The sequence below is a fragment of the Hippichthys cyanospilos genome, chromosome 9 (genome assembly GCF_059441005.1).
Source record: "Hippichthys cyanospilos isolate Australia breed blue-spotted pipefish chromosome 9, RoL_Hcya_1.0, whole genome shotgun sequence".
In the NCBI taxonomy this organism is placed as follows: Eukaryota; Metazoa; Chordata; class Actinopteri; order Syngnathiformes; family Syngnathidae; genus Hippichthys; species Hippichthys cyanospilos.
Genome location: NC_142377.1, coordinates 18,599,718 through 18,665,204, shown reverse-complemented (window position 1 = coordinate 18,665,204; position 65,487 = coordinate 18,599,718). Strand labels below are relative to the sequence as shown.

The 65,487-nt window shown below is 39.9% G+C and overlaps 3 protein-coding genes across 4 annotated transcripts; all 3 read right to left on the bottom strand.

Moving 5' to 3' along the window:
• Positions 1-11,475: 11,475 nt before the first annotated feature.
• iars1 (isoleucyl-tRNA synthetase 1) lies at positions 11,476-49,239 on the bottom strand. Of its 2 annotated transcripts, none has more exons than XM_088423709.1 (34): positions 49,190-49,239; positions 48,464-48,598; positions 47,483-47,639; positions 47,281-47,400; positions 47,123-47,205; positions 46,242-46,359; positions 45,795-45,942; positions 43,383-43,470; positions 42,990-43,050; positions 42,782-42,877; positions 41,459-41,581; positions 36,511-36,602; positions 35,890-35,988; positions 31,129-31,255; positions 29,414-29,487; positions 29,089-29,283; positions 28,637-28,723; positions 28,232-28,315; positions 26,176-26,320; positions 25,584-25,704; positions 25,375-25,466; positions 25,026-25,103; positions 24,452-24,573; positions 23,696-23,798; positions 23,513-23,596; positions 22,105-22,279; positions 18,565-18,677; positions 16,696-16,791; positions 14,914-15,090; positions 13,788-13,908; positions 13,323-13,448; positions 13,097-13,243; positions 12,236-12,388; positions 11,476-12,009 (listed from the first exon to the last, which is right to left on the bottom strand). In XM_088423709.1, the coding sequence occupies exons 2-34, from the start codon at positions 48,580-48,582 to the stop codon at positions 11,927-11,929; spliced, it is 3,807 nt and encodes a 1,268-aa protein (XP_088279835.1). In that variant the 5' UTR covers positions 48,583-48,598; positions 49,190-49,239; the 3' UTR covers positions 11,476-11,926. The 2 variants fall into 2 exon arrangements, with proteins under 2 accessions (XP_088279835.1, XP_088279836.1); XM_088423710.1 differs by lacking the exon at positions 49,190-49,239 and adding an exon at positions 49,111-49,131.
• vimr1 (vimentin-related 1) lies at positions 39,003-40,115 on the bottom strand. The gene has a single exon (XM_088424349.1). It carries the CDS (start codon positions 40,113-40,115, stop codon positions 39,003-39,005), a length of 1,113 nt encoding a protein of 370 aa, XP_088280475.1.
• Positions 49,240-49,917: 678 nt separating the features above from the next.
• rpl29 (ribosomal protein L29) lies at positions 49,918-52,603 on the bottom strand. The gene is made up of 4 exons (XM_088423555.1): positions 52,547-52,603; positions 52,059-52,111; positions 51,825-51,889; positions 49,918-50,114 (listed from the first exon to the last, which is right to left on the bottom strand). Exons 2-4 carry the CDS (start codon positions 52,093-52,095, stop codon positions 49,968-49,970), a joined length of 249 nt encoding a protein of 82 aa, XP_088279681.1. The 5' UTR covers positions 52,096-52,111; positions 52,547-52,603; the 3' UTR covers positions 49,918-49,967.
• Positions 52,604-65,487: the final 12,884 nt, after the last annotated feature.

The following is a 65,487-nucleotide window of genomic DNA, read 5'->3' as shown; positions in this document are numbered from 1 at the left end:
GAATGGCAGCGCCACTTGGATGCTAGCAGTTAAGTCGCGCTAGAGCGCAGCACAAAGTGTGTTAGCTGCAGGCTAACTTTTACATGTTCAAATGAAAGTCTCTTTCACATGGCGCACGAGAGGGCCATTGAAAGAGGTCGGCATGAATCTTATTTTTCCCACAACCTGACTTGTTAAAGGGCCTGTATCGTGCTATTTTAAGCTTTTTGTAGTTAACAATCAATGGAGATGGCTTTGACTGGTACTGGGAGCACTACAATGAGCAGAAATGCTCAGACGTATGAATGGAGGAAAATGTCATTTCGGAGGTGTCTTTGTTGAGGAATTGGCATTGAATAAATATATATATATCACATCACATTCATAATCAAGCAAGAGCAAGTTTACCGAAAAAAAAAGCTTAAGTAAATAATACCAATTTCTTTGCTGTTGCTTTTCTTTTCGTGTAGTCAAAATTTACCACTCACGTGCTGACTAGATGGCTAACGAAAGCCAATTCATTCAAAACATATTTAAAAAGCATAATGACAATTTTCTAATCTTGATTGCAATCTAAAAATCATTTAAAGAGGTACTTTACCTTATTTTGTCTTGATAACCAAAAGGCGAGATTTAGATTTTCTGACTTGATTGTCATAAATTAACCGCTAATATATGAATTTTTAATAAAGGGCAAGTCGACCCTCCCCTTTCTTCCAATTTTCTATATGTTGTCCCCACTTGAAAAGATTTGGACATCCATAAGCTAAATACACATATATCCACTTGTTGAAAGGTTGACTTTGGTGACAGTTTGCTCCCTTTGGCTTGTTGACAAAGTCAAGAATTAAGCGGCTCATTGAATGTATGCTATTACACACTTCAGGCTAAGCACAAGAATAACGCGTTAAAGAACACTCAATTGTGACGGAAAAAAAATACTAAGTGTGGCAGTTATCTGCAAAGTTATCGTAAAAAGTAGGCAATAACAGCTGGAAATGAAAATCAATCAAATAGTATCGTAAAAAGTAGGCAATAATCGGTGGAAATTAAAACCAATCTATGTTAAGTAATGCCGATTTAAAGCATACAAAGAATTAAGCTGTAATTGTCTAATTGTGTGCAGTGACTACAAAATTTAACAAGCGCTATAATTTATTTATGGCTTATGTTAAAGCCATGTGTATAACAGATTTTGTGTGAAAGAGTGATGCACCAGAGAACATTTCAATCGCTTCAAGCTAAATTTGTTCCCATTTTATATGGTACTTAAAATGTATTTTCCCAAAAAACTACACAAAATGAGATCTAAGTATGATCTATAATTAAGTATGAGCATCTTCGCATTTCACATTGACCATATTTAACGCATTCTGGTAGCAGTCTGGTAAGTCGACTTAAAACACAAGTACCTTAAAATGACTTGCCTCATTTGCGCAACCGTTTGACATGGACACTTCTTCAAGACACATGCCCATTGTAACTGTGGCAAGAGAGAAATACTGCCCCCCCCCCAAAAAAAAAGTTGCTGTATTTTCTGACAATATAACCTGTCACTACTAACAATATAAGTATTGTGGTTTGACCTTAGGTGTTCAGATTTTATCCAGTAGGGGGCAATCGAGTCTGAAATGAAAATGAGGAAGAAAAAGATGAACAGGAAGGTTTTGACCACGTAAAAGTTAACAGGCAGCTGCCCTCTAAAATTGAAACTAGAAATATTGGTGAAGCGTTGCCTGTAAGACACCATTACAGGTGTAATGCACATACTTGAACATTTTGAATGTGTGAATTAAATGGCAGTCATTTTTTGCTGACCTTAAATTGAAATCAGTGTGCTAATGCTAATTGTGATTGCTAACTGGTTAGCATCAACATGATGTCTAAATCTTCGTATGTATAGAAGATATATCACTTCAACTCATATTCTACTTTCATAGATTGTAAAAAAAAACTAAATAAATTTGATTTTTATTATTAAATGGCATACAATCTAATGAAATAATCTCTAGGATGATTTATCAGCTCTCATCTATTATAGCCCACGTCCAACAGTTTATTCATACTGCGCCATCCTCAATTCCATCAGCAATCATTAGCAGCAGCTCAATAAATGACCAAAAAGTGAACTTAGTCACCTTGCATGCAAAGCACTATTTTGGGATCATGCTGCAGGTCAGGCAGCACAGAGGTAGTCCACCTAGAGAGGACAACTTGTCAAGAGCAGCATTTGTTTCGGCTCTTCGCTGCGCTGGGGCTAACGGGCCCACACGGCGCGGTGCAGCGAGTGCACGGGGGTCGTTGATTGTATCTTTAATGGCCGCTGTGTGGACGCAGCATTAGCATGGTCAAGTTATTTGCTCTCAGGGGCTATTTCCACTGACTGAACAGCATTTTTCCGTTCACTCCTTCAAATGCACGCAAAGAAAATGGCAAGTCCCTTTTTTTACTCTATGTACTTTGAATGGCAAAGCTGATTGCATTTGCTGTCAGTTTATGACATTTTCTAGCAATATCTAGCATAATTTTATCGTCCAGAAGGGATAAACTCATGTTTTAAAAACAGGGGTCCCAAGCCTCGAAACCAATGCTTGAATTTTTTGGGTTAAAAGGGGAAGTCAAGTTAAAAAAAAAAAAACATCCTTTACAATAACATGGTATTCCGATTCTAGCAAAAGTCAGCTGTTTTTATTCATCTCATGGGGCGGCCATTTTGCCTTGCACCGCACTTGCTGTCAACTGAAAATGACATCACAGTGCCCAAGGGCGCAACTTGCAAAAGCCACAAGACCGAAGCCAGAAAACAGGTGAGCCATGCCAGCTGTTACATGAACCCTTTGGCAACGTGATGCCATTTTCAGTCAACAGCAAATAGCAAAATGGCCACAACCTGATATGGCAAAAACAAGAGGATTTTGCTACGTAATTTATACTCCACAAAACACAATATTGATTAGAATTTCGTGTTTAGGCAAGTGGAAGCACACACACTTGATGGTAAAGAACATATTTGACTTGACTTTCCTTTTTAACGCTCCTTTTAATCTTTCATTTCTACAGTGAGGAATAATGTCCTGTCATAAACAGTGTAGCAAAGAACTGCAGACTACAATATATTGCAACCAAGTGAGCACAACACCCCCAAATTATGTGTGTGAAGCTTGTAAAAAAAAATAAAAAATACTATCAAGCTTTTGCATTGTTATCTGCAATGGAGTGCAATGGAGAGACCACCTACAGAATGAGGGAAAACAAAGACCACCAGTAGAAAAAGAAAAAGCGGGGGTGTGCCATACAGTGAAGGAGATGGATCAAAGTGATATTGTGTTGAAGTAAAGGATGTTTTACTGCCCATGACTGCAGATATAGAAAAACCCACCACGAATCCCCCATTATCCCTGTTCAACAATCATCAACTATCCAGATCTTTGGAATGAAGCTTAAAAAACATATACATATTCAAAAACTTATTAAAAGGTGCTGACGAAGTGAACTAAAACGATTAAACAAAAGCCTCCACGTGGCTTCCTGGAAATGGGTTAAGAAGGTTTTGCTTATGCTGCATTCAAGATTGCTAAGAAAGTTGGGAATGTCCGTAAACATGCACGCATGACTTCACTACGGCGTATCCTATTTCCAAAAATACGATAGGTGCGCATAGATGACAGACTTTTTAACCATTGAATCACATTTCTCTCTGAATGGCGAAGGATAAGCGGGACAGAGAATGGATTGAAGGATGTTCTGAACTGCAGTTTCCAAGCCAAAGTTGAGCCTATAACAAAGATCTGCCTCTATGTACTCCTCTAATAGTTTTACTGTAATAATTGAATATCTCGACGATACTGAAAGACAATAGGTACGCTCCCCGAGGAACTCAAATGATGTTCTATTGAACGCAAACCTCCCCCAGAGCCAAACAATTCTAATTGGGTTTAGCACCAAACTGAACCCCTCCAGAGACAGCAACCTCCCCCAGATGCTGGGATTGTGCATGGCTTATTCACTGACAAGTGATTGCAATGTCTCAGTCTTCACTGATGGATAATAGCTCCTGAAAGCTCGAGCTGAATTTTCCGGTGCAAAACTATGGAATGCGATGAGATTACAAATCTTTTGTAATAGAACAGGACCCCGTGGTGTCTGATGAATGAAACTCTGCAGGTGCGGGCACCAGTTATAAAAGATTTTAGACACCATAGCTGACACTTTTCCAAGTGCCCAAATTAGCCAAAATGAATAAGCTAATATTAAGATGGCACTACCATGATCCAATATATTAGTTTTATAGTGGAAGACACCATCTAGAAAGTCAAATAAACACCATGTTCGCCATGTTAGCATTAGCATGCATCTAGCATAGCAGCGATGGTTGTTTGGTGGCCTAAATTGGCTAAAACAGGAGTACAAAAACATATAGCAAAATAATTTACATCCATGAGACAGTCTCGGCAAACCTAATAGGTGGCTTATTAATAAAGCCTGTTAAGTGACATGTTAGCATTAACTGTTGACGAATGCCACGTTTGAACAACGCTTTGAGTTTCCAAATGGTCGGCGTGAAGCAATACGTGGCAGGCATATTTTGTCTGTCGTGTCTAAAGGTTTTTCAAAACCCCTTTTGAAAGATAAATAAGTAGCTACCACCTTAAATAAAATTGGTTGGCACAGGTGCAGGCACTCTATTATTCAGAGTAGCATTAGCCCACAGCAACAAATATGGCTAATGATTGTAAAATTTGACACTTTTCCAAGAGCCCTTTTGTCTAAATTAGCCACAAGGGAAAGCTAAAGCTAACCAAGACCCCAACTCAATGTTAGATGTAGACATTTTAGCTTTAGCCTGCAAGTGGCGCAATGCCCAAAGATTTTTGACACTTTTACAAGGTAAAATCAGCCGCAAGGCGCAGCAAATAAGGCCTTGCTATCACTGAGCTGATGCCAACTCGAGAGAAGCATTTGAATGCAACACGTGGGTGAAATTTGTGTGTTTTCGCTTTACTCTCAGGAGACTTTGTCTGTTGTCATAGGGTCTTGTCTTTCCGCATGTTCCCACTGGCCACTCACTCTGTCTCTTCAAAAAATAAACGACCATCCATTTTCTATAGCGCTTCTTATAGCTCATTAGGGTTATGGGTGAACTGGAATCTATTCCAGCTGATTTGGGGGCGAGAGGCACCCCGGATTGGTCACCAGCCAATCGTAGTGAAAACAAAGAGATAAAAATAAAACTTCTGAATGCTTTGAAATTTTCCATTTGATGCAGCCTGGACAAGACTGACTAAGAGGGAAATATGTACTTAAGTAAAATCTCTTTTTACTATTCAAACAGTCATTACAACTCATTGATATTTAATACTTCGGCGCTGAGGCTACAACTTAACATGAAAGATTTTTGCGCTGAGGCTACAACTCAACATGAAAGATTTTTGCTTATCTAACAATATTAAAGTCCAAACGTAGCTGTTAGAATGATGAAACCCCTCAAAAAGAAGCAAACACCCCAAAAAACGCTATCTAGAGGACAACATTGCATTCTTAATGCCATCACTTCACAATTGCGCAATACTTACAATGGGAAACAGGGGGTACTGTTGTGGTTGTCCCGCGGTATCCTTCAGGCGCTAGTGCCAGTCGGCTCACCTGCGTGACTCCGAAGGCAATGTGGAGCTTAAAGCTTGGGCTTTTCCCTCTTGTACGCACCTCAGCGGAGGCATTATGAGAGGCTGATAGAGAAGCAACACTTTGAGAAGGAGGAGGAGGGAAGGAAGGAGGGAGGGAAACAACCACAGCGGACATTTACATAAGAGCTTTTCATTTACTGATATACAAAAGAATGATTGCGGTAACACTTTGACAATAAAAAATAATAATAATTAAAAAAAAACAAGGAGTCTCCATTGTTTAACACACTAAAATAAAGTAAAACTACTCAGCCTGTGACAGTAATGTTAGGTGAGGACTTTGCAAGGTGATGCTGACATCTGGTGATGTACTGTAATTCTGCAAATATGCTTCCAGCTACGCGCTATTATTTATTAGGGAATGGGAGGAGATCTCATGCGACGCCACTAGATTTCTCATCCCTACACAGCAGGAGATGTTTTTTCTTTCAGCTGTTATCTTGGTACTAATACACACAGGAGAATGTACTTCTTGTTACTGCTTTGAATAACAGTAAAACACGCAACCAAACATGTTGAGTCGTCTTCGCCTCGTCCGCTATTGTTTCGTTTTTACCGACCTGCTGCCAAAGTTGGATGAATGCCGCCTAGCCTTTCAAACTCAAGTCACATGACACAAGATCGGATGTGGACCGGATTCAGGAATGCATACCCAAGTGGCTTGAAACCCATTTGGCAAAAAAAAAAAAAAATGCCATTTAAAAGATCAGATACAGCACAGGTCACATAGGGGCTAAAAACTACATAAATCGGAATTCGGTCACTTCAGTCTGCCAAAGACGGTTTGTAAATCACAGCAGAAAAAAGGCCAAAATCTGCAGATAACAGGAGCTGTATGCATTTTTTTTTCAACTATTAAGTATCAGAAACGATCTCAGATGCAGCTGAAAAATGAAGGTTGCAGCCTGCTCAGTAAAAAGAAAACATTTTGAAAACTGGCAAATTCACGCGAGACATTATATTACTGATTTTGCAAAAAAATTCACCTCATTCTCGTGTACTCTAGCTAATGGGATTTGTGTCTGATACGGGCCATTTCATTGCAATATCTCTTCTGTGCCACTTTTTCCAAGCCATACATTAAGCGACATCTATCACATAATATACCTGAGACATTTCTCCACTGATTTCAAACGGCTCGATCAGTTTTTTCATGTAGACTCAACATCGCTTTTCGCTGAGTCCAATAAATCTTCCAATAATGCTATCTGATCTCATTCAACACATACGAATCCGTTCTACTTCCACAAATTTTTATGCCCTCACCTTTCTTTCAATGCCATCTGCAAACATCATATTACATGAGGATACCAGTCTCACCTAATTTGTCTGTCATCAGTCTTGCGAAAATGAACTGGGACTTAAAGATGATCCCTGCTGCACACCTCTACAATTTTCTGTTGTCCTCATACATGTGTACTGGCATTTACATTTCTAACATGCAATATTTCTCTGCCACTTCAGACTTCTTCTTGCAGTACCCCACTCGCACCAGAGCCTTTCTCTAGACTGACAAAGAAAAACTGTAGAATCTTCTCTACTCTGTCCAACAATCTCATAGTAAACAACACATTATGTGGAAGCAATATGACGTTTGCGGAGGAAGCCAGTCTTTTGAATGACTTCACTGTGAACAATGGGACTCGAATCTTTATAAGGAGCCCTTCATCTACCAGCTCACACCCACCCACCAATCACTTCTGCACAGCATATTAGCAGCATAGAGCTCTAAGTGGTTTTTATTTTAGCTCTGGAGCAGGTGCAAAAAAAGTGGAGTGAGAAAGAAGGGAGGGCCAGACGTGGAGCAGAAGAGCTGCCAAAGACGTTGTGGAGACGGGAATGGCTGTAGACTACATTTAATAATTTGTGGTAGTTTTTGTCAAAACATTTGTGCAGTGTGCACACATATGCTAGCCAATGTGCGTTAAGTGTTCTGCAAGTTATTATTTTCTCATGTTCATTTTTATAGACTTTATCTTGTCTAAAAGAAGCATAATTTCCAACATGCATGAATGTACTGACTACTTACATTATTTTAGAGCAGGCGTGTCAAACTAATAATTCTGGTGGGCCACATTGACGTTATTGTTTTTACAAAGTCAAATACTTTTTGAACATGATCATCACATATAGCCTATAGCTAGTTTGGAATTGAGAGGCCAGTTAAACTGTTAAAAAGAGGAATATGTAACAAAAAACATGTGGTTGTTTAAAAGTTGAAGACAACATGCAAATTTGGTATTTTAGCCAGAAACCTGTAGTCATAATCAGCAATTTGCGGGCCACATGAAATGATGAGAAATGGCCTTGATTTTGACACCTGTGTTGTAGAGGAAGACAATTAAGAATGGTTCCATCGCTTCAACGCTTAAAGTTTGACACAAATTGTGATGTATCGGGAATGCCAGACTCTTTAAAGTGGCTTGAAAATAAACTTATTAAAAAAACGGGCAGAAGTGCTTTTAAAAGGGTCACCTAACTATGACGTAGAACCGAACGGCAACCAAATTCGAAACTTTTATATTGTCATATCGTCATGAAACTTGCGACACAAATTTCGTTTGTGCAAGCATGATACTTGTCAAAACGTAACAATGAAGCCACATTAGTACGCATTCGTTCGAAAATGAACTAGCATCGCTTGTCACCTGGAATAGGTGAGCTGTGTGCTTATTTATAATACGCTAGAGGAATAGAATAGCATACCTGCAAAAATGTCCTCATTAGGGAATGACATCGCAAATCATAAAACATCACGTGGTCAACTGACCGCCTCTAATAGGCCGTTTTGTGACATTCCTGTGGGAAAAAACGTTATTGTAACAACTTTTATATGCACTTTTTTTATATATTAATATAACACAATCATACTCGTACTAAAATTGAATACAGACTTTATATCATACCAATTTGATTACACACAATTGGTTTATTTTACAACCATCCTGAAACGTCAAACTGTAGTCCATGATTAAGTGTGTCCTGGGGAAAAAAAATGCAACAGAAAAATACGATGTGACCTTGGCAGAGAACACTAACTTGTTCATGGGTGCAACCCCCTTTTCTCTGCAGCTCAACCCACAAATGTAAGTTCCTTAAACGTGGCACCATTTATTTAATAAGCAAATATGTTTTATGATACACTACCAGACAAAATTTCTCTGTGCTATTAATAAATGTAGAAATTGCAATTCCAGTTTAATTCTCTTTTTCTTCTTAAGATAGGACACACTCACAGGCGGTGACACAGGAGGCAGCGTGGAGGTCTTCCCACGCCCCCACGCCCTTCTGCTTTGACTGAGACATCTCCCACAGGCTGAGCTCGAAATAGACTGCACCCCCAAAACCCTTCATACACACACACACCACACACATACAGTAAAATAGAAGTCATCAAATCCCCTCTTCACCCAAATAAACGCTACTACCTTAGAGCCCAAAAACTAGTTTTAAAAAAACGTGTAGGAAAAACGTGGTTTGTATAACACAACTAAAATTGCCATATTTGAGATTTTAAGTTTCTGTAGGTACCAGAAAATGTATTTTCATGTGTTTTTAATGCTCTGAAAGGAGCATATTATTTTCAAATTAAGAGCAAAGGAAATGGAACATGAAACGGCTTATTACAGAGTGACTCCATTGCAAAATAGTTACCATTACTCTCATAGTTGATTTTTTCATAAAAAATCCCTTGCACTAAAAATTCACAAGGGGTTCATCAATAGAACTTGACTCGAAGGCGAGGTTATTTCAGAGGAACTTGTTTTAATTGTTGGAGGACACAGTCGTGATTTATAAACACACTTGATGAGTCACTTTTCAGAAGAATGAAGGGCTACCATTAATGCTAATGAAACACGCACACGAAAAGGAACTTGGGTGACCCCTCAAATGCTACCTGCTGTGCCTCATACGTGTCAGGAATTTTAAGCCTTAGAAGCTAAAATAACTCCGCAACAATGCATAATTATTTACAGTAACACAAGAAGCCCCCCTGCCTTGAATGAACGGCACATAACACACCAGTAATATATACGGGGTTGATTACGGGGAAATTGGTTCCGAAAAAAGGCTTTTAATATTTCTATACAAATGTACGGTATTTTGTTTGGTAGCTACTCGCTTGGCTGTAGTTCCAACCAGGAACCAGTGAATGAGCCAATTATTCTACCGGTCACAATAGGTTAGTAGCATGAGTCAAAAAATAAACACACAGTAAATGATGAAATTTAAAGTAAATAAATACTGTCAAGATCCAGATATTTTGCAAAAGAACACTGAAATCATTCACTGCCATTGACGGCTAATGACGACAAAGATGCATTCTTACTGGGCTAGCAGTGAACGAGTGAAGTTTGCCGGACTCAGAAATCGAAGCTCCGTTACGAAAAATGTGAGCTTGCAAACATGATTGTGTTGAACATTAAAGATAGCTTTGTATAATGTGGAGTGACTAATGATGCTAAAATGGATGAGCTGGTATTTCACTGGCATCCATCCATCAAGTTCATGCTCAATCGTTTCGCTTTGAAGGTTGAAGCGGGTCAGCACCAAAGAGGGTTGCTCGCTTGCAGATTTCCACTACTGCAACCAATAATGATGATGAATGTCACTATGCGCTTGATTTGCATGCTAATTGTTAGGTTGTAGTCAAGTCGGAGGCAAACGCAGCATCTAATTGAGGGCTAACCTATCAAAGTCGCTCTCATGAATAACACGCAGACTGCTCGCGGTCCTCAAGGTTGGACTTTTTTTTTTATTTGGTCAAATGGGACCTTACGCGCTTTTTTTCGGAGGGCGACAATTGATTTTTGTCAACACCACCAATTTTCGCATCTGTAGTTAAACGTGAGCTCTTTTATTCCAATTTTTAGAGCAATAACCCATGCAGATTGGTGGAAATAAAAAATAAATAATAATAATCTTTACAATGAATTCTATATGGCCCCATTAGTTCAAACACAGTGTTCGGATTAACATTGTGTTTATGGATTTTGTATTAATCTGACAAATGCATATTTTGCCACTTGCTGTTGGTTGAAAATGACTCAGGTTATGACCAATCAGGACTCTCACATTTACTGAGTTTGGCCACGTGACATTTGCAAGCTTATAATGTGACGTCATCTTTAGTCGACAGCAAGTGCAGTACAAGACAAAATGGATGCAATCCTTGAAAAGTTTTATCTTTAACAAAAAATATTGACTAGCTGTACTATTAAAGCCAAAATATTTGGTGGGTACATCATCAATCTCCCTCATGTAGCATTACTTAACTGTCCCGTTGTAGTAGGATAAGAATATTTTGTGATACACTTTGATAAACCAAAACAACAATCACTATAAAAAAATTTCTACCCTACATGACGCATAGCTTACTGATAGTTAATTCATAAGTGAACAGAGAAAATGCATTTGTCATAAATCTTACGCGAAACATTTTCTCAAAAATCTACGACACTATTGACATTTTCTCTCACCACTCTTTACTTGAGGTATTTACGTCACGCTTTTTCCTTTTGTTTTAATCACTGCACTTAATGTTGCATTGCATGTAAGTTGTTATTGTTACCGTGGGGTGGGATGTTTTATTTTTTATTGTCCTACCTCATTACTGCCACTGGAAGCATCTTTAATCCCCTTTGTTGCCTTTAATGGCCGACCTTGCAATTAAAGAAGGTAAAGCGAACAAATGGGACAAAGTGTGTGAGCTGAGCAGATAAACAAAAGAGCAAATGAGGTTAGCCCCGGGGGACCAGACAAGGTTGAAAGAGCAGACTTTAAAAAAAAAAAGAAAAAAAAAAAAAGCTCATTTTCCATCACCGTTGATTTATTCCATTTGACAGCATTTTTCCATAGGTCGACCCGAAAGCTCAGCCGGCTGAAAATTTCATTTCAACTTTCCAAATGAAGACTCCCAAAGCAATGAAAGTTTTATCTGCTCAATTCTAAATGGCGTGTGTCCACAATAAGGCAAATTGGTTTGCCCAATTAAGTGCCACAGCCGTAATGACTCCGGACCCTTACATCTACCTTAAATGAATTTCCAAGAGGAACATCTTGCAAGTTTTTAGTGTTGAATATGTGTGTGTGTGTGTGTGTGGGAGCTGTTCTGTGTTCTAGTTTCATGTCGGTTTGCTTATGGGTCATGCATGACCTCAAGCGTTACACACATGAGCCATACAAGAGGTTTAAAAAATGCAATTGTGGGAGGCTGTACTGTAACAGTGATGACAACTCTTGATGTGCCTTTTTAAAGGGTTTTACGATTCTGCCGTGGTTGGAAGAACTTGTACAAAAAGAGTTCTGGTGTCCAGAGACTTTACTGCTGAATCGGCCGGAAGCTCTGTAAGAGACAAGATGACAACAAGTGGCAGGCTTAACAGATTTTATTGTACCGTCACCACGTTTTTCCATTGCGCACTACCAGCGTGGAACGGAAGAAAAAAGTAAATGAGGATTTGAACGGAAAAACCTGGGGTAGTTTTTTTGTCCTTTTTTTCCCCTCCGTTGTTACAATGAAGTCTCGATGATGAATGAAATCGAATGCTGGAAGCGACCCCTGAACTTACCCTGGTTGAGGTCCTGGTCCAGGTAGAGTTTGAGCCGCCTACCGCGTAGGCCGAAAACCTTGGCGGTCTCTGACAGCAAGCTGGAGTAGTCAAGCCCGTTCTGACCCACTGGGTTGACCAGCAGCAAGGTGCCCACTTGTCCCGTTTTGCACTCTACAGGAGGCGAGCACACACATTGCACTCATTATTATACAATTGAATGTGGTCTAAAAAAAAAAAAAAAATAGGCTGTTAGGATAGAACCAATTACAAAATCAAGGTAGAAAGCACCAAGACAAGGATGAGCATCAAATGCTAATGTTAGCTACACAATTCGATTCCATGACCTCATCGCTATTCATCCCCCACCCAGTTACTGGAAATAGAAACATAGTCAAGTTAGAATGCAGGACCTGAGCTCAGGCTTTCACAACGCCAAGGCTAGTCCTTACAGGAAATGAAGTCTTCTCTTAACCCAAACACCACCACTTTTGTTATGGTGTCACCATAATCAACAAAACCTCAAAGTTCTTAAGTGCTGCAGTGTTGCTTTAATGCTAACACATGCACAACTGGAGCCACGTAATGCATTTATTTACTCTATGCTGCACATGTATCTTTTTATCAAGTAAAATACTGCAGAGTATGTAATGTTTTCTAATAGAAAAACCTGTTTTGAACATGTTGGAGCTATTGGCTTAAGTCCCCATTTTACTCACGTTATGACATCGGTGAGACTTCGATTGTATCAACTGTCAAATCTAACAATTGTTCTAATAGATCTTGCCCAGTTAAATGTTCTTTTGCCCAACTTCTACAGCGATTTTATCAAATCAGCTAGCAGTTCAACTTTTTCTGCTATGTGTGCACGTGTGTTCTTACCAGCGGGCTGTGCGTCACAGAGCATCAGATTCACATAAGGACACACAAGGGCCTTGTCGGAGGAGGTGGGATCGAGGGAAGCTGCGTCTGTCGTTACTGACAAGGTTTTACCGCTCAGGGCCCGCAGGTCCGCTTTACTGGCCAATTCTGCATTGGAGACGAGCACCCCGGTAGACATGAAGAGCGCGCAGAGGAGCAGTTTTTGAATATTTGGACTTGCGCTCACCTTTGCCGTCATTAAAGAGTTTGAGCTTGGCGTCTTTGGTCCCGAAGATACTGCCGCACACAACTTTCAACTTGTCCACGTCTAAACCGTTATCGCCTTTCGGATTCTCCAGCAGCACCACCCCGTCTGCAAAAGACAATCATAAAGGGGTAACTGCCAATGAATAATTCATTTTCCCACTTATAAATCTTACTAAATGCTTCATATAAAGCCCATAAAATCACTACGAGCTGTCTCTTTGGTGTTACTGAAGAAGTTGTGCAGCGTACTCCGCCACATGTAATGCAGTATGTATGCAGCAGTTGCTGTCGCTTTTCTAAGCATTAGCTCTTTCATGACCATTTTTTTTTTTTTTTTAACAATTGTTACTTTGAAAGAGCATGCACAAAAAAACAACCTCGGGCAATGAGTCACATGCTACTTTACCATTTTCTTTACTGTGATTTCTTTCGTTTAAAATTCTACCTTGTTCTTTGCCGTTGACTTTCACACGGAGGTTGACGTAAGCACACGCTGGTCCATTTAAAGCCGCCCGTGGCATCGACGATCCCTTTACAATCGTTAGCTCCAAGTCTGAGCCCTTGAGCTGCACCAAACAGCAGGGAAGGCAGTATAAGTTAAGGGAAAATAAAATACCTTCTGTAACAATTAAATGCAGTTGCTAATACAGGAGACCTCCAAAATTGACCTCCGAATGGTTTTCCTATAAGAAAGACTGTCAGGTGGATGATTGGTTTCGCGCGCAAACTGTCACCATCATCAAACCTATATCAAGTGTATAGGCGTTTTAAGCTTTAAATTAAATTTGAAAAAGATACGCTCAATTGTCAAGTCGGAGAATATTAGCTAACTATTGTAATAAAGCAAACAGAAAAAATGCTCAATTGAAGACAATTTACAGTCTCAAGATATAGGACACAGAAATGTGTTTTCAGAACAAAATTGTCACCTTGCAGTTTCATAAATGAAGGAAATCTTCAATTTAAAATGGAGCCAATGAGTTGGGCTCAATTAATGAATTGTCTGGTTATAGCCCTTGAATCTTTGCTTAGAAATAAATCTTGACAATTGGCTGATATTTACCAACCGTTTTACCTTTATGTACTCTCACCATTTCCCATGTATAATGGTGACAATGTAAAAACTATAGCAAAACAGAAGAAATTCTTTCTTTGAAACTTCTTCATATTTTATTACGTTCATATCCGTAAATAATATATTTGTTGCGGGTTAAGTGTGTTTCAGATTTCCCATATAGAGTTAGCGTTAGTGCGCCAGTGTATCATTGAATGCGCTCACAAATGTTTTTTTCTTTTTCATCATGGAGCATCTTGAGTTAATTTTTGCCACAAAAACTCAGTGTTGCGCACCATCCGTGTTTCACCAAGTTTATGATTGTGTGTATATGCCAAAAGACCAATGAATGATCAAGCAATTAATTAACAAGTCAAATAAAAAAACCTTTCGGTGTTCTCTAAACGGTGCATTCAGTGTCCATACATTGCCACTCTTAATTGAATCAGCTGGAGACATCATAACCTTTATATGATCCTCTCCGTTTTAGTTGGACTGATGCTTTACAAACTCGTACCTGTGTCTTTTCCTGGATGATGACGGCGGCCCCCTTGGGGACAGGATAAGGCAGAAGCGGCGCCTTCGTCGTCGCCAGGATGAAGTCCGTGTGAGCTTGGATCACCGAACTCAAGTACTCCCCGTTTGGCTGACAGCTGTAGTACACTGTGATCTCATCTGATGGCACCAAATGGCCCTGAAAAGAAACATGGACATGAACACACATAATACCTCAAGGATATTCAACCGTTTAATATTCTTGATTCGGAAAAGAAAAATGTTCGGGAGGATGGAGTTATTTTCTAAAAAAAAAAAAACATTAAATCTGTGGGGAAGAGTTTACCTATGAAGGACCGCAGAGAGGATGGGATTAACATCACAGGAGGATGACATGAAAGAGGGTGGGATTAGAAAATAAAGACAAAAAAACGGATGGAAGTGGTTAGTGCAGCATTTCAGCACTTGCAGTCTTCCGCTAACCTTGACACCTTCTAAAGCACTGATTTCATCCTAATCGCACTGCTGTGCGCTCATTGCATGTGTGGACAGATGCAATTTCATGACTGTAGCGCACACACACACACACTGCAACGTACAGCTCAAGGGCAGAGGAATAAAGTTAGCGAGATACAGAGCAGTGCTCAATCAATGAACGAAGGTTTATAGGCTCTTGCTGCCAAGTCAAGGTAGTGACCCTCTGCTGATGGGGCTACCACGCTGATTGTGTTTGTGTGTGAATTGATAAAAACTGAGAAACTCCAGTTAAATGTGAATCCTGATAAAGAATGGTTTGACCTACTGCCACAAGAGCACAAACAAACAAAAACACCCACACTGAGCAAAAGTACGAACGAACATTGGATAAATTAATTCCCATCCCCGGGGTGGAAAATTCCTCACAGATCTTGGGGGGTGGGTGTTTTTGAAATAAGAGTTGGAATGCGGCCTGGCTGGGGTCCAGCCAGCGGCGCCACCGCTACTACCGCGCGCACCGATGGAAAAAACTTGTTTGTTTCTGGAGAAAACAAGAGGCTGCCGGCTAATCCGTCTTTACTCCCCGGTCGCACTTCAAAGCTCCAACGCTCGAATCTGAAAGGGGCCAGAGCGTAATTAAGCCGCCATTAATCCCGCCTTATGATGGAGAAATGTCTGACTGGGACGCTGCAATGGAAAGATTTCGCAAATTAGCATGAGAGTGTTACTAAAATGAAATGAGAAGGCAAAGGATAAGGGCCATCACGACGGAAGACTTTTTATGGTTAATGCGGAATAGAAATTGTCAGGCTGAAATTTAAGAAAAAAAATCCGCTCCATTACCCAACCGATTGGGTGTTAAATTACAATAACATGTCAAAATTATGCTTTCGAACCCTACATTCGACAGTCATTTCATTAGGTACACCTACTAAGTGTTGAAGGCGTGACAAAGTAAATATGGGCTAATTTGCGGGTCTTCACTGATTTTATGAAAAAGCAGCCATGAAAACCAGTTCAAGCAACACCCTGAAATTTAATAAGCATATCAATCATGTGTTACTTAAACACTTGTAAACTACTACTACTATTAAAATAAATTTTAAAAAATGGCTGCACTCTGACAGAAAATCGGCCACTTGTGTTCATCACGACAGGACGCCCAAAAATCTTTGAGCTGCACAGCTAACATTTTGTCTGCAGGTTTCACATTTTGCAGGTGTTCATAAAGTTGTGTGTGTTTATTATGTTTCAGTAAAAAGCAAATGGGGAGATTGCTGATTTGTCACCAGGGGATTGGGTTGTCCAGAAAAAGATGTGCCCCCACCTTCTTGCGTAGTTTCTGAATGCGGTTGATGACCTCTCTGGCCACGCCCTCATCCACCATGGACTGGTCCGGAGAGACATCTAACAGTACCAGCACCTACAGCACAGATAAGAGCCCAATACATTATCCACAGCCAAGCTTGAATGAGAGTTGGAATGAGCGGCTGCTACTGCAACTACTCATCATTTATCTTCTATGCATATCAATTTTTAGATAACAAAATTTGCCGATGCTGGTTAGAAACCGCAATTAGCACACTAGCAATTATCGTTCAAGATCAAAACTAACTACCATTCAGTTTACACGACGATTTATTTATTTACATTACATTTGTAGAAATTAAGGTCGTTAAAGAGGGTATTTACAAATATTACTAAGCCAAATTTAATCATGCAAGATACATATGAAAAGCCTAAGACCGTTCATTCACCAAATACGACTATTACATGTTTTTTGGTCACACCATTAATCCAAAACATAACCAAATTACATAATACAGTTGGCCAAAAAGTATAAAACATGACACAAGAAAGACAATGTTTATTATGGAACATAATAACTTTACAAATACATTATGAAAACAGGTCAGGTCTGTTATCTTACATGTTATGATTGCACTGAACAGTATATCTGCAGAAGCGTGGGGGAACGGGGGTGCATGTAAGTGACACGCAGCCAAGAGCGTGGCAGACAGATGGGAGACTGACAGGCAGTGCAAGAGAGCGAGAATGGCAGCGAATGAAAAACGCCGGCTCGGTAAACTGGTATTAAGGTGCAGCCGTGCGCTGTGCGTACGCTCGGCGGAGCACTGATTAGTGATGGCCTGTGGGAAAGCCAGACGAGCTGGTCTCCACTTAGCTGAGAGATGATTTCCCAGCAATGCACTCATGGAGAAGATTGTTAGTGCAGCGAAGCTCTCATTTTGTTCACCACTCAACGCAAGCTCCAGTGTGTACAGTAGATGTGCAACATGACGAGTGTGTCACTAACATGTGCTAATATGTCAAAATCTTCGCCATCTGTCTAGCATTGGCTTGTTAAGACCGAGTGGAATCCAGCAGAGGATCGCAAAGCAAATTTTACAACACATACCAGAGATGAGCATAGTAATAGATTAATGAATTCATCCATTTTCTCTCCTGATTATTCCAATTAAGGGGATTCCGCTTTTGAGGGAAAAAAAAACTGTGTTATTCATTGCAAATGTGTTATTTTTCTCAAAAGGGATCAAATAAATTTACTAACATGATCTGTAAAAAAAAAAAAAAAAAAAATGATCAAGATATTTGTTTCTTACCCTGGAGACCCTCTTATTAGTTCACACATCACAAAAACTATTTCAAGCCAATTGCAGGACTAGTTGCCAAGGCTCTTTATGACTTAGTTTACCAAACATTAACTCATATATATACAATGGGCCCCGTATTACGACAACAATCCGTTCTGCGATTGGGATCGTAAGGCAAATTCGTCGCATGACGGGCAATCCAAACCTATGTTACATAGCAATAGCAGACCAATAGCAGACCAGCATTGTAGTCGCGCGTTGCATGGAAGCAGTTAGACGGCAATAGTAAATAAGTGCAATTACCTAAAAACGCGAGCAGATAGAGGCAAAACAACACAAATACAGCCAAGCCCCTAGGGTCATGACAGTTATTTTGGTCGCATAACCGGGAAAATGTCAACAAGACGGGACGAAAAAACTCAGCGTTCCACTTCACAACATGAACATGACGTAAATCAGGGACGTTGTAACATGGGGGTCCACTGGATATACATACATATATTATATCAATACATTATACACACCATTACTTGGTGTCATGTCATAGTTTACTAGAGACACATAGGAAGATAGCTGCTCACCTGTGAGTCCGAGTGGGCTTCATACTGCGCGGCTGAGTCAGAGCCCTGATTGAACGTGTACATAAGCCTCAGATCTTCCTCGTGAAGCTCGTGGCCATCCACCATGATGGAACCTGAAATGCAACCACCAGAAACATGTCAGCTGGCTCAGGACATGTACGTCAGCCTCATCATTAACCAACGGGATTTGTATTGTCTCTAAACTGTAAATGAAGTAGCGAATCAAAGCATAATTGATCGACAGTCATTAGAGCAGTCAACAAAAGGCAATGAGTTCCCCTTCTGGGCTTGGGAAATTCTTACTCAATACTAAGTTAATGCGCTCCAGAGCCAATTATGAAGCCTGCAATAGCACACCATTGTTAGGTGATGTGATTTTGCCAAGCACAAGCTCTCAGCTGTTTTGCATGTGATTACATTCTTTTCACTTGTCAAAATATCCTCTGGCTTACGAACAAAAACAGAAAGAAATATTAATATTGCGACAGAGTGTTTGTGAATGTGTGGATATCCAATAAAATTTGAAATGAAGTGAACATACACAGCCTTTGAAAAAAAAATCTTTTGTTACGGTCTTGTCCATGCGAGTCCTGAATCACTCCACTTTACACTGTACACACACTTTATAATATTTAAAAGGATACATTTGCTCAGAGTGTAGCAATCAGACGAATGATTTTTCATTTTCATGTTATTTTCATTTTCTACAGTACTATCACTCGTACAGTGATAAGTGGTGAAGAAATAGCTAATTCCTGCTTTAAATGCTCATTGAAGTGCAGTGTCATTAGTTTTGCTGGCATGGCAAATTTGAACGGCATTTTCTGTTTGCCTTCCTAATCACAATACAACTGACTTAGGAGGCTCTGTTATTTTGCCAAAAATCTGCATCTTGAGTTTTCCTTTACAATATTAAAAAGTGTATTCATGTGTGAAATGGAAGAATAAAAAAAAAGACATTTTTCTTTAGAATTGAACCTGGTAAATAAAAGAAGACCAATTTACTACTTGATGTTCAATGTGAAAACTTCTGTTTTGCAGACTTGAGTGGTTGTGGTGGTGGGATGCTATACAATTTACTTTCGCCCTTCCTTTTTTTTTTTTATAGAAACTTGCCACAAGTATCCGAGTAGCATACCAAAGAGGGCTCTCCAAAGGTTTTGACAAAAACTGGGAAGAATACCACCCTAAAAGATGGACGCTTTTGGCTGTTTTTATTTAGCATAAGTAGCTTGAATAGCATAAATAGGGTTCCAGTTACAACATTTTCAATCACTCAGAATGAAATATTCTCCTACTTTGGGGTTTACATTGGCCTTCGTTTCCTTGGAGAAATTCCTGAAAAAAGACAAGTCTCCTGGCTGCATCCACACGAGTTGTCAAACAATGTGGCCAAGCAGCTCTTCTCTGGTTTGAAGTCTGCCAGGGGCACCAATTAACCAGCCCTATGTTCTCACGGAAAAAAAAAAACTTGACCACGTCCTCCTCTTCACTCCTGGAAGCCCCGAGGCAAGAGGAGTGGAGGAAGTCACTCCTCTTCCTGTCTAATCCTTCATCTCTCTCTCTCTTCAATTTCCTACTTTTACTTGCAATCTACCTCTTAGGTACCCACATCAAAATGGCAGCATCAAAGTTAAAGAAAAAGAACAAAAGCAGAGCCGACCAAGTGATCTCAGTCAAATATTTCAAAAGCGAGGGTGAGAAATATGCTAGCTGAGAACCAAAATGCTAACAATATGCAACTGATATTATGGTTCAAACTTAAACTATTGACACTAATGTTTGAAAGGCCCCACTGCCATTATCTCACACCCAGACAAACATACAATGGTATTTTCTATCAATTTTATGCCGTCCCCAACCACCGGGCCACACCCGAAAAAAAATGTATTTCTGTTTTATGTATTATCTAAGCCTGAAAGATATTTCCATCCATTTTGAAAAAAACAAAACAAAACTCTTATTTTGAAAACTGACAGGATTCTCTTCCATTCGTTTCGGTCACTTAAAAGCTCAAATTTTACCCACACAGTAAAGGAAAATGAGTCAGACGTCTTTTGAAAATGTATTTGGGAAGGGCAAAAGACCAAGCGAAGAGAAGAGTCTACAACTTCAAAGAAAAAGCTTTTAAAAGGCTCCTTTGAAGGAGCCACACTTGAAATCATCACGATATGGAGTAAGAGGGCGACTTTCTCGCCAAACCAGGAGACTGCGAATGACGGCGGCTTCGGTGTCATTGTCTCCCATTTCTCCTAAATGGGTCCGGCTTGTTGCAGAAAACCAACCTAAGGGCTCCCTTTAATACCATAGCATTAATGGCGTGTTCAAATTCTATGTGCATTTTAGCTCTGTGTTGTATCTGTGTATTATTTTGAAGGAATGTTCACCCACTAACACATCTTGGTCTGCGGTAAAACTGTCAACCATTGACCGGTCTGCGGTTATAAAAATGTAGGTATCCACTGCCTTAAAGGTTAAGTAGACAGTTCTATGTGCCCAATTAGTAGAAACAGCCTTTTGATTCATATTGCATATGTGAAATATGAATTTAGTAGGAAAATACACCCGTTGTGATCCACCTCAGACAGCTGCCATTTTGTTGCTTAAAACTACTCATTATTTGGTGTCTGACCAGTTTTCCGAGTTTGGTTATGTGACGTATGTGACTGAGCAACGACTGGTCGTTTCTTGAGAAACTGATGCCATGTTCGGTCAGCGGGAAATGGCATTTTGCAAGTGGCAAAATGGCACCGCTCCACACAATAATGTAAAAAATATTTTTTACTTTGATTTCCCCATTAAAAGTATTCAGCACATGTTCCATAACGTGTAAAATATTTTCGACCAATCTTATGTTGCTACATAAAAACCTCCGTAGTTCTTGTTAGGCAATGTGGCGGTTCACTTTTGCTCTTTTAGCCTCCCCTGCATCACTTTGATTTTTCTGATGTAACCTTCAAAGGCATACACCACACCACTCCTGTCTGCTCCTGACTGAAAAGTGTGTTTCCTTATTTGAGGTCTTTTCACTGGAACTGCCACACACAAGCAAACGATGCAAAAATTAATCAGCCATTTATAAGACACATACAAAATTCCTGTAAGTCTTGTTGAAATATTGAGTGTATTTTCCTCACTCAAATGCATTGCGATCAGTTAACTTGTCACTCGAAGCCACACTTTTCATCATCTGCCTCTCCTCATTCCATCAGCCAAGCCCCCCGCCAAACCGAACTAGACTTCAAAGTGATTGGCAAAGTTAAGTTCCCACAGTCCGGATGACCTCGGCAGCATCTTTCCCATGAGACCTCGGAGCTATGCGCCTTCCTATTCGTCTAATTGGAGAGACAAAATACCTTGTGCTGCTTTAGGCTACTTTGTCGTGGCATGGCTTTGGTGGTTCAGATATGGCTTTCAAACCTTGAGATGGAAACTGATTCATTGTCAAATCATTTTCTGATTTAAGAGAAATTCAAGAGAAATGACCCTCATCACAGTCTATTTTACCATTAACTTAATTACCATCTTAAAGGGCCTTACCTTTCTTCTGGAAGGCCTCAAGCTGTTCACTGCTAAGCTCCTTGATGGCAGCCGTGATGGCTTTGAACGCCCCCTTCAGCCTCTTGCCCAGCACCATGTGGTCAGGCTCGGCCCGCAGACGGATGCCGTACTTGTCTTTGTCTGTCGAAATGGTCAGATGGCGTACGTTGAGCTCCTGGAAGAGAGTGAGAAAAAAAATCAAACGATGGAGAAGTCGCTTGGTGCCGCGTGGCTGATTAATGGGTCGAGCAACTCATACAAGCACGGTTGGCTGATGAACCTTGCACAAATAACTGACTGCAACCTTGTGTTATTATTGGAAAACAAGATTACGTACACTGTTACATTGGTGACGTTATAACCCCAGTCACTTGTCGTTCAAATGTCAAACCACAAAAAAAAAGAATACTTGCTGAACCCCGCACTTTGCAAGATGCTCAATGGCATTCCGACGTGTCGCTTATTGTGTGGCAAACCTAAAAAGCCGAACTCTAGACTGAATAAACAAGCATTATGCAAGCCAGCAATTTCAAACTTAATCGCTCTGGGAGACAGTCTAAAAAACAAATCAAGAAGTTCACGCTGGAGAATCATCCTGTCACAGAGCGAGTGCACCGTGAAATCAGGCAGTCACTGAGTTAGCCCATTTCTAGGTCCCCAGTGAGTCTGGCAGCCTTTCTCTGCCAATTCTATACGTTCGATTCTCCCTCGTCTAAAAGGGGGAAATACGTGACATAGTCATATGTTATTAGGCAGATATTGGTCACACTCCCTTGATACCAGGGCGCTCCTCTTGATCGTGCTGCAAAGTGGCTGAGACAGACATTTCACACAGATGACTTGCTGATATGCTACTTTCGACTGAATGATGGAGCTATGGGTTTGAATGGATTCTTTATATGTGGATTTCATTTAATACCGTTGCCAGTAGAGAGCTGAAAAGATGGGAGGTCATGCACCGCAGCGACGTGTGCCGATTGTTCTCATTCGTTGTAAAGTTCAGGCCATTTGTTAAAGAAGTCTTCTCAGCTGCTTAAGCACTGAGATGTGAGAAAGTCGAAGCTTTGGCACTCTTTGTGCCCAGCAGCAGAGAATCTGACAAAGGCAAACAGTAATTTGACCTACGCAATAAGGATGAATTTCATGCCTACCTTCTGAATACTATGGGGCTTCCTAATATTATGGGCTACCAAGTAATTTTGTGAATTTCCTAAGAATCTTCGGAATATTTTGGACTTTCTTAAAGGTTTGCATGTATAATAAATATTTTCCTGAAAAGTTTTGGCCTTAATCAAATTCTTCCCACAAATGTTGCTAATGTGTTGAGCATTGTAAGAGATTGTTCATGTGTTTTATTGGGATTCATCATTACTCATTGATCACTCACGTGATGTATGAATTGACTTACTTCCAGGATGTATTTCTGAAGCGACTGGATGTCTTTCAGAGCATCTGGATCCTGGTGAATGACGACCACCTCTTTCAGTGGATACTGAGGCACATGACAGTCATTGCAGTCAATCAAATGTTCATAGTGCAGTAGTCATACACGCGAATGTTGGCGCTGCACGGGACAAAATGGATGTTTTACCTTCACCGGCAGTGTCTTTCTGTCACGGATGACCCGCCCTAGCTCGATCACTGACTGCATCTGGGAGACGGCGTTCTCGATGCGCTTGTCAATCACATTTTCCCTGCGAAAAAAAAAAAAGGCAGACGCGAATGAGTTTAGTGCATCCGCCATTTGAGCGATGTGGCTTCACAGTTTGAGTCGATAAATAACCAATTGACTCAGACGATCGCTCGATCTGTTCATTTTAAACTATGTCTCTGAGGTATGCGTTTCATCAAAGTACATTTGACAGAAAGACTCTCTTCCAGATGAAGGGTGATGTGGGCGTATATGGGCCCATCTCAGGATAATGAAGACCAGAGGCGACACAAAGCACTAAAAGTGGTTGGCAGTGAGTTTTAAGGGGTCTCATTTGACTGCTGCAGGGTGGGATGAGTAGTTCAATGGAAAGTGAAAATTATATGATGCATTACACAAGATATTTTACTTTCCAATGGTAGTAATAATACTAAACTTATCATATTAGAAGTAGAAATACTAGTTTGAGTAGTACCTAGTACATTTTTGGTTTATTTAAAAACGGGGTGCCAAACATACGGCCCGTGAGCCGAATTTGCACTGCCTAATGGCTCAGCTTGCAAATGTTAAAGTTTTAACTGGTACAGTATGTTGATGAAATATCTGGAGGACAGACAAGCTACCATTGCAGTTTTTTGTTTAATTGAAAACTGCACACTCAACTTCTTTTTGTTTAATGAAGAGATTTTCCCACACCTGACTTGGGGTAGCATGAGATAATGGATGCTGCCAGTGTCTTTCTCTTCCAGAGAGGCAAGGTCGAGGAGGTTACGCAGGTTTTGGTACATCATCTCTGTGATGAAGGGTGTGAAGGGAGCCTGGGGGCAAAGGAGGAGAAACGAAGAGCAATTTTAGTAAAAATGAGAGAAAGATTATTTGATGCTGTGCAACTGTGGTTCATTTGCATTTCCCAACGCAGAGGTCCAAAAGTCAAAAGCAGCTTTAAATATTTTTTTTTTGAAGAGAGGAGAAAATCCAACACGTTTTTTTTATTCCAGAAATTCTATGAGCAAAGGTTCAGACAGAGTTGTGCCAGCAGCACACTTGAAGCATGCTGATGAATTTGTAAAGCTCACAAATGATCTGTATTGATCTAGATTAGGCTAGTTCTGATTGCTCACGTGTTATTATCCATAGCGTTGAAAACACATCAAGCACGTGCATTTTCCATCCTCATATGATTAGTGTGTCACACAAAACACCCTTAACAAAAGATATTTTTCTCTTACTCTTATCTAGTCACGCTTTTACACAAGCTGTTATGACTCACCATCAGCCTGCACATGGAGAACAGAACACTGAAGAGGGTTTCCAGCGCCCACAGACAGTCCTCTGTACCACTCTCGCCCTACAAAGTTCACACGTCAATACAATTCACCCATGGAGCACTGAATAAGACAGAAGTGCCCAAACACACAGCAGTTCAACTCTACCAGTACAGTAGACAAAATTGTCAACAAAAAAATGAAAGCATTATCCAAGTGTTTATGTATGTTCTTGACTACTTGTTCTAAATGTCTAATATAGTATGTAATAATCAGTTGAAAAGTAATTGAAATTTCTCAAAATATCATGCAAATTGGCATACTACTGGTAAGATACAACAATGATCTACTCACCTTTAGACGCCGTCTGTTGGTACGAACATACCAGTTGGTGAGCATGTCCACAAATTTGACCAGACGAGGCACCACGGTGTACAGGCGGTACGCTGCATAACAGACAGCCTTTAGCACTTTCACACTCAAAGAGTACAAACCAGCACGTAAGTTATCATATAGTCCAGAGCCACTGGACATGTAACAAGCATCAGTATCTGTCTACTCACCATCCATTTCGGCCTTGAAGAACTGGATGAGAGACTGCGTGAAGGACTGAATCCATTTGTCCATGATGTTGCCACTCTGCTTTGCAGTGTTCTCATTATACAGGAATTCAACACCTTCCTCCTAGTTGCAATCATGTACAAGCATCGGCACAAATTAAAAATTATTACTCATGGGTCAGAAAAATATAATGTGATGGAATTAGTTTAGGTGTAAAATTTACTGGTTATGGTTCAATACCTAATTGGATGCTCAGGATAAAGTGTACGCAGATTAGCAATGCATTTTTATTCCTCGGGGGGGGGGCATTTTTTCAGATACAATATGAAATGTCTCTGTCACCCAAATGTATAATTTCCAGATAAACAACACGAAAGGGACTAATTACTGCTCTTAATGCAACATCAATTTATTCTCCTAATCAAAGGTAAACACTGTTCTGTACCAATGAGTAATGAATTTATTAGGCTGAGATTGTTACACCATCAATTGTGTTTGGGTTGTTAAAAAACTGTGAGCCGAGGCTTTAAAGGATGACTTGTGGGAGTGTTTGGAGAGAAGTGACATTTTGTGATGTTCATTACGCGCACGTACCATCTGTAACCTTTGCACATTCTGCACCAGGAACCGATAGGCATTGTACCACGGCAGGAAGACATCCTTCAACACATCTCGAACACCCTCCTCTTTGAAACGCAGGTTTTCCGCTCGCACCACAGGGGAGTTGATGAGGTACAGTCTGTAGCGAGTCAGACCACAAAAAAAAAAAAAGATTAATACCTTTTTCCTATTGTTTTAAATTATTACACACACATTTGGTTGTTCCTCACATCTGGTGAACATGCCACGTCAATACCACCTTAAAAATGATGACATGGTCAATGCTTATTGTAGTTGCTGTTATATATACAGTAGGGCTGCATGATTATTGCCAAAATAAAAATCACAATTATTTTGGTCAATATTGAAATCACGATGATTAATCACGACTAGTCATAATTTTATTCATCAACATGTCTATTTATTGCCCTTTTTTGAATAAGCAGTATAAACAAGGCTTCAAGGCTTGATACTAACAAATACTAATAACCTAAAATAAATAAATAAAGTAAATAATAATTCAAACAAATTCACAAGACATGGGAAAAACAGCTTACTCAACCGCAGAAGCAAATGAATATGCAATGCAAAATCTTGAAATTAGAACGTTACAGTATACCTTTTAAGTATTGCAAGCTACAAATCAGTTATTTGCTTCACACATCCGTGACTTCGAGGCCCAACCGTTGAAAGATTAATATTTCAAGTGTAAATAGGCACTAGGAATTTTAGCCGTCAAACGTGTCAAACATCATAGACAAATTTGTGGTATTAAGACTTGAGACTTAAAGCTAAATACCATTCTGAAACCTCATAGATATTTAATGAGCAAATGCTTGCAGGGCATCCATACAGTATATCAGCTTTCATTTTGGAAAAACAAGCACACGTTAGACAAGCCAAAACAGTTGATGTATTCAGATCTTGGCAGTTTGGCTTCTCTTTGATGGATGCTATATAGACGATTTATGATTGTATGAATAGCTGTCTTGACATGTAAAGCTTCTTGCTCTTGACCAAAGTATTCAAGCATGTATGTTTTGCAGTTCACATCTACATCTATAAATATTAATCAATTCTAGCCGCACACTTCAGATGTTTTATTGTCGTTGTGTATGTGCTGCAACTGCCTAAATAGCTGCAATAAAACTGGAACGATAGCAGCGAGGGATGTTGAATTGGGTATTGCTATATTTTCAAAAGGCTTTGTTTGTTCAGCTCCGTATATCAATAGAGAAGTTGCTGTGTTTTTTTGGTAAGTGTTTGCAGAACACGGAGAATGACCCAAGGCTGTGAACTGTCTTGACCTTGGCAAGCCAACTCTGCAAGACGAGGAATCTGGCGGGGAATTTGTCCTTGCCTTCCAGTCCGCCTCACGAGAACATTTGGGAGAGGACCGTCAGGACCACTCCCCCTAGATGACGTGACATGATGTGATAATATGGGCTAGTGTAGAGATGCATTGCCCTTTCTACTACTCTGCTCAGTGAGAAAGGCCCAGCCCTGTAACTTCTGCATTTTTTTAACTTAAGAAAATAAAACTCTGATCAAAATTGCAATAGAAAGTGGGCGTAGTCTTGATTACCCTTTTTAAAGGCGATCAAACGAACAAGTAGTATTTCAGCGTAGTCACAATGTAGGGGCTCACCCCTACATTTTAACAAGGACTAATAAAGATCTATTCTATTTTTGAGAGAAACAGTTGTATTCTTCTCTGCAACTCACTGCTCTTCCTGTGTATAATGAACATATGGTGCAACTGTGTGGTGCTTTATTTATTAGGCCATATGGCCACGGTGCTTCGACTGCTCAGGGCATAGGAGGAATGTGCACATGAGTATGCATGTACTGTTTTCGTGTGTGTGTGTACAGTATGTAGGACTGTGACGGTTCTGGGTAGCTTGTGAATCTTTCAAAACCATGCACACTAATTACATAAGGTAGTGTGTTAACACACAGGCACGCACACACATTCTGCCAATGGCCAACAACTATTCATGCTTCAGAAACGCACAATCACACTTGCTCACATTCAAGTGCAAGAGCTGACCTGAGGGCATCGGCGCCATAGCTCTGTACTATGAGGCCCGGATCTGGGTAGTTCTTCTTGCGCTTGCTCATCTTCTGTCCATCGCTGCAAGGGGAAGACGGGCAAAGGCATTAATGTGCACACACATACACACGCAAGCATGCATAAAAATGCATCTAAGTAACGCGCTCTTGGTATTCAAATTAGCAGAGCCCTTCCAGGTCAGCAGGCCTGTGAGCAAGGGGCTGCATTTAGGGCTCAGGGCAGAAGAGTAGGAAGAGGAGAAACCCAACTGATAAGCACCTCTAAGGGACTGAATGTCACAGCGCAAATAGCGCCATGATCTTAAGCAGAAGTAGGTAAACAGGGAAGTGAAGGAAAATGGGGGGGGGGGGGGGGGTATCTTTCACAAGACTGAAGACTAACCTAGCAAGCACCAAGCCATTCACGATGACGTTCTTGAAGGGTGGTTTACCAAACAGGGCTGTGGAGAGCACTAGTAGAGTGTAGAACCTGAAGTGAGATACAAATAATAGATTTTAAAGAGAAGTTACACCCTGAGCTGGTTGACAGTGTTAAGGTAGTTTTCCTCAAAAATAAATAAATAAAAATAACATTTTGAATGCACTTTTGTTTTTTTTCTCAACACACTGCCAAGGTATCGGATTGGGACTCTGTATCAGCAGATCCTCAAAACGGGGCCAATACATCTGATTTGGACATGCCTAGTAAATATTGTATGAGAAAAGGAAATTCATGATCTGCCTTATTTGCTATGGTTATCAAATTATGCTTTCCTCTGACTCCAATGAGAGTGGTCTGCATTCAAAGCTAAGCAGTCCCCAACTTCCAACCAAATCTCCCACCCATCCACTTACCACCCCCTAGTCTGGTCAATGCCCTCAGCGATGAAATCCGCTGGGAATGTGTCCTCAAACTCCTTCCTGTTTTCAAAGGGATAGTGCACCTGGGCGTAGGGCATGCTTCCACTCTCAAACCAGCAGTCGAACACCTCGGTGATCCTCCGGAGGACACCCTTGCCACACCGTGAGGGGATGGTCAGATGGTCGATGCTGGAGAGAGCGCGAGTGCAAAAAGGCGTGAAATTACAAGCAAGCTCACTTTTCAGACAGTTCAAAGACTTTTGATTACAGCATGCAGTCCTATACCAATGTGGGTGGGACTTTCTGCTTGACGACTCACCTCTCCCGATGCAGGTCAGTTACTTTGGCTCCAGTAAGTTCCTCCAATTCAGCAATTGAGCCAACACACACCACCTGATCAACAAACACGCACACACAGTGAAATTTGAGTATGGCGGCACAAAAGCTCACATTTGATAAAAGTGTTACCATGATTGATTTGACAATGTCATAACTGTGGTTTGCAATGGTCCAGATCTTTAGTAGTTGAATATCACTTCATAAATTAAGTTACATAGCATGGCTAATATACAGTCGAATGGAACAGTTTGGGCACCCCTGATAAATTTCAATGTTTTCCATTATATCCATCCATCCATTTTCTACCGCTGTATTCCGGGGTCGGGTCGCGGGGGCAGCAGCTTGAGCAATGAAGCCCAGACTTCTCTCTCCCCGGCCAAACTGTATATTTGAAATAAGGTGCCTAAAGATTATAAATGATACAAACTGTAGTATTATTCCATTATTATTATTTCAGTATTATTTTCCTGCAAGTCAGCCTGAATTAACACACCTTCCGAAAAACTATTCATAAAGTGTTCCACAGAGAGTCGGCCTATGGGCTCTGCTCTAGTTTTGGCAGCACAAGGTAGGTAACTAACATGGCCCAGATAGACGCTTGTGCTAATCCCCATCTGACACTTTGAAGGCATCATGAGACTCAAAACACAAAATTCACACTGGGCCTGGAAGAGATAGTAGAATAAGAAAGGCTATTGGGGGGTGAAAATCATACTAGCAACCACAAAGGTGTTTGGGTTTGCGAGTTTGGCGCTGCCTATGTAAGAAGAATTAGACAGGCGCCAGGGAGTGCTCTGGAATCAGTCACAGTGCTATTTCCAGCAAAGAGGTCATGAGCCATCTCTCTTTCAGCCCTCGGACCAACACTTCATTTAAACTAAAAATAATAATAATAATAATCCAACCCAATTGTGAAAGCTTCATGAAGTTCACTTGACTTCAAACCATCAATTGGTTTAGACTGTAATCATAAAGCTAAAAAGTGAAAATACAGGTTTAAATTTCCATGTTAATTTTTTAGTGTGATTCCTCCTTAGTAAGATGAGTGACAGAAATGGTTACCCAACTACATTATTGTACACTGCAATAAATGAATAAATTACTCCATGTGAAAACACAGCTAAGCTAGCAGTAACACCAAATCTGTCCGTGAGTCTTGAGTTCTATTTTTCACTCCATCAGTGGTAATCTCTTTATCCTTTGTGGTTTTACAAATCTGACAGCTCCGACCTGGGACATATACATTTCCTTTGCATAACTGCCTCTGGGATAAATAGTTGTGAAATTAGAACATGCATGTTAACTAGCATCACAAAGAGGTGATTGTACTTGTATCCTATTTTTTTTTGTAAGGTGTAATTTATGCTTTTCCCCAACCTTCCATTATCGTTTTTGCTTTGTAATCTACTTGCTGTTTACATTGTATTCCTGAGAACTTGCCCTCACCGGTATGATGAAAAACGGAACACATTAGGGTTTCTGTTCATAGAGGTGAATTATGCATGAGTTTTGTTTATGGAGGCTCTTCCTAATGGTGCTTGGAGAAAAGTGGACGTCATGTAATATGTAGTCATACTACACATTGGAAACGGTGCTCACCCAATACCTACAGTAAACACCACAATGCATATCAAGCATGATAAACGCCCTGTTGATTTTTGTGAGTCATATCGGCATATTTGGAGTTCTTCTGACCTCTTCATAGTCATCGCTGACCCACATGGGGATCGGCGTGCCCCAGTAACGGTTTCTGGAAATGGCCCAGTCGCGTGCATCCCGCAGCCAGTTGCCGAAGCGCTTCTCTCGCACAAAATCGGGAATCCTGCAAGAAATGGAGGATATGAGTGTTGTGCTTGTTTGCGTTTCATATCATTTTGAACACTGTGGATGGTTTTATCTGTTCACAAATTCTGAACAGAAAAGTTCAATGTATGATGATAACAGTTAAATGTTAAATATTTGGGATTGGGTGCAAGTGCGGCTAACCAGTTAGACGCTAGCTATATAGCAAAAGCAGCAAGTTACATCTTAAATTAATGTTCGCGAAAAGTTCAACGTGTGGTCCTACCAAGCAAAGAAAAGTGCAAACAAAATATAACTACTGTAGCTGCAGAAAAATGAGTCATGGTTACCCATATTTTCAAAAATGAGGCTTGAGCAAATGAAAATAAAAATGATCTCAACATTCCAATATTATCACCTAATTCCCCATAATACTCATTACACCAATGTCAGAAATTCATGCCCTATGAGCTGCTCACGAATAAAAAAGATAAGCATGATTTTTTTGTATGGATAGCAACATTTCCTCAATGAAATATATGCACATGAATTATATCTGGCACATCTGCGATTTCTTAGGAAACATTGAGTTTTATGCTACGGATATTTCCAACCAAAAAGTATAACGTCTTGTTTGCTGAAGCCACACCTCTCACAGTGTGGCTGCTTCACCTCCTTCATGATGTCGTTCAACGTTTAACGTGGTTAAACTCTTCAAAAATTGAACTTCCACGATAAGTCACCTTTAATTTGTTTGTTCATATTTGTGTTGCTGTTTTGAATGAAATATTTAGTTTTGAATATTAGTCATTAAATACATCTCACAGACCACACTTTTTATGGTCCTTTAGAAATTTTTGAGTAGCTCCGGTATACTGTAACATAAAAGTGAGATGGGCCTCTTTTAAATCCTAATAAATTATTTGTCTTATTTTTATGCACAGTTTACTCTCATGATGCCATGCTGTGTTGTGGAATGCATGCTGAGGTGTAGGTGATGTGGTTGAGGTAGGGGGAGGAAGGCGGATAAATCGTCTTCCGCATCCACCCACTAAGCAATGAGTTCATCAATTCCCATTTGTAGCAGGCATTTCTATTTAGACCTCCAATATATCAATTTAATGATTTTTTTTCTTTTGCTGCTGCTCACCCAAGTCCCTGGACTCATCTCCTCCGTTTTTCTCTTGCTACATGTAAAATGTGCAGACTTGTCTTTGAAGACTCAGAGGCTCTAAGTCAGACAGGGTCTCAGGTTACCATAGATAGCATGTGTATTAGCAATTTAAATGCAGATTTCTCCATTTATTACTAAAACCAACATCCAGCAGGAAACACGGCAGCAGCTCTTCAGAGGTTTGAGTAGAAGTAAAATTCGCATTTTTCAAAGTTACTACACAAACACAACTTGTACATTAAGGTACGTTATGTAAGGGTACTACTAACACAAAAAAAAAAAAATAATGCGTAAACAGAGAGGGTAACCAGATAATGAATGTATTTTCCCTTGTAGTTTTCTTCACAGCTATGGCTTAGCATAAAGATATAGCGAAAAAGTGGACTAAATAAGTCAAACAGAATGATCTGCTTCTATTTGTCATGATGTCCAGGAGTGGTAGGAAAAACGCGTCGCAAAGCCTCCGTCCACCAAAGAGATGAGCACTCCTCAGAGTCCTCGTTAGATTGGTCGCTGATTTACTCAGAAGGTCCTAATAGATACTTAGCCCTCGCCTGCCCACTGCTCCAATGCGAGAAAGCGAGACAAGCCGAACAAATGACTGTGGGGATATGATAACAAGCACTTTGCTTTCTGAAGGGCTTCTTTTTTTTAGCCTCTGATCAACGAACATGAACGTGATCTGAAAGCACACCGAATCCGGGGAGGATTTTCCTTTTTATGAGGATGCTGATGAGCCGGCAATGCTCCCTGACAGACAATCTTGGCGGAATTAAAAATCTTCACGGGAGCAGAAGTGGTGCGTCTAATCAAAAAGCGTGCTTTCAATTATTTAACGGGCACTGGAGGAAAGTTTTAATTAGAAAGTTGCATAAGAGCGCATGTTTGAAGGCCTAAAGCGTGTCAGCTAAATCCATCATTATGGAAATTGCATTATCAACATGGCTAACTGTTTACGGCAATTCATATTTTACACCTTTTCAACATAACACAGTTTTGTAATCATTTCATTTGCCAAACTTTCTTTTACCAATACATCCAAACACCAAATAAATCTCAAAACTACTTTAATTACATACACACACACATCTATCTATATATATATATATATATATATATATATATATATATATATATATATATATATATATATATATATATATACACGTAGGATATATAGGGTATATAAGGATTTTAGGGTGCAAAAAAGCTCAAAAATGTATTACATAAAAATATAAATAATGGCCAGCTAGCTTGCAGAGCACATTAAGAGTGTTCCGGCACTGTCAGTTCATATAAAATGCATGACAAAAAGGTTGGTTACTTTGAAATTAAGTGTACCACTATTACGCCACACGAAATTAATTTATCCTTTAGAGTAGTGTGCGTCAGTCTCGCCCTTTCTGCGCATGTATGTATGTATGTGTGTCTTCACCTTCCTAGTGGCTAGCCATTCATCTCAGTTTGACAGTCCCATTACCACTCACTCAGAAAAGAGCACTGGGAGCACCTGGGGTAATACCACTCGGTTGGTTAGCACTCATGTAGATGTATATTTCCCTTCTACGTTTTGATTATTCACAATTAATTGGTTATTTTTACTATTTTTATGTATAGTATAACATGTTTTATTGAGTCATATTTTCATTATAAACTGCTTTAACCTTTTACTGGGAACAGCAGCCATATTCGGCCGAAAGTCTAAAAGGACCAAAAGACCAAAACAGCTCTTGTTAGACACACGTTTTTCTTTTTATAAGTCCTTAACAGGCAAGAATTTTCAGGATGTTATAGAAATTTAGGGGTAGGTTAGAATTTAAGCAATGGCTGTTATGAATGCTTTCGGACATTTTGCCTGTTTAGACTATTGGACGAAAGCGGAAGCTGTTCCCAGTAAAGAGTTAAAACAACTTTTCTTACTTTGTGGATGACGGATATTATGAATAACTGGGCGTAGCAACAGTATTAATCATGAGAAGTAGAGCACATTGTGCAAGTAAGTGTGCCCATACTTTTTTTCCAAACAATGGGTTACTTGGTCTGTTCATGTCTATTGTACAAATTGACAGTTATGAATTATTGGCAAATGGCAATATGATTAAATACAGGACAGTGTTCCCTCATTTTTCACTGTTAATGGGGACCTGAAAACCCCCGTGAAGTAGGATGCCCATTGATCTCCTAATCGTACTGTAGTATGGAGGAAGCTCTTTTGGGCGCAAATTTATTTTTTTATTTTTCAATACATAGCAGAGTGCTTCAGTGAGTAATGAGAGCGGCTCACTATTTCTCAAGTCATGCAGCAGCACTGAGCACTACCGCTACCACTCCCCCTCCCTCTTCCTCTTCCTACATCTAATTTCAATTGTTCTTAAAGGGCCAGCCTCAGTCTGTGCTGTCACTGTGTTCATTCTGCCCACACCCCCTGACCCACATATAATTCTTCATGCACCTCAAGCGACTAGAGCCCGAGCGTCGGGTAGTTCTTGCCAAAACACCCTTACTGTATATAATCACATGTAGAAGAACGGTGGTTAAGCTTTAAGCAAAGTTCCTTAATTTGAACAAAATCGTGTATCAAGGCTGTTTGATTGTATCAGATTCCACGCTAGGACTGAGTGACGAGAAGTGTCTGTTATTTGAAATAAAATATTTATTTTTTTATTCATTCATTCATTTATTTTTTTAGCCAAGTAACCTCTAACAAGCGCGAAGCATTTCTGGAAGGAACAATCTGGTCTGTTTTACTAAACTTTTGAGGTACATTAGTAGTGGTATCTCTACACATAGTTTACTCAGTATATGCAGAAAATAAATAGTGTAACATTACCTGTTTTCTTTCGGGTTTGTCTGCCGGAAATTGCATCACTAACAACGATGCATATTCATATAAAACAACAAAATAAAGGCATGCAACAGTTTGTAAGGGATGCACTATAAAATGTAAATATAGCTTAATGTTCTGATTAGTTTGCTCTTAATCTGAAAACACTGTACTGTACCTTTCACAGCACTAAAAAAACATTACATTTGATTTTCTGACACTTGCAGAACCCACTTAAATGTGCCCCGGAAGTGCCTTTACCTGACCATTGAGTACTCATACTCCCATTTGAGAAATGCTTAACTATATGATGGTATATTAGACAACATTTTCTAGTCGTGCTTATTCTGAATAATTACATGGAAAAATGAGCATTGCATGAATCGTATGGCAAAGTCTTTTGTGCACACATGGGCCCAAGCATGCGTAATGAGCGAACAGAGCTATTGCATTAATTATAGGATGCATACTGTACATAGCGCACGCATGGGGCCATGTGTAATCAAGAGCAGGGTAGACTTTATAGACTTTATGTCTTAAGAGAAGTTGTTTTAATTTTCATTAGGCATTAACTGAGAAATTATTGGATGGCATCTAAGTGTGCATGCATGTGCTTTAGCTTGACCGTTCAATTATCAGAGGAATGGCTACATACCAATTCAAAAAAAATTCTTACCAGTAACACTGCCCATTGTTGTCCAAAAGCTTCTGCACCATATGCTCCACACGGACAAACCAACTGGGCACAGCTTTGTAAATCAGGGGGGTGTCTGACCTACAGATAAATGAAGCCAGTACAAGCAAATTAATAACACACACGGGAAATGGACAATAGCCTGGTAAAGGCCATTAGGTTAAATTTTTCATGCATTCATGTTTTTACAATTAAACACAATAATGAAATACATTCCACAACTCAAATGGCGAAGGGTTAATGTACAAACAATTTAATCTTTGTGAGCCTGACATTGTTCAATATGACGGGCTTAATTAACCCAACCGCTGCTCAGAGAGAAGTTAATGAATTGAAGTTGTGCTAACGTGGGACCTTGAAAGGTTACGACTGTGCGTGCACAACGGCTTTGAATTGATTCTGTGCCGAGACCGCAAACCTTTATTGAACCTTTGGTACTTTTGGATACCCCTGACTGAGAAACTGTACTACGAATTCACAGGAGGGCATACGGTTTGTTGCCACTAAATATGACAGTGTTTAACATGACCTGTTATTCCTGTTATCAGTGGTCAATAGTCATGAGAAGATATTGGCATAGTAAGCGAGCTGTTCATGTCTCACCTCCAACAGAACGGGTAGCTATGTTTGAAAGAACTGGAGTTAACAAGGCGACCCATCTCCTTCAGGAACTTGATGATATTCTTGTCAGCATCCTAAAGTAAACAAGGTAGCACATAGCTGAAAATCAATGCATTAAAAGAATGTTGTATGGGTGAATTCAATTTGTGAAAAGGAAACAAATGCATTTCCAATCTAAACATTTGTTTCTGACAAAGTGTGGGTGGTTCAAACCCATTTACTGTATTGTACGTTTTTCCTCCACTAAGACAATGAGAATAAGGGGTTATTCGGAAAATATGCGGTATATACGGTATATGCAGCAATTAGGCAAAAACATGAGTTTGATTTTGCGTCAACTAAAAGGTTTAAGATATACATCAACGTTGAGCTAAAAAAAAGTTTGTTTTTGGCATGTGAAGTGTAATTGGAATAAAATAACGATTGGCAAACCTTTTTTTTTTTTCCATGCATTTTGATGCACTTGGTTATTTTTTTCAGTTTTAAACTAACCTGTAACCTGTATAAACACTGTAAAAAGTTAATAGTTGTTGGAAGGGGAGTCATTTGTAGGATGTTAAAAGTGATACAGTTTTAGGTAAACATATGCAATATTAATAGATAATAATCTTAATTTATATTCGGTGCAGCAAGTGAGGGGGCGCAAAAGGTTTTCTCTTGCCGGGGGGGGGGGGGGCTTTGCAAAATATAATGGGGAAGCACTGCTATAAAAGGAAGATATGTGTTTAATGCTTACAGTGAGACCTTGCTCATATTTTCTTTGTTGTAAAAACCAAACTCTTGGCCTACATTAACATTTTTTATAACCAACCTGACCCTTAACTCATTAATATGTGAACAGTAGCTTTCGACATGGTGAGAAGGGAATTTTGCCAGACACAGACTGGACCAATCAATTTTACTGACATTATTCAAAGCGCTTAAAAAAGTACCATTACCATTAAGTACCATTACTGTTTGTATTTAAAAATTTAAACTAACAACATTCGGCTCAATTCATACATCTAATAATGACTTATTAAGTAATAGGAAATCAAATTGGACCGGAAAGAGAATTGACATGCAATTGGCATGCACTCACATCTCACAAGGGACACAATAACAGATCAATATTGTGCTTTGTATGCACTCACTTCAATCTTTATTAGTTTAAAGCAGCTCAGGTAGGGTTTTATCAAGAGCCAGAGCTTGAATAAAGAGAAGCACTGACTGCAAAAAAAACATGACAGCAGGAGGAAGTGACTGAGTTCATGAGTAAAGGCAACATCTTGAAGTGAACATGCAAGAAAAAGGACATGCGGTATCAGGTAGGACGAAGGAGACGTTACGGCTGCCAAGGATGACAAATGGAAAGAGGCGGGGTTGGTGGCAGGAGTTGAGGAGAGGCAATCGAATGGAAGGGAGGCTATTTTCAGAAGCCGTGTCAAATATGACGTAGTGAGGACCGGGAACGAGCTGGGAAACAAGGGAATTTGCCGGGGAAATTGGGCCATGGAGTAGGCAGGGGAAATGGTGCAACTTGGCTATGACACAATTTCTTTAACGGCCTACCGAAGAATGTAATAAGACAAATTCCGTACAAGTAGCCAAGCCCAAGATGTTGCAAGTACATAAAACCTTTCATGAGTGCAACGAATAATCAATTGTGTCAATCAATTATACAATTAACCATTCATAATTTGATAATCGATACAATGTTTACACAGCATTTTTTAATAGCTTGAATTTGTTGACTTATTGATGTTTAAGAGCACTGATTTTTCACAGCAACCTTCTCCCTGGCTGTATGTAATGTAACACATTGCCAAGTGATTGTTCATGCCATAATTCTGTTCTGCAAGTTGTATGTTTTATGAATAATTTCTGAGGCAACATTACAACTTTTATAACTATAAACAGTATGCTTAAACATGAAGTAATCAAATTATGAAACTACACTGTCATATTTTGTGATTGGATCGTTGACTGTGATCTGCCTCAAAGGTTCTGATTGAATAAAGTCTATAATAATTGTGACATGTTGACATGCTGACTAAATTTAATGCTGACAAAATTTAAAATGGAGCAGGATGAATTTTCCATATTCTGGGGACCGCCGGAAGCCCAAGAAAAGGTATTAAATTGGGATAAGACTAATAATGAATTTAAAAAAACTCTCAGAGGAACTTATATTAAAAGCTCACCAACCAACATTTTTTTTTTTTTTGGGGGGGGGGGGGTTTTGCAGGAATTCATTAACATCGAAATAGGGGGGGGGGGGGGGGGTTATAACAGGGGAAGCTAGTTTTTTCCACGAGTTTTACAAGCATTGTTTGACAAGCATTGATGCTCACCAATATTAAGATCTATTAAGCTCTGTTAGTCGACTTGCTAAATCATTTGCTCATTCACTGCCAGTCGCGATTTTTTTTTACCCTAAAGCCTTCGATGGCAATTGAACAAGTTAGTCATCTTTGGGCAGTCAATTGAACAAGTTAGTCATCTTTGGTCAGTCCCAGCCTGAGCTCCTCATCTTCCAGCAGCTTCCTATAGGTGGCAATCTCCGTGTCTAGCTTGAGCTTGGTGTGCAGCAGATCCTGGTAGTCTTGGAGATGCTTGCTCATCTCCAGCTTGGTCTCGCAGAGCTGCATCTCCAAAAGCGCGATGACATCCTTGAAGTTCCCTGCCTTATTCATATGGGCCATCTCCATGTCCTCCAGCTGCTGTTCAAAGCCGGCATTGCGGGCCCTCAGGCCATCAATCTGGCTCTGGAGTTCTGTCAGACGGACGTGCAAGGTTGCGATCTCATCTTTTGTGCTTTTCATCTGCTCCTCATGCTTGCCGGCATGCTCCTTGAGACTGTCGAATTTGTTCTTGTACCATTTCTCAGCCTCTTGGACGTTGCGAGCCGCGACGGCCTCTATCTCCACTCGCGTGTTGCGCAAGTAGGTGGCGAGATCGGGTCGCTCTTCATCTAATTCGACGGTCACCTTGGAGGCTTCGATTTGCTTTGACAGGTCAGACACCTCATCGTCGTGCAGCTGCTTCAGGAATTTGATCTCAGCCACAAGCTGCTCGATGCGCTTCTCCAACTCGGCCTTTCGCTGGGTGCCGTTGTCCACATCCTGTCGAAACTCCTTCAATACTACTTCTGCCTCTTCTTTTATGGCCAGCTCTTCATCTAGCTTCAGTTTCCATGCTCCTACCTCCTCCTCAAGGTAGCCTCTTTCAATATCAGCTGCCCCCTTCTCGTTGTTCAGACCTTCAATCACATCCTGCACCTCTTTAAATTTCAGTTCGTATTCTTCTGCGAAGCCCGTGGAGGCACCCTTGTTGCAAGCCAGCAGCATGGCCAGCTCTTCCTGGAGAGCTGTGTTCCTCTTCTCCAGGGCCTGCACCTTGCCGATGTAGCCGGCAAACTTGACATTGAGCTCCCGCATCTCTTCTTTTTCATTAGCATGCGGCTGGTGCAGCTCTGTCCCGAGTTCAACGGCAGCGACGCACAACCCGGAGTGTCCACGCTCATCCAAAGATGAGTTCTGGACCTTTACTCTGCTGCCAGGGCTGCTCAGTTGCAGGTTCTTCTGAGTGTAAGATCTGCTCCACATGTTGGCAATTGTTCTCTGCTTTTCTCTTCGTCTGAGGCTGAGGGAGTCCCAACTCATCACAGGGTTTTTATGAGCTAGTAAAGAATGTCCCGCATTGGCTCGAAATGACGCCTAAGCTTTACCATTTTAAAAAAAGGACTATGATGAGGAAAGGTGTGGTCACTAGCATATTGCTAGCGTCAATTGGCGTTCACTCCGTGCTATTTTTGCATGTGAATGAGAAATAGTTAATCAGATCATGTTGGTCTATTTCAGAATCCAGTAGCAACATTGGCATGTGTTAGGAGGATGGCGATAATGCATACAATTTATGATGACAACAGGTTTCCCTGCACAGCTAAGCTGATGCATGTGAACATTTTAGTCTGGCTTCTGTAAATGTCCGCTTGTTTCTGTATATGATTTACATCAACTGTGACACTATCATTCATTCATTCATTCAAAAAGACATTTAAAAATACAAAAGTTTACCAAAACGTATTGAATCTATGAGAACATAATTTCAAAACCATTTCAAGATGTAAAGGTCAGGTACTTGTATGATTTTTGTTTAAAGTGTCTACCAAGTATTACAGTGATACAGTACTTGCAGTAAGTTGCGCGGCAAGAAAAATGCAATGCACAAATTATGCCAACAAGTTAAAAAGGAGGGTTCATACAATATATCAGAAATGAGAAATCCAGGTCCAGAAAGTAAAAACCCTGCCACAGTTTGGCTTTAGCTTTATATAAACATTCAGGTTAGAATAAAGTGCTTTGAGTAAACCGTATTTAAGTTCACAAAAAGTATGACAAAAAAACATGTTCCAAATGTTAAAAAAACAGACTTTATATGAAAAATAACTGGTTAGTTGACTTATTATTTTTTAAGAACTGAAATTGAATGGAAGAATAATAACTGTCTAAATTCCATCTGATGCCCAACCCGAGTAAGCAGCCAAAACCGATAATGTTTTGATACCATGCTTGGATAGTGTGGTTTATCTGGTCAATTGTTAATGCTATAATCAAATCTCAGGCGTACGCAAATTGAGTTTTGTTGTTTTACTGCCAGTGAATTTGTGTTTAGGTTTGTCTCATTTTTGTTGAGTCTCCAGATTATCCCATAACCACAGCTCAAAAAGACAACCTCTCAATAAAAAAGAAAAGAAAACCTCGATTGCAAATATCGAAAGCAATAAAGACCATCAAACCTTAATGGAAGTGCATTTTCTAGTTTAAAAAAAACAAAACAAAACTGGTGAGCAGTAAGAAGCAATGCAGTTGTTATTTGTTCAGCTCAAAAAGTGAAAAAAAAAAATAAACAGTGGAATTTTACCGGCTCTCGATGATGCATCACTTACTTTGACGTACTGTCCCACAAAATCGGTGACCTCTGAAGTGAAGCAGCCGGAGGCGTCCACGGGGCAGATCGGAGCCTGGTCCCTTTGGATGATGTTGTATTCAGTGCACACTCTGTAATCGTCCTACGTGAGAAATTGGACAAACATTCAAACATGTATTATGCTAATTCATCTCCTTCACATTGTTAGTCATTGTAAAATATTGTAAAAGTCATGGAATGACTGTGTTATTATATATCTAAGCTCATCTCCCAGGTTATATTACCATAAGAGTAATCCTATTTATTAGAGTTTTTTTTCCTCCCCAATACATCTTCATTAAACAGATTAAACACTAAATGAGTAATTAGCCAACCTCTTTGGCAGGCAATCTCACAAGCATAATGGCACCTTATGACTCCATACTAAATAGCATGTTTGCAAAGCTAGAAACAAAACACTGCTGCTTCTGCGGCTATGTCACAGCTCAGTGCCAAGTAGCTGATTGCACTCCAACTGTAGATGTATTCTGTATTCAAACAGCCTGTCAAATGGTACAAGATGGATGGCCAACGGGGTCGTTTGGCAGCTTGGCACCCGGACATTAGCGTGGGAAAAATGGAAATCTGCTTTTTAAGGGAAAATAAACGCATTGATCTGCCAAGTCGACAATATGTCTCATTGCAACACAATTTCAATACCTTATATTCAAGCTCTGAAAGATGAATAAGTGGGTGTGGCGGCAACTTATAACAGCACAAAGGGTACATAAAAGCCTCAAGGTGCCTTAAGCTCTCTTGACAAGGTTATCTAACTCCATTGGGAATAATCCTATACTTCTGATTGCAGAACTTTGGCTTTTTCACCAAGAACAAAAGCTTTAAACGGGCTTGACTAAAATAACTAAGAGCCTCTGAAAATGATGATATTTGATCTGAAGGATAATCAAAACAAGTGATATTGTTGAGTACCAGAGTGGGAAAAATGAGGATCCGTTAGATCTATTATTTCACTATTCCGACTTCTCAGTACAAGTATGGCTAAAACCAAAAGTAGAAACAATGCAGAGATGAAAGTAAACTTCATAACATTTCTAAGAACGAACAAACCCACCCGACTGATTTATATAAATACCTCAAATTGTGTCCATAACGGCCAATACTACACAACAAGACTACAATAATTATAAACACATGTACATTGCTGGTATGACAAATTTTGAATTTTAATTTTAAAAGAAATGTTACCTTAAACATTACTTTTATAAATAATAGGAAAGATTAATTCACGGGTCCAACTTGATTTTATTCCCTTGTAAAAAGTCAACTCCACATCCGTACTTACAGCTCCAAAGTAAGGTGCCTGATGGACCACTCCAGTGCCCTCTTCCTCCTTGACATAGTTATCCGTCACCACCTGGAATGCTCCCTTCTCGCCGCACTGAGATTCAACAGTGCAGAAACAGACGCAAATTTAAAGGGCGTAAATATAAATGCCATATGTGGTCGGGCAGGTAAACAAAAAGTTTCCGTTTCATAGTCAGTTTACTAACCTTGGCAAAGTAATTGAAAAGAGGCTTGTACTTTTTTCCACTCAACCTTTTGCCAGGGAATCTGGAATGACAAGGAACACGCTTCAAAGTCACGTCAGGCAGAGCGGGAACAAAAGTTCTCAGAAAACAATTTCAGGAAAAGTTGGAGAACCCCATCCATGACACCCATCCAATACCCATCTTTTAAGGTGAGTTGGCATTCATCACCAACAGATTTACCATTTGTTTCATTCGCAATTCAAACTCTAAAAGCTTCTGTTAGAATTTGACACAAATGCACACTGCTGTTGCACGAGGGAGCTCAGAAGGACTTTTTGTTTAATTATCTGCATCTAAAAAGGACGCATGACTCATTCTCGCACATGTTTGGAAAGTCGCTTTATGAGCACTCACTTGTCCAGGAGCGTGTACTCGCTCTCCACCTTAAACAGAGCACCCAGCCGGGCCTCCATCATGATGTACGTCTTGTTGGTGGAGTTATCTGAGGAAAAAGAAACAACTACATGTTATATTTGGGAAAAACCTATAGTTGCATAGCATGTTTTAATTCTTTTAGTCGCAAAGATGTGTACCTCAGTCAGATCCTAGTGGTTATGACTCAATATTAAAAAAATATAATTGACCTATAAATCTGTCGATAAAATGAATGTTTGTGAGGAGCTCCTATAAGCTACCGTATTTGTCCATGTACAAGTCGACTTTGTGAAAAAGTTGACCCCCCCCCCCTTTTTTTTGTTTACTTCTATGTAGGTAAATTTTACAAAAACGCGAGTATAAGCCTACCTTGACTTTAGTGGTTACACGTATCATGATTGTCCAATTAAAACACATGGTGTGTGTGAATAAAATGACGAAATTATGGTACTTTTAGATGCATTTCTTCATTTTGGGGTGGGGGGGGGGGGGGGGTGGAAACGAGACAAGTTTAGGGAAGGCAATGTCCGCGCACGTTTTGTCAAAAAGCCCCAAAAGTCATCATCACTATCTGACACACCAAATAGCACCTCCTATTTAAATCCCGGATGTCTTCTTCTTCCTGCTTGTCAATTGCGCATAAATCCTCGTTACTCTTCCAGCGGTAGTCATTTTCCAATTTGTTTGAAATGGAGGTCTCCAGAAATTCTTTGCTCAAGTCTTCTTTACCCAAGTGACAACCGTGACGAGATCAGAGAGTGGCTCGGTTGCTCTTCGCTGTGTTTCTCCCCCCATCTGCTGACATCCACACGTGCAATGCCACTGCTCTAGCATTTTTGTCTTGAACAGACAAGTCAATCTGCCTTTTCCTTTTCATAATGGGTCAAAGTCTGCCAAAAAAATTATCCACGCAACCTCGTTGTTGACAACAAAGAGGCAAAAAGGCAGCGCTTGACGGAAGTGCATTTGAAATTGCAGACTTATACACGAAGAACTGCAGTTCTTATTTTATTTAGGAATATATGATTGAAAGCGTCCCACTTGGAAGTCAACCAACATTACAGACCATGGACCATGTTCAAATTGGAGCGGTTCTAGGTGTACTATCAGGGGAAAGCATTAGAAAAAAAAAACAGACGGGAAACACAAGACAATGAATAATTGGTCATCCGGCAAATAGTGTGACAAAGAATGCTTAGCGGGCATTAAGGATCAATTCCTTCTTGTTAGTGTCTTCTAAGCTGTCTACATCTGCGACACGTGACTGATGACTTTACTCATGCTTTGCTTAATTTTTGAAAGCTGGAACAAATGGCCCTGACAAGAGTGATTTATGTTTATTGATCAGTGTTGCATGTGTAATAAACAGCATCCATGTTATGCTTCTCTGCATAGGTGCGAGATGAGTGGGTGGGGTCTAACTGCGGTGTCGAATGCGGCTTGGTAACAACGAGGCCATAGCCATAAAAAGTCAAGGTTGGGTAAGGACTCCATGGCCGTGCTGTGAGTCAGCTCAATCGACGACAAGAGCTGATGGAGGCGTTACCACCAGGGGAACCTAAAACGGTCCCAAAACGCCAAAATTTGGAAATAAAAGGTTTATGGAGGAGAGATTGGAGAAGCCTGGGGGAAAAGAAGATGTTCCTGCGCGTCACCAGTGTGACAGATGATTGCGAGGCTCGGACCTGCAGGGGATGACAGGAGCCCGAGAGAGAAGAGAGACGGCGAACATAAAAGCAACGTCGGGTCAAAAACAGGTGGAGGGTGAAGGCAAACGTGCAGAAAATGTTGGATGGAGATGAAGCGAGGAGGATGAGAGATAAAAAGAGACGGAACTGATGCAAAGAAAAAAAAAAATCATTGGTATTCCAAGGCGGTCTCCCATGCAGCACAGGCGGTGCAGTTACTGAAGCATTTGTTCAGTGCTTCAACAGTGTCCCCTGCTGGTTTCTATTGGCTATGACAGGTTTTTTGGTTACAACATTAAGCTACAGACTCACAATCTGACAGCAAAGATTGCTCTTTGACTGTAAAAAAATAAAAACAATCACATGTATAATTAAGGCTCTTTTTTCCCTGACTGTCTCTTTCCGTGCCAAGGTTATCCAAAAAGGCAATTCCTAGAGCGCCAGCCGAGTTCAAGCTTTACGATTCATTTCTCAAGGCTGACAAGAAGAATATGTTGTGCTAAATCTTTGTAAACATTGGTAGTACTATATGAAAGACCAGATTCCATTTTTTACCTTGAAAAAGAAAGTATGATTCTACCTAATTCTGTTATTAAGTAATCACTGTTTGAAAATAGGTCATTTGAGTGACAAACTATGTTGGACTAAATAAGGCAAAATGAGTTAAGAGATAACCAGTTATCACCACCAAGACTCCTCCTACCTTTGACCTTGACATAAGACAATTCAGGGTTGACACACAGAGCAAGGTTGCTGGGCAGGGTCCATGGGGTGGTGGTCCATGCAATAAGAGAGACGCTTTCATCATCGAGTAACGGGAAATTTACGATGACCGATGGATCTTGAACATCCTAGAATAAGACGAAGGAAAAAGTTACATTTTTTTCATCTGTTGTCAACTATTTTACTGTCTAAGACGTTAATGAATTTAGTTTCTCAAGGGCTGTAACCCTGATTGTTTACAATGTCTCTCACTTACAATACAAAAAGGTCAATGATCAGGATCATTATTAGGCTTCCACAGAGCATGCTGATTTTCTATCAGCTGTGACAAACGAGGGACATATCAAAAACAGGCAGGATACGGCTCTTGAGGAACTGGAGTTCCATAGGCCTGGTCTAAAATGTGAGGGTTGAGGGTAGCGCAAACCTTGTAGTTCTGGTGAGATTCAAAGTTGGATAGCGGTGTGTTGCACGCAGTGGAAAATGGCATGACCTTGACACCACGATATACCAGACCCTTGTCATACAGCTGCTTGAACACCCACCTGAAATAATGAGGAACTGTTATTTCAAATTCTGTGTACAATGAACAAAGGTTTCCTACTTAGCACGGTTTGACTCTGGGAGGTCCCATCTCAAATTCCATTTTTATCTACAGTGAAAAGAAACAGTTTTTACACACTAAAAGAGCGCATAAAATGTAAATAGATACAAAAACTGGCACATGCCCTTGGTTCACAGTGTATCAGGCTAAATTTACTGCATTACCAAAGTAATTTTAGGATACATTGGCAAAAAAGAAGGCAATTAAATCTGTGAGCAAAGCCACAAAGGAGGCTGCAAAAGGCAGATCCGAAGATTGCTCCTAGGACGTAAGGCTGGGCAAGACCAACAGCTGATAGCCACGCGTGCTATGCCATTGCACTCGCGTTTTTGTCTTGAAAGGACAAATCAAGCCGTCATTTCCTTTTTGCATTGTGTCAAAGTCCGCCATAAAAATTATCCACGCAGCGCTTGACGAAAGTGCATTTGAAAGTGCAATCATGCTAAAACGGATGCATACTATATTGAATTAGATTCATATAGAGTCATTTTACACCTTGTAAATGGCTTTTTACTTATTTCATATTCAATAAGTCGACCACCCCCCCAATATGGGGGTTGAAAATGAGGGGAAAAAATTGACTTGTACATGGAGAAATATGTACTTAACTGTAACAAACAACTTCTGGCTTCACTACCTGCATAAGCACATGCATGCATCTTCAAAAATTGTGTAGATACGTTGTGCTTCCCAGCCAAACATACCAAACAGTCTCCATGAACCACGGATAGAGAGTCTTGTAGTCGTTTTTGAAGTCAATCCATCTGCCCATTCGACTGACTGAGGCCTAGCAATGACCGACAAGTTAGTCATTAGGCCGTTCCCAAAACACACCAACTACTTATTTCTTACAGACTCTCACCTCCCACTCATTAGAGTATCTCATGACAATGTTTCGACACTGCTTGTTGTACTCGGCAATACCCATCTTGGCGACGTCGTCAGGGCCCGTGATTCCCAAGGTCTTATCGATTTCATACTCCTACACAACACATAAGAGTTTACAAATACTTCTGAGGGGCGGATATGAGCTAAAAACAGCAACAATAGAGAGTATTATTTACCACAGGTAAGCCATGGCAATCCCAGCCGAAACGCCGATCCACATGGAAGCCACTCTGGTGGGCGAAGCGGGTGACAATGTCTTTGATGGTGCCTGCTAGGATGTGACCGTAGTGAGGTAGACCAGTGGCAAAGGGTGGCCCATCATAGAAGGTGTACCTGGTGGAGATAAATTGCATCACAATTATGTACAAGTAATTTTGTCGACTATAGGAATTGAACGTATAATCACAGAGTTTTACTGAACAGAATCAACATTATCCACTTGATACCAACAATATCTTCCTGACTAGTCGAAATTACATTTTGAACAAATACAAAACCCAGCAGTAGTTCAGCTTCTCCCAGACAAACCTGAATTACAGATGAAATGGAACCTCAATTTGGGGAAAAAAAATTACTCCTATCAGTCTGTTGGTGAAGTGAAAAACAAATTCATGGGGAAATTCTAATTTGTGTGTTTGTTATGGCAGTTTAATTTTTTAATTCAAATTTTGTAAAACCAACTATGCTAACATTAACTAAATGTTGCCAAATTAAAGAGACCACAATTACATAAAGTGTATGGTTTAATAGTCAAATACAGTCCCCTCAAAAAGTATTGTAACAACTCTTAGTTTACAGCAATGTGTTATGCACTAAGCAAGATACACAACACAGACTTTTTAAGATTATTATCCTAAAATTAATTCATACAAAAAGATCAATTTTCCTCACAAAACCCCCGAAATACAGGAAAACAGCATCCTTAACCTGAGGTTCCACTGTATATGACGTGTCATTTTGTCTTAGGTTTTGATGTCACTTTTGCATCCATGTGCCTTCCTTCTTAAAGATATCGAGTAATCAGCTACCTACATCGTTCGTACATAATCATACACTTAAACCAGGCAAATTCCACTACATACAATACAAGTCAAGACAGTCGTCAACAACAAGTTAGACAAGAAGCTCTGGCGGCTGAGACGCCTCCATTTACTCACCTGGGCCTGTTCTTGGATTGTTTGAGGCACTCGTAAAAACAGTTCTTGTCTTTCCACAGCTGAAGGATCTTCTCCTCTTGAGATGGAAAGTTGATGGACTCTGGCACCGGCTCCACCATGATGGTGTCTGATCACCTTTGCACATCACATACAAGTAAACTTTATATATGTGGCACTTTTCAAATTTTATAAATAAACATACAGAATCACATTTTATTCACAAGTGAATATAATTTAAAACAAAAAGAATTTGATTCTAATCAAAACTAATAATGCAATAGTATTATTGGGATGCCTTTCTGAACAAATATTTCAACTTTAAATCATTTAATCTCTTTCAACAGGAAAAGGATTTACACTAAATGAAGAGTGTTTTATATGTGATGTACTTCTGGAGTGCTAACAAGTCAACGAGCTGTTGACAATTCGTCAACACAACAATTAGCCAACGTTATTTTTGTAATGTTACTTTGAATTCAAAGCCCGGTAAACATGCATAGAAATCTTGCTTCAAGTTCACATCTCCTCATTAATGACGCCTCTTTGAAGTTAGCTAGCCTGCTAAGTTAGCCAACCTGTTTAAGTTAAGCGAATGGAAATAAAAAGCGCTGCGACGTTGATGAGAGGAAGGTGTTCAAGTTACTCACAAAGTTGCAAAATTCAACACAAGCGTGAAAGTATCCGTGAATTTATTTGTCGCAATGACAGTCTGAATGGTTTACTCACGTTGTCCACCTCAGTGTCAAGAGACGAGAAATGATGCAAGTTGGTGAAGGCATGAGCGGAAGTGACGACACGGCCGACTGTTATGTTCAATGTATTAAAAATAAGTCGGAGTTTCTGCAGTTTGAAGAACGTAATTGACCAACAAATGTGTTTTAACAACCTATTTGGAGCGTTAAAAATTCACTACGTCCCATTATCATTTACGCTGTTTTTATTTTAAATTTACGAGTAATGAGTTTAACTGCATCACTGGAGCCTCTATATCCCGGAATGCATTGAACTACTCACAATTCTACTTGGATTGAACGGTGAGGTAGAAATGCTCACGGTAATCACTGCTGCACCGAGCCACTGTTTTATATCTTTTTATCTGTAATTACGCAGAAGAAATTAAAGTTCACCAAATGTACTGCAAGTATCAATAAACGTGTTATTCAAGACATAATTTTTGGGTGTTCTAACTTATCTTTCTTGTTTGGCAAGCTAAGCAAGGTGCAGCTCCAAGAGAATTGCACGCTTTTGATTTGTCATCATTATAACGCAATACAAGTTCTTCAAGATGGATTTGTATTATTACAGCATGTTCATAGGCCCTTCATATCCATCTTCGAGACCTGCTCCATTATGACACCAGTAATGTTGGTTTCAGATTTTAATTGATAACTTCCATTGACAACCAGAGTTTTTGATAAGAGTACAAAACAGAAATTATACAAAGGAAGCGGAAGTGTGTTTGTTAAAGCAATGCTTTATTTTGATGGCAACATGAGCAGACAGATCATTTCTGAGCAACGACAGGTGCAGCAGGGGCCTGAGCCTGGGCCGGGGCCGGGGCCGCAGCGGCGGCGGCCCTCCTCACGGCCTTCAAGCTCTTTTTGTTGTGCTTCTTGGCAAAGCGCATGTTCCTCAGGAACTTGGGGTCCACCTGCAATTCAAGATATAAAACTCTTTGGAAACAATATTTACAAATACAAGAGTGTATATGTATGTATGATGAGTATGCTCAAAGCTGCAGGATGGCTGCGCACGTTAAATTCCTTATTTCGTTGTACAGGTGTACAATGACACTCAAGGCCTTCTCTTCTACAAGTATTGATTGTACCAAGTGCAATTCGTTGTACAAGTGTACAATCACAATCTATTCTATGAGTGTTGATTGTACAAAGCGCAAATATTGAGGACCTGTGCAATAACTACGTAAGACTTACGCTAGCTGTACTGTATTAGCAAATAGAAAATGAGAGCAGACCTTGTACTGTATAAGAGTTTGACTTTTATGATACATTACATAAATTAAAAAAATCCCAGCAACTAATAGAGATTTTCGATAGCACTTCTTTCCGATCTATACCAGTACAACTATTCAAGTCTTGCAACACAAAGTGCAAATACAACTGGTACATTTGATATGGAAAACTTCTGAGCAAAAACAATGAAATAATTTTTAAGTAAGAACTGAGCATTCCAAAATCACATTTTCATAAAATCAATCAAAACATTTCTATTCTTCTAGTTTGTCTGAGTGGCGTTGAGTGGCCGGCAGCCTGGTGCCCAAAGACAGCTGGGATAAGTTTCGGGATATGCGTGACTAGTGATGGGCTGATGAAGCCTTGTAAAGCTTCTATTGCCACAGTGACTTGAAAAAAGTCGAAGCTTCGAAGCCTTATAAAATAGACAACACCTGTTATCTTCGTCATTAGCTCTCAACCTTTTTATCAGTGACATACTTATTCACACAAAAGTAAGCTTTCATTTTGAGGTTTTTCCAACCAGGGTGTCGCAAACGCTGACTTAACTCTAGTTTCTGCTGCACAAACCTTTTCTACTAGTGAGTTTTACTCCTGATAAAAACAAAATATTGTTCTGTAATAACGTTCAAAAGCAAATTGAAAGTGATAAAATAACATAATTACGCTGACATTTTATAGTACAAGGCCTGTTGCCAGCATTTAGCGCAGCGTCTAGCATAAATTAGTTGTTAGCAAGCAGCAGACACCCCATATCAAGAGCTGTGGGATTACTTTTGAAACGCGATTTTACAGGCAGTATGACTTCACAACACCAAAATTTATGGAGACAGTTGTAGTTTATATTCAACTAACAAAATGGTAAATTAAAACATATTTAAGTTGGAATTCACAATTAAACAGAAATACGTTATTTGACCTATTGAGTTTATGTTTTGAACGTAGTAAAATAAAATAAAAATAATCGTCGTTTTTGTCCAAATACCAATACTCAATAGCTTGCAGAAATCTGTAGTTCATAAACCATAAGACTTCACCCGACGAGAAGTATCCTTTCTATTATTTAGTAAGAGGAAAATCTCAGCTGCACCTGAAGATAGCCTGAGTTTTTATGTTTACATTTGACACTAAATCGCTGTTACTGCTGCCGACTAAAACATTTTGAAATGTAATTTTGTTTTAATCAAGCATTGTTACATATTACAAAACGACTAAATATCATCTTGTGAATCTCTCATCTCATGAAATATGTGACTTATACACACATGTCCTGGTTGTGCTACTAAACTGTTCTAATTATATGGCACGAAGCTTGCTGTGTTGATGCAGCTCTGGAAAGTTTGCTATAGTGCTTGTGTTAATTTTTGACACAATGGCACATTACATACCCCCTTGAGTGACTCATAGCGGTAGGTTTTGGGCTTCTTGATGCCGTTCCTATGGGCTTTACGAGCTGCAGAGGGGAAATGAGACATGCAATGAAATTTACGTAGTAGACTATAGAACAACTACAATTGTGTGTGTGAGGAGGGGATGCTGGATAGTAATTCAGTGCGTCAAAAAAAAAAAAAAAAAAAAGAATGACAACAGTGAGGACTGACAGTGAACAAGTTAATACTTACACTGGTTATGTGTCGTGTGGTTCTTCGACTTTGCCATTGTGATTCTAGTTTACCTAGCAAAATAAAAAGTAGAGAATTAGACAACGCCAACAAGGCTACGTTTGCTGGCCACATCTGCGGTAGGAAATTTTGTCAACACGATCTGACCCGAACAAGTTTGGATTCGCAAATTTTAAACACGTAACATATCAGACCAACAGCAAGACATGAAAAAAAAAACGTTAAAGCTTTCATTTAAAATAAGAAAAAAAACGTAATGATTACGTAATTACCTAATCATTTTAAACGCTAACTAAAGCGAAGCGCACGAATGCAACTTCGGACTAATTTATCGTTTTTATAAGGGATCATCTGGATAAAATAGTGCACTGGACGTGTAGTTAGTACCGTTGTCGATCATACCCGGACACTGTTTCTGTACAAACACCTCATACACAAGCAGATTCATAAAGATTTCAATTGTACAGTTTCAGAAAGGAGGTCAATACCTTCCACACGAACAGAAGACAACCGGAAGAGAAAGACAATTATTCCCGGAAGTAAATAAACGACCGGCGAATCGGCTCTCAAGTCACCGCCCCCTGTTGGTAGTCCAGGGAAGGAAATGTTCACGACGGACCACTAGATGTCGTTCTGTGCTTTATAAACATGGTCAAAGCTCAACACGAGTTTCCATTATGTTTTAAAAAGCAATTTTATTATACTGAGACACGATGCTTCGCAATTAGGTCAAATTATAATTTAAAGAAGCACGAAAGCATTATACATTATTTAATTAATGGTATTAACTTTTTTTTTCACTTATGATTGTTTTTGTCACAATAAAGCACAATACTCAAAACTGAGCATTATGACAGTCTTAAAGGGACACTATGTGAGCTTTAGACCCGTTTTTCAATACAGATAGCAAGAGGTGCTGCATTTACCATTGTCCGTAGCTATAACAAACAAGGCAGCCTCCAGAAAAGAGCCACCCTCCGCGTAATATAATTTTATGATAACTAGACCTACGATTATATTTAAAACATACTGTTGGTCGTTAACACATTTATTTACAAGTTTTTTAAATGCATAATAATTGAATGTATTCCTTTTTGATGAAAAACGGTCTAAATCTTACACATGATCTCTTTTAAGTTTAGTGGGTGACATCCCGTTGAAAAGCAATATTCCAACAGGAACAAAAATTAACTAATTTATTCTTATAGAAAATGAAAAAGAAACACCAAAAACAAACAAACAAAAAGACGACAACAAGGAAATCTCGTAACCTTGTGATAAGTGTTGATGAGTGTTTTGAGTTACAAGCGTGCCCATGAAAGAATCGACACATATCTCGAATACTGTATTGCAGTGTACTGTACTGTATAGCCATGTGGCTGCAATTTACTGCCTCCTTGTGGCCAAAATGCTGTCACGGTGTGCACACTGTCTGAATCTGATTCATGGATTTTTTTTTAATCACTTGTCTGTTATTAAACATGTTACTGCATTTTTGAGAGGCTGGAATGGATTTATAAAGTTTCCACTCATTTCAATGGAGAAAAATGACACGAGATAAAATTGTTCTGAATTAGGTCAAACGAGAAAATATCCTCATATCTTAAGGCATCATTGTATATGTACCCTGAGGCAAGAGCAAATCTGCTTATTATGGGAGTATTCAAATAAAATCCAAATGTGAATCCTGTTCTTTCCCTTCCCGCATCTTCAACAGTGGATGGGTGAATCCCAGCTCAAGCAGAAGAAATTGTGCAGCAGCATCCTATATTTAGAGCGCCCGTCGTTTTGATCATCTGAGCCTCACTGCTCGCTCTCCATTCTGCAGAAACGCATTGCACTTATAGGTCTACATACACGCTTTGCTCCATCCATCCATCCATCCATCCATCCATCCATCCATCCATCCATCCATCCATCCATCCATCCATCCATCCATCCATCCATCCATCCATCCATCCATCCATCCATCCATCCATCCATCCATCCATCCATCCATCCATCCATCCATCCATCCATCCATCCATCCATGATCCCCAGCCCAGAAAAGCAATAGAAAAACGCCCACTTGACAAAAAGTGATTTCCACCTTACGGAGGTTGCATATCTCAGCTAAATTGAGATTTATGCCCTGCATCTGAACACGCTGTTCTCAATTAAGTGATCCCAGCACACATACACACACAGCGTAATCCCAAGACGACGACTAATTCAATTACAGAATATGAAGGCCTGCACGTACGCCGTCTAGACTCGGCGCGCTCTATTATTTGACATTTTGATTCAAACAAGTCGTCGCCCTGCGCATTTGCAGTTTGTGTTGATTACGTTCGGCTGTTATTGCCATCATCTTCCCGGTTTTGTGGTGAAGAACAACTTGATAGTGTGTGTATCGTGGCTATAAAGTGACTGGAGGAGGCGTGTGTTTGAGCTTGGTGGCACAGAGAGGGAAAAGAAGACGACAATAACTATTTTTTTTTTCACTTTTGAAAATGTAGCCTATCTGAAAATGCTCACCTTCTTGTGCAAATCGTTGACCTCATCAAAAGTTTTGATGTGTGAGTGCAGTGCGCAGGGGTACATCCTGAACTGGTTGCCAGCTAATCACAAGGCACACAAAGACAAACAACTATTCACACAGAAACATAACGAAGCACAATTCAAAGTGTCCAATATACCTACTGTGCATGTTTTTGAGAATGTGGGAGGATACTGTAGCACCGGAAAAAAAAAAACGCAGGCACGGGGAGAATATGCAAACTCCACACACAAAGGCCAGAGCTGGACTGAAACTCGCGACCTCCGAACTATGAGGCGGAGGTGCTAACCACTCTTCCACAGTGCCAAAGTCTTTTTTCCTCTCAAATGTGAGTCTTGTAATTTTTAAAAATTAATGTCATATTACAGCTTTTGATATACTTTGGTTACATTAAAGAACAATTTTGACTTTATGCTAGCAAAAAATATATCCTTGTACCGATACAAAAATGATTCTCCGAAATGTTGTCTTTCTTCTCATCAAAGAACATTTTTTTGCTCAAAATTACAACTTTATCCTCGAAAGAATATTTTCGGTGCACGTTTGTAATGTTTTGTTAATGTTAATACGGCAACACTTTCTAATATAATGTCAACTCGATTGCAAAACAAAACATTTTCTTGTAATTTCAGGATATGGTTCAATGCAATTTTACATTTGCAAAAAAACGAGGCGGATGATGTTCACTTAAATTTGCAAAATTCAATCTTGTGGAACAAGACAAAAAGCAAACACCTTTCACTTTTAGTCCTACACCTCGCTGACTGATTATTTTCTTCTTCGCTGGTTTATATATTCGCTAGCACAAAAATAGTGACTATTTTGCCGTGGGCAAACACCATATGCACTGTTGTTGTATTTTTGTCTTTAACTTGTACACAGCGTGACACTGCTGCACACCGGCATGACAACAATCATCCTTCTCCTGTGCTCATTATTCTTGCAACACAGCGTCTACTTAATGTGACACTTCTTTTAAAATACTACCATGGCGAAATCAAAGCAGACTTAACTGCTCAAGTATTGGCGTGAATTCAACAGAAGCAAGTGCTTTCAACGCAGGAGGTATTATTAGTGAAGAGAGAGAGCTCAGGTAACCCCGAGGCGACGGGGGATAGATTGCTCGAGTCCTCCATGTTTCTGTGCAATAATGAGAGCGTGCTCTCTGCACACGCTGACACCGTGACAAGCCCCGGTCGGCTCGGCTCGGCTCGGCTCTCTTTCCAAAATAGCTGCCACCACAGATGTCAAAAACGGTGCCTAGAGGCCGCTTTAAAATTTAATACTGAAATAAAGCTAAAACCAGGGAACGTGTTGGATACCGGAAAGGCTTTAATAGCCATGTTCTTTATTCATTTCCAGCATAGACACTTTTAAGATGGAATATGGTGGTACGTGACCGAATATAGCATTGGTGTAGTTTTCGGGAAGATTTTGTTACTTGTGTGACAAAATATTGTATATTTTGGTGACTATTTGGTGACAAATTATTTTGCATGATGACAAAATTCTGTGTCAATTTGTGCTTCGGAATAAAAGTTCAAATGTTTTGTAATAAAATAATAATTTGTGTCAAAAAATAGAATTTAGGACAAAACGTGACACTTTTTTTTTAGACGTTGATGTTTCTGTGATAATTGGGTTACATTGGGGAAAATAAGTTTTTCAAATGACAAAATAAAGAATTTGCATTGTAACAAAATATAAGAATATGTGACAGCTTTTTTTTGGGTCACATATTTAAGGCTATTTTCTTTGTCAAAGAATATACTGTACTGTGATCAAATATTTTGTGACGAAATGGAATACATATTAGCTTTTTGTTTAAGAATACAGCGTTTTGACAAACTAGTTGAGTTTTTGACAAACTAGCTTTTGTGACAAGACTTATTTTGGTTAGACTTTAATTTTGTCAAAAAATGTTTTGGGGTTTTTTTTGTTCGGAAAAGTAAACCAAAAAAAAAAAAAAGACATAACAAGTGATTGCTTGATTGATTGAAATAGGTACAGGCAATGCCACTTTGTTTCAGACAAAATACCAATGTGAGTAATCACTTATTGATTGTACAGGTGTCATCTAAAAGGCAGTATTGACAGTATTATGGTTTGTATATGGAAATACTCATGCATTAAGTGGTCATATACTAAACACAATCGGGTTACCCTATTTGTATATTCTCTGTGAATTCTCTAACTGCAAGATATTTGAGTCTTTTCAGTACTGAATTACAATAATATGCCCTAGTATTTTATTTAAATTTCACTGTAGCAAAGGGACACACACACAAAAAAAAAAAAAAATCACCACACGGAGTAGTAGAAGCTACCTGTTTTTACGTTGCTTAACTTGAATCCAATTTCCTAGTGGAGTGAGAGAGAAACTCAGTTGTAGCATAAAGCCACACTTTTGGAGGGAGGAGGAAACCAACCACTTTATTTTTGAGTATTCACCAACACCTTTAGATAGGAAAAGGACCACATGATGGAAAATGTAGTAAAATCATAGTCTATAACTGCCTTTTGTAGCAATATCTGAAATCGGTACTCGTTCATCCCTAGCAACGGAACATACAAAAATAGTGACCAGAGGACAAGTGACTCGTAAAATCAACGATGAGTTATTAGAGCTGAATGTTTTATGACAGGAGATAAAATTTGACTGTCACTCCACGCAATGATGAAAACACCAATAATTAATCACCAGTCAGATTCCATTAACAAAGCTGCGAGTGGGACCGGAAAGCTGAATGCTCGCCCTGCAATGTACAGCAATTCAACCAGTGAACATTGAAGGTATAGCGTGCAAATGCGTTGGATCAAGAAGTAACAGTGGGCGCAAATCAAGGCCGCTCGAGGTGTCGCTTTCCAAAACGCGGATGGGCTCAAGGGTTAGCCGTGAGTCTGGCAGTTCCTCTCAGAGGATGGAGAGGCACAGAAATGAATCGCCGTCTCTCTGTTCCTCTCCCTGGCGTCCTCGCAACCCTGCCTTCGTTACTTCTCACTGTGGCATGCATGCAGCCTTCATTCAAATCCTCTCATTCATTCTCTCAAGTCGACCTATCAGAAAGCGGTGGTACAGCGTAAGGGCCGCCCACTGCTCTTTGCGGTCTTCTATGTATCTCTCAGGTGCATTTTTTTCTTCTTTTTTTTTCTTTATTCATTCGGGTTTAATGGAATCGGAGCTGCGTAGCACACAGGACAGAAAAGGCAAAAATGAAAAAAATATAGCAATGATGGTACAGCAGTGAATTCTGGGAAATGTGGAGTGCGATTTCCAGGAAAGTGTGGAAGGGTGAAAAAAAATTGGAAAAAAATATAATGATTCATACAGCTAAATAAAACAAGAGCATGTCAACACTACAAAGGGATCTCTAATTAGCTCAATCCTATTTCAGTGATTCCTCGCCATTCCGTGTCTAAACATTTACAACACAGTACACGCAGTAATAAGTTTTCACAGGACACCCACGCCACGCTCAAGCAAGCTCCAGCTTCATCTTGCCACTTTGCTGTGTATTTTTAAACCCTGTTACACAATCTGTCTGACTATATTCCTTCCAGCAAGAAACCTTCAATGCTACAAAAATAAAGCTGTCTTTTTAGAAGAAAATGTTTGTACTATGAAAAAAAACGTTTCATTCAGAACAAAATCATACTTTCCAAAGAAATAAAAAGTGACCATTTGGGGAAAAGTTGGTAGGACAATTTGTCTGAGAATGAGATAATAATAATAATAATAATAATAATAATAACTATTCTTCTTATTCTTATTATAGCAGAAAGTAATCATTTTAAAGACCAAAAGCTATCATCAGAATATTATCATAATATGGTTGGAAGTCAGAAGGACTATCAAAAAGAAAACATGTGAGCACATATTAAAATAAAAGTCCTGAAATTGTAAGAAAATATTATTGGAAAAACATGTTGATTCTCAAAAATAAGTTGTATTTTTATGAGACAAAAATAAAAAAGCTTAATCCCGCTTCTTTCTGACCAATACCAATGCTTGAGAAGTCGCTGATACCAACACCAAATACCGATACCACCACTATTATTGGAACAAATTTCCTGAAAAAAAAGACGTACACAACATAGCCCAAAACCGCAATTTTCTTAAAACTGCACGAACTTGTCTATTTCTGTTGTTTAAATGTTTAATTTCTCATTCCTGATAGTAAAACAGCCACAAGTGGTGGCCAATATTAGCATCGGCTGCCAAGGTCCGTAAAATTAACTTGAAATCAGGCTGGTATTAATACCGATAGGATTCTTGCCACCCCTAATAAAAATGAGGAAAATAATTTTCAAATTTTCAAATTGAATCATCATCAAAATAGAAAAAGGTAAAATTTTGCTGCAAAATATATGTTTACATGATATTGTGATGATGAGGCAAAAAAAATTGGAAACAGGCTGTAGTAAAAAAAAAAAAAAAAATGTGACTAAACTCAGAAAACGAGATGTGATTGGTCATTAACTGACCAAGTGGAATGTCATTTTCAGTTGACATCAAGTGGCAAATTGGCCGCCTCCTGAGGTAGATTCAAACAGACAGATCTTGCTGCTTAATTATTTTCCACAAACAAAATACGAATCAAAATTCCATGCTTAGACTATTAGGCCTGAATAAAGCATATCATTTCAAAGTACATTTGTGATTTGACTTCCTCTTTAAATACAGTTCAATAAGCATCCCGATACAATACACGGTTGCCATACTATTCAAGGATCTTAAAATTCTATCTGTCTATCTCATCTGCCTGCCTGCCTGCCTGTCTGTCTGTCTGTCTGTCTGTCATCATCCCTTCCACCCACACGCCAAGCGTCCTCTTCTCAACAAACGGCACAAGCCCGGCGAATATCTCAATACCGCAGTAGTTGGTTTGAAACGTTGGACAGCAGTCGCATCAGTATGGCCTTCTCCTCCACTGTAGCATTCGTGTGTGCTGTCAGGATGCATGTAATTATCTCGCGTGCGCGTACAATCAGGAGTGCTACTTAGTGCCGGAAACCCCGCTGCTGCCTGCTGGTTGGTGGTAACTAAAAAAGAAAAAAAAATGTAGGGCTCGCTCTCCGGTTGTCCCCCTCTCTACATACTGTACATCTCGTTAATCACGCATCCTGCGCTCGATGCGGTACCGAAGAAGGTGTTGATGAAACACAATTGGAGGTTTGCGGCGACGCTTTGATCCCCAGCCTGCCGTATGGAGAATTCCAGAGCTGATTGATGGATTAGGTACAGTACAAAACACTATGTCGTGGGTGTTCATACCATGGCCCGTGACCATCTATAGTCCGCTGTCCATTATTAAGCGGCCAGAAGTAAATACTAAAAATTACATTTGTTACTAATAAATCGGCTGCATATATTGTAGGGCTTTTCTAAATATGCAACGATTCGAGAATTGGGTATTTGCAAACAAACTAGAAGTGGCATTTCTCTCGACAACTTTGTGGATTTATTTTACAAGTTGTTCAGTTGAGATTTGTTGTTGTGGCTTCTGGGATTTTTGTTCTGGGGTTTTGTTTGCTTTTTAGTTCATGTTTGTTTCCCACGTGTCTGCCTTCCTTGTCTGTGTCCTCGTTGGTATGATTTTGTCCACCTGTCTGTGTTTACCTGCTCCTTATGTGTCCACCTATCAGATTCCCCTGCCTTGCTTCTTCATGCTCTCCTGATTGTGTGTAGTCTATTTAAGCCCTAGTGTGTCTCCAGTTAGTTGTAGGGTCACTGTCTTTATGTTCGACTGCTGATCTGTCCGAGCTCATCAGCTTATGCATTCAGAGTATTTCCTGCCTCTATATATATATATATATATATATATATATATATATATATATATATATATATATATATATATGAAATTGATTGGTTGATTTGATGTGGTTGATGGATTTTAGTCCTTGATACACAACCCCTTCACAAATGATAGTTCATTTAAAAAAAAATGATGTGATGACCTATCACAATAATGATTTTCCACAAAATGTCATGAATTTTCTTTCCTCCTAATTTGTAATACCTTGAAATAAGGCCAGGTATCGGCCAGGTATCGGCCCATTACCGATACTTGGTATTTGTGGCCACTCATCCCCTGCCAAAACAATAATAAAAAAGTAGTGGCTCTTGCAACCTTTGATTAGTCACTTTGTGGCCCTCGCAGAAAAAAGTTTGGACACCCGAGCATTATGTGTTCGGATGAAACTTGCAGGAACATGGTATGCAACAGAACGCCAACTATCTCAAATCTGAACGTTTCATTATCTCTAGAAGAGAAGTGGAGAGGATGCCAGCCCCTTTGCAGCCATTGGAATACTGAAGTTTGAAAAAAAAAGTTCGAATGAGACTGATGTGCTTACCACTACGCGCCCGTGTGCATAAATTCAATAAAGATTGTTTATGATGATGAAAACATAGCCGAAAAGGAATATTTTCAAAAAGATTGGCTCGCAGCCAGTCCAGAGTGTGTCAGCTGGGATAAGTTTGCGCTCACCTGTGACCCTGATGGGAACAAGCACAACAGAAAATGGATAAAACACACGCACATACAAAACGCTATCTCATTGTAAACCTGAATCATACAGGCACATGGTGCACGCGGTTCATTGAGAAAACTTTGTTTTTCACCGACTCACACAAACGTGAACTCCTCGCAAACTCCTGAAGGTTTGAATCTTTTTTCCTCTTCTTTCTCTGCACGGCTGCCGCTGCCTCGTGTTCTCCTCTGCAGATGCCACGTGATCCACACAAGAGGAGGGGCGGGGCTCGGAGGCAATGGCGGCCGGGAAAGAAAAACTGATGCACGGAACGCAATTACGCACGCATTCATGTGATGGCTAATGCATCTCTTTGTGTGTGTTTTGTGTTTATGAGTATGTGTGTGTATATGTGTGCACTAACATGCTTGATGGTGACACACAAACGCATACACACTACTGTGCGGTGAGGACTGGCCTGTCACGTGACACAAGGCGGGAATACACTCTGCACGCTAAGTGAAGGCCAGTGATGTGCAGCATGTGGCTCCATTAATGAATGAATAACGCGCAGTTTAGTGCAAATGTGTTCGTGAGTGCGTTAGTGAAATTAGTTAGTTAATACTCCTTCAGACCCCTTCACGCGTACGGAGAATTTTATACTAGAGATACGGATGTGCGTGTGCGCGTGTTTGTGCGTGTGCGCGCGTGCGTGAGTGCAGAAGGGAAGCAGTCAGTGTTGGGTAATCTTTTCTCATTCATCTTCTACTGCTTCATATACCATTCAAGTAAAAGCCACACAGGGATGGGAGGGGCCAAGGAGGAAGTGAGAAAATAGTGTATAGAGGGAGCCAAAGGCACGGACCGTTAAATTCCTCTTATGAATGAAGGCAACTGCAACAAGAATAAGAGCGTTCAAAACCAATTTCTAATCTTAATTTAGTAGGAAATAATACAAAGATATTAACTACAGTGACATAAGGTATAATGTTCTTTTGATTTCCCTAAGCGGTAGTTATTGAGGAAAAACTAGCGAGAGGAGTGATGACATAATCGAATGACACATACTGTTACTTGCGCATGAGCGGCAGACCTTTTTGACTGTGAATATTTTGTTGTCATTATAGTTATTTATATTGCACAAGGTGGTGGTTACTCTGTATATCTAGTTAAAAGGAGTGATGACAATAATGCCATGTTGTGTCAATCAAATGTTTGGGCACACTTTCCAATTGAAATGGTCAGACGTCAAGAAGTGTAAGATATTTTGAAAATATCATTCCAGCTCATAAAGCTTCATCTGCATCATGTAACTGACTGTGAAAATACCAAAATATGCAAAGCCCTGGCCAGAATGTGTCTACTTTGAAGAATTTAAAAGATATACATTTTGTTTGAACATTTTTTGTTTATCGAATAATTCTATCAATATATATTTTGCAATGCCAATGGTTTAAGCCTCTATCCAAGTATTAATTAATTCATTTATTTTTTTCATGTTCATTATTTCCTTGCGGCAGGGGCAATGCTAGCAAATGGCCGGTGACCTCTGGCGAACATTGCCAAACTTGAGTGAACCCTAATGAGATGAAAACAACTAATACCTTTGCAGGTACTATTAGCCCCTCAGCAGAATAGGGGCTTTAAGAAAAAGGGAAACAAAGGGTGTTTGCAAACTTTTGATGGGTACTGTACGTACTCAAGTTCATGGAATTTTTCCAGCAAGAGCAGTCATCACATTATCTGTATGTAAAAAGACTTATGAAGAATTATGTCTTGAAAAGCATTATCCAAAGTGCATCATGCCTCGCTCAAAAGAGCTTTCTGAAAAGCAGCCGTTAAGAACTGTTGATTTGTATGAAGCTGGGAAAGGTTGCAAAACCATCTCTAAAAGTCTCGATTTTTATCAATTCACAATTGGAGAAATCAATTATCTACAAATAGGGTGTTTTTTCTGATTAATCGGACATGGTAATGTACAGGTTAGCATGCTGCATGCAATAGCGCTAATATTAGGATTAAACGGATGCCATCTTTATGTTTAATCAAAAACAGCTTGAAAATGAAATTCCAGTATGGGTAAACCCAATAAAACAACACATTCTCCCAATAGTCTTAAAACAGGGACCCTAACTGTGATTTTTTTGTATTTATTTTTTTACCTAGCTAAAAAACTGATGAGGGGCGTAATGCTTTTTGAACGTGAAACTCAATCTGTTGTTTTCGTGCCGAAGCGAGAGCCAGCCTGCACATCCCGCGAGAGAAGTCGAAGGCTGCCAAAAGCTTCTACAAACGATCGATTCTCTTGTGCACTTTAAATGTAATCCAACCCCAAGCCCTCGTCTTCCCATTGCGGCATCCAGCAACGCTACCTCCAATGCCCCTAACTGGAAATTATTGATCCGTGCGATTACGATGTGTTCTCATGACTCTCTGGATGGGAGTTTTATTGTTTTAGCGGCGGCATCTGGTTTCTGATGAGCTACAAGGGAGGAGAAAGAGAGAGATGGAAAAAAACATGGTCAACTAGCCAGAGCGCGAGAAAAAGAGTAATGAGTTCAATCGATACGCTAAAGCATGACATCATCAGCGAGGGCTTCTGCCAGGAACCACAAGCAGACCCCCACCATGAATCATTAACCGTTTCCGCTGGTTCATTCCAGGTTGATGGTCTGGGGCTGAACTAATCAAGAGCGACTGGACCATTACCCCAAGCCTTGTAGCGCTCTTTGTTAACCTTTCAGAAACCAAAAAGGTAATGGCAACTCTAGCTCACCCAATACGTATCACTGTCCTGGCTGCCGAGTACGGTACAGTATACCATTAACAATTTAGAAATAATATGAGTAATATGTGGGATGGCACACACCTGGTAGTGTACAGTGTACATCATTTCCTATGTTGAAACCAGTTCTGACTGGAACAACAACACTCTAGTTTATTCTATCCATTTCATTTCTGCTGTGGTTGTCCTCATTAGGGTCATAAGTGAGCCTATCCCAGTTAACTTGGTGGTGAACACCCTGAACTGGTCACTGACCAATCACAGCTCCAAATTAATTCCTCACCACACCAAGGGAAAGCCGAGTGTGGAACAAACACTCGGTGGAGCCTTGTTCACCCCAGGGGGTCAGCTCTGAATAGCGAGGCTGGCAGATGCCGCCACTCTTCATCTTTTGCGCAGGGGATCAAAAGAATCCCGGCGTGAAAACCCCTTCGCTATTCCGCTCTCGGGCTCCTGGAGGGGAGATGCCACAGCTTATGCGAAGAGGTTAATCCCAACATTGCTGCCGCGCGCAAACACGCTCGCATGCAAACCCAAGTGGTTATCACAGTGTTCCAGTTGCCATAGTGACAGGTGGGGTCGCACCTTATTGTGATGAAGTGTGCACAAGTGTGTGTGTGTGTTGGGGGGGCAGGAAATACTCAAGCTTGTCTGTCGACACTCCACACAGAAATAGGCCTGATGAACACCTACTCACCCAGTCAAGAGCCTCATTTCTATGGAAGACGGAGTTTGAGTCACCCGATCAAGTCAGACTCCACCATTATTCACCCTCTCCTCCCAAATCAGTCATGCAGAGAGAACTTGCTGACACTGGCTAAATTTTTCCTAAACCATAACACAACGTATAACACTGTAGGAAACTTGGAAAATTAATTGGGGCATACTGTAGTATGAAAAAAGACAAATGTTTTAATAGCTTGTATACAATTTGTTGGATCTGTGGAGTGCTTTTCCAGTCATACATGAACATGTACGTGACAGACTATGCTAAACACTTTCATGTTAAGGTCAAATGGTGAGCATCGCGACATAGCAGTGGTAACGGCCAATCAAAAATGCCCCTTGTATCACATGATGTTTTTAAACAAACATGTTTCCAAAATATCCATTCGTTAGCTATAGTAGTTTGTCCTCACGCAGGTCCTAGGTTTGCTGGTGAGTATCCCTGCTGACTTCGGGCAGTAGGCGGGGGACACCCTGAACTGGTTGCTAGCCAATCACGGGAAACACAGAGATGAACAACCATCTATGCACCCAATCCCACTAAGGACAATTTAGTATGTCCAACCCCTGTCACTCATTTTTTTTCTTTCCTTTTTTTTTGGAGTGTGGGAGGAAGCCAGAATGGCCAGGGAGAATCAACTCGGGCTCGGGGAGAACATGCAAACTGCACACAGGAAGGCCGGAGCCAGTTGGATTCAAATTCAGTCCTTTTAACTGTGAGGCAGACGTGCTAACCAATGCGCAGAGCTGCCCGTTTCCAAACTATACCAATAGGTTATATACAGTAAATACGTTTTACAATACAGTGTTCCCTCATTTTTTTGTGGTTAATGGGACCCCCCCGAAAAGTGAAATCCGTAGGACCAATGAAAAAAAACATTTAAAAAAAAACCCACAAGGGA

Bases quoted from the DNA above. Each gene is read 5' to 3' on its own strand.
- rpl29 (XM_088423555.1), bottom strand. From the start codon at position 52,095: ATGGCAAAGTCGAAGAACCACACGACACATAACCAGT. The intron at 51,890-52,058 runs GTAAGTATTAAC...TCCCCTCTGCAG, and splicing joins CCACACGACACATAACCAGT to CTCGTAAAGCCCATAGGAAC. The intron at 50,115-51,824 runs GTATGTAATGTG...CTTGAATTGCAG, and splicing joins GCTATGAGTCACTCAAGGGG to GTGGACCCCAAGTTCCTGAG.
- vimr1 (XM_088424349.1), bottom strand. From the start codon at position 40,115: ATGTGGAGCAGATCTTACACTCAGAAGAACCTGCAACTGAGCAGCCCT.
- iars1 (XM_088423709.1), bottom strand. From the start codon at position 48,582: ATGGTGGAGCCGGTGCCAGAGTCCATCAACTTTCCATCTCAAGAGGAG. The intron at 13,449-13,787 runs GTAGAATTTTAA...TGTCTTTTGCAG, and splicing joins AGTCAACGGCAAAGAACAAG to ACGGGGTGGTGCTGCTGGAG. The intron at 12,010-12,235 runs GTAAGTTCAGGG...TGTCTCTTACAG, and splicing joins GGACCAGGACCTCAACCAGG to AGCTTCCGGCCGATTCAGCA.